At 40.2% G+C, this 72089-nt stretch overlaps 1 protein-coding gene across 1 annotated transcript; it reads right to left on the bottom strand.

Moving 5' to 3' along the window:
• Positions 1–14525: 14525 nt before the first annotated feature.
• LOC133777511 (uncharacterized) lies at positions 14526–45266 on the bottom strand. The gene is made up of 7 exons (XM_062217158.1): positions 44734–45266; positions 44430–44482; positions 44149–44241; positions 43830–44053; positions 16049–16115; positions 15808–15918; positions 14526–14760 (listed from the first exon to the last, which is right to left on the bottom strand). The coding sequence occupies exons 1-7, from the start codon at positions 45143–45145 to the stop codon at positions 14737–14739; spliced, it is 984 nt and encodes a 327-aa protein (XP_062073142.1). The 5' UTR covers positions 45146–45266; the 3' UTR covers positions 14526–14736.
• Positions 45267–72089: the final 26823 nt, after the last annotated feature.

Genomic DNA, 72089 nt, shown 5'->3' with positions numbered 1-72089 from the left:
GAGTCTTAAGCTCATATTTTGTGGTGTTTTAGAAAAATGGCAAAATGACCATTCACTAAAATAGCTAGGTTAATATTAATAATAAAATTTGATTTTTCAAAATCATATTTTATTATTATTATTTCAGATTTATTTTGTAGACCCCATTTGTAATTTAATTTCTTTTTAGTCCCTTTCTTGTTCTATAAATAGAAACTATTATTTTACATTTGATATGTAATTTTGAGAGTAAAGAAACTATAGAAAAATCTCTACACACTTTCTTCTCATATTTTCTTCTTAGAATTTTGTGAGAATCATGAGCATAATGGCCTAATCTTCCTAGGAAAGTTAGGGATGATTTCATATGCTAGTGATGTTTTTTTGCTACTTTGATTTACTATGTTCTTAATATAATGTATTTGAGTTATTTACGTTCTTTCATCCTCCTTTCTGTTTTGTTATCTCTATTTATTTGTGTTAATAGTATGTAGGATTAGTCATGCTCTTTCTATGACCGTCTAATTAGTAAAAGTAATATTGATACGTAATTTTATGTCTAATCTTCTATTGCATTATTGCCTTTGAGTATTTTGTCATTTTTAGATTTTTCATAAGATTAACAATGTGCTTTTAAAGTAAGGAACTTTATAACTCAAATGGACTATTGTTAGAAAAAAAATATGGACTTTAATGTTATATTTTCCAAGTAAATGTTGGGATGTAAACTATTTACTTGTGTATTTTTGTAAATCAAGTAACTAAGTGTTGACCTGTGAAATTGGCCAACAGTCGTATATACAGTATACGACACCTTTTGACCGAAATAAATATAATAAACGAAAGAGTACGAATATCTTAAACAAACTCACAGAAATTTTATAGTGCTTCAATCCTGTTCTAATGAACAGTAATAACCTAATCCATTTAGCTTTTAGTATTGAATCACTTGACAATTACACTGATGAAAAAAATTATTTGCTTGTTTCTAATTTTCCCTGAATTTCTCCCCAAATGTTCTTCAGATCTCCAAAATTCTAGAAAAATCCATCCTTTGAAATAAAGCCCTGGGTCCTTTATTTATAGTACCCAGGGGCTGTTACATGACCAGTAACACTGGGATCGTGGTTTGGTACACGATTATCAGGTAGTGAAGATATGTGTCCACCTCCCCATGATTATGAGACTGTGGGTTTCTCATTGTTTCTCTAGATCGTGGTAGATAATGCACGGTTGAAACCTCTAGGAAAATGTTAAGTCTTGGTTCGTCTATGAGACCTAGGTGCTAGGCCCGATGACCCTTCAGAGCTTGGGTGCTAGGCCTGGTGACCCTCTGGGTGCTGTACCTGTTAATCCACTGGGTGCTAGACCTGTGATCTTCTGGGTGCTAGACCTGTTTGATCTTAGTTTGAACAAGTGCGAGTATTTCTCAGTGAAGTGTACTTGGGAGTTTAGGCCAACCACCCTATGGAGGATAGGGTAGGCCAACCACCTAGGTGGTTCTTGAGCATGACAGGTCAACCACCCCTGGGGTAGGGGTCAGGCCGACCACCCCTAGGGGCTCCTGGGCCTGCTTAGACCGACCACCCCTAGGGGTAGGAGTCAGGCCGACCACCCCTAGGGGCTAGGGCCAGGCCGACCACCCCTACGGGGTCTTGGCATGGCCGACTTCCCTATAGGTCCTGGACCTATCTTTTTTGTTTGTCGGTCTTTTCTCAATACTTCATCATTTTTCCCTGATTTGTAATTCCACATGCCGCTTTCTCATTCGCCACGTCATCCTCGTATTTTTTAGGGATAACACTAAGTAACCAAACAAGCATATGGATGATTCTTGAAACCTTTCTATTTCTCAAACTCTTTATTACACCTTACTTTTATTTCACTTATCTCATTTTATCACTTCATCAAAATGACAAACTCCAAAATCTCAAATCTCTTTCCATTTCCGTTTTTTATGTACTTCATGTTACTAACTTTTTGTGTTATTTTCTACTAATCTTTTGGTTTTAGGTTACCTCCTTGTGGATCGACCGCCCGATTTTGCTACAACTACCACTTAGTGGTAGTCACATTTTGGGCGTTAAACAACTGCATTAGCACGGTGAGTGTTGGTCGTAAAGCATTGACTTATTAGTCAAGGACGGCATTAGCACGTTGAGTATTGGTCATAAAGCATAAACTAATAAGGACGGCATTAGCACGGTGAGTGCTAGTCGTAAGACATTGACTTATTAGTCAAGCATGGCGATAGCATGCTAAGTACTGGTCCATATGATTTAGCCTAACCAGGACCGCATCATATGCTTGACCGATCTATTGGTCGGAGATAACTTAGCGTCGAGTACGCTAGATCAGCTCCAAAGCTGGTTATATAGAGGATAGGGAAAACGACCCCAGGTTGACTCTAGGGTCATCTATTCAGGGCAGAGGACCCCAGGTTGACTCTAGGGTCATCAATTCAGGGAAAAGGACCCCAGGTTGACTCTATGGTCATCTAATTAATGATGCAAGCCCCATAATGATTCCATAATCATTTATTTGTACTTGTATGCATGCATGAGTAGGGTTATTACTATTAGGCATGCTTATTATGAGTTGGTAACATGTTATTAACTGCTTATGAGCATGTTTAAGTTTTCTTGTTGAGCCTCGGTTCGCGAGTGCTATGTGGTGCAGGTAAAGGGAAAAGAAAGTTGGACCATCCTTGAGTTGGAGAGCTTAGGTGACGATGTGTATATATGCGGCTGCTCGACCACTACAGTCGAGCGTTTAAAGAGGAAATAGGGTCAAACCTTATTTTGTCACTTAGGTCAGTAGGTTGTAACTCTTTTATTGTAATAAACCTTTTAAGTGTATTTTGGGATCCCATGTATACAATAAAATTTTTAGTGAAACGTTTATATCTTTGACCAAAAATTTTAACCCTGAACCGTTAATCACGTTTAGTTACACGATTATGGCCAAATGACTCGTTTAGCAAGTTTAGCACTATTTAAAATGCACAGTGTAACGATCCCTGGGTAGTAGGGTGTTATAACTTGGTATTAGAGCAAGCCAAGGTTAAGGGTTCCTGAAGACAAGCTGGGCATGTACACTCATCACTAAAGACAAGCTCCACTCAGGGTATGGTGACTATTTATGTGGTTATGTGTTTAACTGCTTAAATAGGATATAAATGCTTTACCTGCATGCCTTATTAGAAAGCGTGAGATTCTGATAGGGCCTAGCCCTTGACTATTGATATGATTATGTGATTACCTGCGTAGTGAATATATGAATGTGTTATTTGCATGCTAGAGTAAAGAGCATGATATTTGGTTGGCAAGAGTAGGGTTATTGATTGATGCATGAGTGTTGTGGGCATGTATTTTAGTACCACAGTGGTATGTGAATGTGGTGTTGTGTGATTGTTCCCATGGGGGAAGGCTTTTGAATGTGCTCATCATGCTTAATGGGTCAAGTTATTGACTGCAGACTAAATCAGAGGTTATGTACCCAAGGTAGTTAATGGGACCCGGTTGTGTTTATACTGAAGTTAGGGATTACATCCAGGGATTGAGCCCTCCACCTTCCCCTCAGAATTGGTAACAGGTGTTTACAGATATGCAATTAAGATTGCAGAGGCAAAAGGAAGAGAGCAGGTGTTTAAAACAGCAGGTTCTGTTAGGAAACACATCTTCCTTTGTTATGCCAGAAATGGCACCAATATTGGCTCAGCCTAGGGTTAAGAACAGATGGGAGTTTCTGTGTGGGAGATTTTTGGAATATTACCCTCCAGTTTTTTAGGGAGGCCTAGATCCCTTCGGAGTTGAGCAATGGATGGGCCTGATTAGTTCCATCCTCAACAGTATGGGGGTGGTAGGTCACGATAGGGTGATCTGTGCTACATATGTATTGCAGGAAGATGCGCGGATGTGGTGGGAAGTGGTATCCCAGACACGATATACAACTGTAATGAACTGGATAGAATTTAGGCAGTTTTAATGAGAGATATTACTGTGATGCATTTAAGACTACTAAGACAAATGAGTTTCTGAACCAGGTTCAGGGAAATATAACAATAACAGAGTATGTTAATAGATTCGATGGGTTGGCCAAGTTTGCTTTTGATCTAGTACCCACGGACGTGGCTCGGAAGGAGCGATTTATCCAGGGATTGAATTTCGAGATAGCTCGGGGCGTTAGAATCTCCCTAGTGCATGAGATATCTACCTACGCTCAGGTGGTAGGGATGGCCCTTGTTGTTGAGAGCACAAGGAATGAGGTATGGAGGAAGAGTGTCGGAGAGCACGAAGCTCAGACAATAATATCAGACCAAGCCTTAGGCACTTGTTTCAGCCCATACAGAGACTTGTTAAGCTTGCATACATAATCATGTTTGGTGTTGTCTTCAAAGCCTTGTGGTTGATTCATGTAAACAACTTCCTCTAGGTGTCCATTTAGAAAAGCATTATTGATGTCTAGCTCCCGTATGTCCTAGTTTTTAGCTACTACAATTGTGAGAGCCACATGAGTTGTAGAGGCTTTGACTACGGGACTAAAAGTTTCACTGAAGTCTACTCCTAGCCTTTGATGAAATCCCTTCACCACTAATCTAGATTTGAATCTTTGAAATGAACCATCATTGTTATATTTGTGTTTGAACACGCACTTGTTTCCAATAATGTTTTATTCGGGAAGCTTAGGCACTAGTGACCAAGTTTGGTTGGCTTGCAATGCATTGAACTCCTTAGTCATAGCTTGTTTCCAGTCATTATGTTCTAGGGCTGCTTCAACTGAATCTAGTTCCTTGTCATTATCTTCCCACTTTGCTTGCCTGATATACATGTTAGGTTTGAAAATACCATCTTTTGATCTTCTGAAAATGGGGTGAGATGATTGAACTTCCTTTTGTGTATTGCTGGTGTCAAAAGAGGAATTGGTAGTTTGTGATGTACCTGGTTCAGAAACTAGACCCTCTAGATTAGCAGTGTCCATATCATAATCCATAGGTTCGGGTGATCTTACCTGATTGTTATCATTGGAAGGCTCGGTGTGCAGGTCTGGTGAGAGTGCTCGGGATGCTTTAGGAAGATTGATATCAATTGTTGATGTGGAATGCTGAGACATGTTTTCAAGTGAGGAAGTTTGAGTATTTGGTAACACAAACCTGGACGCTGGAGTTCGAATTGTGGCCAAATTTTCTCTTTGATAATTATTCAAAAATCCATCTTTGAAAGGAAATTCTTTCTCATTAAACACGACACTCCTAGAGATGTAGACACGCCCACTTGGACTTAGATGTTTATAACCTTTGTGTGACTCACTATATCCTAAATTGATACATTTGATTGAGTGGAACTAAAACTTATGTGTTTGGCAAGGTCTAAGAACAGGGAAACATGCACATCCAAAGGTTTTGAGAAAGTGGTAATCTGGTTTCTTGGAGTATAACATTTTGAAAGGAGATTTTCCCTTCAATGTAGGTGTAGGCAAGTGATTTATTACGAAGATAGCGGTAGTAAAGGCTTCACACCAATACTTTAAGGGCATGGTAGCTTGAGCTAGAAGTGTTAAGCCCTTCTCTACTATATGTTTATTTTTCTTCTTAGCCCTACCATTTTGAGCTGAAGTATATGGACAAGAATGTTGGAAAATTATGTCATTTTGTTTAACTAAGAGAATTTCCAATGGAGTGCCAAAAAGGTAGTGCATTGTTATATTTAGCACATTTTAACAAAAGTATCACTTAAATGGTATTCTAAAAAGTGTGCCAAATTATCCAGACCACATCATCACTGTTTTATCAAGGTGTGGCCACGATCTCAATTTCGTTAGTGTTAAGTTAAGTATGTCCAAGCTTGAGAATAACAGTGGAGAAGGTGTGGATCCTCGATCCAAGTATCTTCTTTTGAGTGATTTAGAATGTAATGCCCTGGATAGCCAAGACCATTACAATGTGTATTTAAATAGTGCAAGACTTGCTAATCAAGTCGTTTGGACATAAACGTGTCACTAAAGTCAACTAACGGGTTAGGGTTAAAAGATTTTTATCATAAAATAATTGACTTTCATTAAAAATAAGAGTTGGTACATGGGATCCAAAAAATAGTGTTTACAAGGAAATTACAACCCTTAAAAGTAAATACAACTTAAGCCAGCCTAAGTGGCAAAATACAATTTTGGCTCTAGTCCCTGTAAATCCCTCGGCCATGGCGGTTGAGCAGCTGCCAATGTACACATCGCCCCCAAAGCTATACAATTTTGGCTGGTCCAGCTTTCCCTTTCCCTTACCTGCACCACATAGCACCCGTGAGCCAAGGCTCAGCAAGAAAACTTAACTTCACAAGCACAAATATGCAACAATGTATGCACAATAAAACTTAGGTCGATAAACTCAATTAACAGCAGAATATGAGCAATAAGCATAACAATAATATTCAGCTCAACAAACACATAAACCAATCACGTCAATCAATACAATTAGTTAAGTGAAAACAACACTTCAGTTTATTGTAAAATGTTCAGGCCCGATGCCCTTAGGTCGAGTCCTCTAGTCTTATAGCTGACCCCGGCACCCTTAGGCCGGGCTGCATTCTATATGCTTTCTATCGGCCCCCGACACTTTTAGGCCGGCCTTTAAACAGTATAATCACAAATACACATTGCACAACAAGCAGTCAAAGGCAGCATATACAGGCATGCCTAACCAGATATTCTCAGATATCGATATATTCACAATCATAATATGTTCGTTAGCAGGGGTCTAAGCCCCATCCACAACCTGGGTACAGTTTTCTTATCTCGAATCCCGAGCTGAAAGCGTAGAGCGGTCCCGAGCACAATCCTCAATCTCGAGCCTTAACGGTAACCCTAATCACAAAGCGATAATGGACAACTATCAAAATCTAAACCAATTAACTACTTCAAGAATAACGTACCAGCCTTTGGAACCTCGAATTCTACTAAACCGGGTAGTAGAACCCTTTCTGAACACTTAGGTTTAAGTTCTCGAGCCCAAAAACCTAATTTGGCTAAGGCTGCCTAGGCGGGTCGCAGCGCGCCTCCAAGTCAAAGGCGCCAGCCCTTAAACTCCCAGGGACAAGCATTGGAACTTTCCCCTTAGGTCTGCAGCGCGCCTACGAAAAAGAAAGCCCCCCCCCCCCCCCCCCAAGGGCTTCTAGGGTCACGCAGGCTGCGGCGCCCAAGAACAGGGTCGCGGCGCAACCCTGCGAATCTAGAAATCCTAGGGCTTTTCCTGCGTTTTCTCCCAACCATATTCTAGCAAAAATTCATTGTAACCTTGAACTAAAACCATAATTGAGTCTAGGACTCTTAACAACATAGCTTGGGCATTATAATTACCCAAAAACCAACCACAATTCTCACCCCAATTCAGCAATTGAAGAAACATCAAAACCCAGCCAAAACCTATCTTAACATTTAGAATTAAAAAAAAACAATCAAGACTTAGACCTTACCTTGATGGTGATTTCAACCCTAAGCTTATCCTCTAGTGATCCTAGCTCCAATTCTTCAGTCCCCAAGCTTCAACCTCTTAGATTTCCAAGCTAGCTCTCCAAAACTAGAAAAGTTTCCCTAGTTCACAAGAGAGGGAGAAAGAATCGTACAAAGGGAGAGAGAGGGAGAGAGAGAGAGAAAGCTGAGAGGTGTTTTCTAGTGGATTCCTGAGGTTTCATAAACTTATCCCTTACACAAATGACCAAAATACCATCTACCTTATCCTTGGTCTCCTATTGCCCTTAAGGGCAAACTTGTCCTTTTACCGCATTTCCCGCTAATCCTCAAGTGATCCTATAACCGCCCAATTAATCCCGACGTGCCCAACTAATTACCAAATAATTACCCGTTACTCGATAAATCCCAAATATATGTTAAATTTTCCAAAATACCCCTAGGCTCACGCCGAGCCGGGTATTAGACCCCGTTGTGACTATTCTGCTAATCTGCTCACTTGGATCACCTCGATTCGAATGCTGCAAATATATACACATAATAATGTTGTCTCAATTATTTACACACATATAATCACATTTGTGCCCTCAACGGGCCAAAATCACAAATATGCCCTATTTAACAAGAACGAGCCCACATGCATATATAATACTCACAAACATGCATATATATATATATTCATATTATCATATAAATCATGTATGCCACGTAGTCACACATTTAATCATTTAATTTCACACATATCCAATTATGCCCTTTAGGCACACTAATCAAGGCACTAAGTCTTATTAGCATTTTTGGGACATTACATAGAATTTGGCACATGCTAAAAGTTGTGCCAAATTTGACACAAGATATAGCATGGGCCAAATTTAGCCTAACAATAAATGCCACTTTTTTAATTACTATATTACCACTAATTTATTAGTTAACAATTAATGACTAACTATATTACTTTTTTATTCACTTTTTCTACGATAAAAAATAAAAAAATGTATATTATCAATAAATATTAAATGAATTGTTGATTTTTTTTTGCTAATTTGCATATTGTGCATTGGAGCACAATTACAAATATTGAGCCAAATATAACATTGACTCATTTTTTGTGCCAAATTAGCCACAAAATTTACATCTTGCATTGGACATGGTCTAAGTCACTAAAAGCTTGATACTCTCCTCCCCAATCAGTTTGTAACTTTTTTATCTTTCTTTCAAATTGGTTTTCAACAAGAGTTTTAAATTGAATGAAGGCATTTAGTGCATCGGATTTGGATTTTAGATAATGTATCCATGTATTTCTACTGTAGTCATCTATGAAATGGATGTAAAATCTCAGGTTAGTATTTGACATGATATGGGAAGGTCCCCAAATATCTGTGTGGATCAAATAAAAAAGGTGCTTTGGCTCTATTTTCTAAAAGTGTGAATAGTAGTGAGTGGGATTTGCAAAACTGACATGCATCGCAGAAATTTTCTTTTTCATTCATTAAACTTTCTACATTGGTTTCATTTAACACTTGATTCAAAACTCTACTTGATGGATGTCCTAGACGCCTATGCCATACATCATTTAGGGAAATTGAAGACTCAACAAGACCTGACCGGCCGATATTGTTGTTATGTAGAGATGCTTCATTAGAGAAAGAAAAAGACTTAAAACTACCTAACTTGGACTGAGTGCTTGCATTGAGAGTTGGCATTGATTACGATGTTTGTAGTTGATATAAATCATCCTCAAGTGTCCCTTGCAGCACCACCTTCCATGTTTCCTTGTTCTTCACAAAACAACACTCAGAAAATAATTCACATACACATTGTTATCGACAGTAAGCTTTGATATGCTAATGAGATTTTTGCAAATCTTTGGAACATGCAGCATTTGAGCCAAAATGAGATTATTATGACTTTCAGATTTTAATATACCAGCACCAACATGAGCAATAGGCAACTTACTTCCATTTCCTACTGTTATTTTCTCCTTACCATTATAATTAGACCTGCTACTCATATTATCAGCATCAGAAGTAATGTGATTGCTCGAACCACTATCAGCATACTACCCCTCATTTTCCAGTATCTCAGGTGTTGCCAAAAGCATATCAGTGTTCCCTTTCTCTAAGTTGTTCCCAGGGATTGGGGGTGATCCCATATAGGCCTCATCAAAGAGATTATAGCAGACAATTGTCGAATGCCCATATTTGTCGCATACTTGGCATGTGGGTCTGGAACCATTTCCTCTTCCACCTCTTCCTTGTGACCTACTTCCTCCTCCACCGGAATAACCCTAATTGAAATTTCTACCTCGTGAGTTTTGATTATGAGTTGAGCATTTTCCTTGATTCGAATAGTCGAGCTTGTTGGCAAAGTGTGTTGATGGAGAGCCAATGTCTTTCAACAATTTGCTTGAAGGAGGCATGACACTTAGTCTTTCCAACATAGTATCATAGCTTAGCAAAATATCCTGAAGTTTTGCCAAGTTATGTTTTCATTTGCTTCAATTTGAACCAGTATTGACAAGGAATATGAATCTAAACCATTTAGCACATTAGTTATCAAATGGGATTCAGGGTAAGGACTACGTGCAAGTGCTAGAATGTCAGCCCATGTTCGCATTTGTCGGAGGTACTCAGCAATGCTTAGGCTTCCCTTTCTTGTTATTTGCAGCTTAGTGTGAGATTCATCCATTTTTGCCTTTGAGTGGGCACCATAGTGAAGTTCAAGAGATCTCCACAAGGAGGTTGTCGAGTTACAACCAATTACCTCTGTAGTTATTCCTTCTGTCATTGAACCATAGAGCCACCCCATGAGTAGCTGATCGTTCACGATCCATTGTTCGAACTCTGGGTTGCTTCGAAGTCCAAAACCTGGTGTACCATCGCTCGTTGCAACTCCTGCTAGGATAAGTTCCTGAGGGCGTGACTTGGTACCGTTCAAGTAACCATCCAAACGATGGCCACGAATGATGGTTGAGACCCTCGTCTTCCACAATGTGAAGTTGCTTCTATCCAACTTCAAGGAGAAGGTTGATTCAAGGTGTTGTAGAAAGGGGGAACGGTCACGGAAGGTTGTTTTGCGACAATCACTTGTTGAATCAAAGCATTGGTGGTCACAGTGGTTGGTTGGACTCCATCCCGACTGGCTTGTGGAGTGCGACTTCCTTGGTTGTTCCCAATCGACATCATTGGCGTTGGCCGTGAGCTAAGCTTTGATACCAAGTGAAGAAATTGTATGGAGCAAAAAAAATGGAAAACTCAACTCAAAGAGAGGCTGGAGTAAATGATCTATTTATATGTAGGGTAATGTACAAAATCAGTGGTGAACCACTAAGATGATTACAAGTGGTCCAATGACCATTAGACACAAAAGGTAAAAAGGATTCTAATAGAATTTGTAGTTTAGTGCCCAAGAATATTCTAGATGATAAATTTGGTGTAGTGTTGGTACATGAAGTGGAATAGAGAGCAGCAGAGTACTAAACTTTCTTAACACTTCTAATACACCCATGGTGCTTCTATATAGCATAGGTTCAACTAATGACTCCCCCCTCAAACTTATACAAAGTTTTTCCAGGTGTTGCTGGTGTAGCTTACCTTTTGGAACCATTCATCTTGGTTATTATATTTTTTTTAAGGAGTCAACAATATATTTGGATTGAGATAACTACAATCTGCTATCATTTCTAAAGGCTTCAGCACCAAGAAAATAATATAATAACCCCAGATCTTTTAAGGAAAAATTCTTGTTCAAATCAGAAATCAATTGAGAAATAAAACTTGGCTAATTTCCTGTGACAAGGATATCATCCACATAAACCAATAAAACGAAATGAGTTAATTTTATGAATGAAAATGGATGTTATGGGGATATTTCCCCAAACAAAACAAAGGGATCTAAAGTGTATTAGGGTGGTTAGGCCTGGACCTCCATGAATCCCATGGCTAGCTCAGAGCCATTGGTCGAGCATTTTCCCCAAGTTGGGTTGGCCTCACAAAAATGCCCAAACTCGTGGACTGTCGCATAAGACTCCTCCATGCACTATGATAAGATGCTAGGTCTTTCCCTCCTCGCCTTGAGTCGCATACCCTTGGGGTTTGAGTGTCATGTTGCAAATCAACTAAACCCAATGCTTTTTCTTAAAAAAAAAAAAATTAAACCCAATGCAATGGTTAGCAGTTTGACTATAGGAACTAAGCGAGACATATGCATATAGGTTTATGAATAGCACCATATGTTAAACCATCTTCATTCATCAGTCAAAAGGATTCACCAGCGATGTAGTCACATCGATAAAGGGCGAATCTCCCCTTTGGTCTCCTAGGTGAACCCTTTTACACCTCTTAGTTGAATATTAAAGTTAGAGCCATTTTGGGTATCTACAAAAAAAAAAGTCTTCGACACTTAAATGATTAATATTCTCTCTTCAATTCAACAAAGTAACTGTGTGAAAAAAATTAATTAAGGGTTGCTTCTATAGTCTATATCCTATACTATTTCTGTATTGTTCCATATCGAGGTACAAATATTGTACTATTTTTGGTACAAAAAGTCAATAAGTAATATAATTGGCACAATTTTTACAACGGTGATTCAGTGCACAATTGTAGAAGTTGATACAAACATTAATCCTTCATTCATGCTCATTTAATATTTATTGAAAATATATAAAAAAAAAAAAAAAAGTAACAATTTTTATTTTTAATTTATTATTGTTATCCCAAAAATTTGAAAAGATGATTTGGCAATAAAATTGACAAATGGCATGAATTAGTTGGGTGATCTGGCTTAACGGTAGCCCAATGCATCAGTTAAAAATTGGACTGCTTGAGAGGTGCCATAATCAAGTTAAATACACCCGACCGAAGAGAATATTTGGTCTAAGGGTTGCTTGGCTCAGACCCAGTTTGAAGACCCTAGTGATTGGTTTGAAACCAAGTCCAAGAAGATTGAAGGAGGGGTTTGGACTTTGGTTCGAGGGATAAAAGCAACAGGTTCGATCGGACCTTAGCTTGAGGAGCCTCTTGATATTTTGGCTCGAGTGTGTCCGAGGTAAACCCCTCAAGGTTTCCTAGATGTTGGCTCGAACATGTCCAAAGAGAGTGACTAAGGGAAAGAGGTCCTGTGCAGGCCAAAGTTTGGGACTTAGGTTTCATTCAAGGGAAGGCCACATAATGGCCGATCGGACACAATTGAAGGTGCCAAGAGGAGAGATGCCTCGGACTTGTCCAAGGTGAAGTGCCAGTCAGGGTGGCTCGGACCACTTTGGTCTGAGGAGAAGGGCATCATGTACGATCGGATAAGCCATGGAAGAGGTATGCTTGGGCTTGTCCGAGGTGAGAAGAAGGAGGAAGGTTGGCTCGGACCACCTTGGTCCGAGGAGAAGATTACAAGGTCCGATCGGACCTTGGTTGAAAAAGATAGGCTCGGACCACTTTGGTCCGAGGAGAAGGACATCATGTCCGATCGGACATGCCATGGGAGAGGTGCCTTGGACCATTTTGGTCCGAGGAGATGGCATGAAAAAGATGGCTCGGACCACCTTGGTCCGAGGAGAAGACTACAAGGTCCGATCGGACCTTGAGTGAAGGAAATAGGCTCGGACTTACCCGAGGTAAGGTGCAAAAGAAGTTGGCTCGGACCACCTTGGTCCGAGGAGAGCCAAACTTGCATGGCCTTTGGTCCGAGAAGAGCCATGCGTTTACCACCTTTGGCCCACGGAAAGCTCGAAGGAGTAATCAACATGCATGTGAGACTACGTCAAACTCCCTGAAACGACTTCAGTGAGAATTGGTCTAGGCACCCGGGAATCTCTCACTCCTCACTCGAATTTAGGGATCAGTTGTATTTTAAACATTTATTGTAATATAAATATAAGGTGAATAATAAAATATCCCTATCTAAAGGGGATATCAGATGAGAATCCCAGGCCTATAAATAGAGGGTTGGGAAGATCGTAAAATGACTTTTGGCAAATTGAGAGTTAACCTGTGTTCTAGAGAGAGAAAGTGTTTTTCCTGTGAGAACCCCTCTTTTGTATTCTGGAATATTTGCACTGAAGAAACTCAGTTGACACTGGTTCATCTGATCTTGAGTGTGAATACAGTAATAAAATCTCTAAGTAGATTAGGCTATTACCGATTATCGGGGCTGAACCACTATAAAATCTCGTGTTATTTACTTTCATTGATAAAAAAAACTGTCTGTTGTCGTTTATAATTATCTTGAAGGATTGTCGTATTTGACGTTCTCACGTCGTTGGCTAAAATCACAGTCAACAATTATCTAAATATCTAATTGTATAAAAAGTCTTCATTTACATTTATTATTATACTAAAAGTAATAATAAAATATTAAAAATAACATAAAAGTAAATAATAAAGTAATTAATTAATGTCACTCCAAATATACATCATATTATATTCTGTGCCAAGGTCCAGCTTTTAGCACACCATAAGAGCAATTTTTTAAGTGATGCTCTAAAGTGATATTTGATTGTGGGTAATAAAATAGAATAAAATACTTAAAAGAATTAATTTTCATTCCATTCATTAGATTATTACAATGTCATTCCAATGGGATGGTCCCACCATTTTAGTAGAATAGTTATTCCATTTAAAAATTACCATCCCAATGCAAAATTTTAAAAAAAAATTCATATTTTTCTATCAATTTTTTTATTCATATTATTATTTTTTCTATTTTCATTCTCATTCCTATTAAATTTTATTCAATTTTCATTCACATTCTTATATTTTTATTCCTTCCAATCCAACATAACCTAAATTGTCTTTGTTACGGAACAAATGCAAAACATGGATTCCGTGTTCTCTCTTCCTTACTTATGTCATTAATTGAATGATGTGTTTTACCTTTCTTTATGAAATTAATAGATTTAGAAAGGAAACTATAAACAAAAGCTTTGAGTCTTATATCTAGTATAATGCTGATTATACTTATTTATTTGTTATTTGTTTTTTACAAACTTGGCACATACATCACATTTCGGTGCAAATTTAGCATATCACTCAATTACTTCTCTTTCCAATTATGTTGAATTTGTGAAACTTGAAGTAATGAAATTGATGAAGTGGGATGAGAATCATGACATAAAATATCCAATAAACTATAAATGTTCCCACTTCCCTAAATAGTAGTACGCTAGAAGAATAAGAGAGAAAGCTCTTATTGCATTTGGTTAGAATAAAATGTTTCGATTTACATGGCAGTGATTCATTTTGCAATTTCTAAGTTTAATTATATTGTTGTACACTTTATCAGGGAAGCAAAAGTCCCCGGTGCCTACTCAATATCCTTTACAGCATCCTGTGTCAAAAGGAAAGAAAAAGGACAACCAATCAATATGTCATACAATATTGTATATAAATACATAATTTACAGCTAAAGAACCAAGAAGGTAATATAATGATAGGAGTTTTCTTAGGTAGGAGCATCACTTTCGCCTAGGGACGTTTTCAATTTTCAGCATTTGGAGAAATTATAACCTAATTTTTTTTTTTTTTGCATGATGGCATACATTATATATAACAGACTTCCTGACAAATTTTGGAAAATTCTGAATAATTTATAATGTTGAAATCAGAGTTCAAACAGTCAATTGCACATTTGCCTGATTTTTTTATACGCGTGGAAAATAAACTATTTGAACTCTGATTTCAGTACTGTAAACTATTCATAATTTCCTGAAAATTGGCAGAATGTCAACTATCATGTACACTGTCATATAAAAAAAAATAGTTATAATTTCTCCAAGTATCGAAAATAGAAAACGCTCCTACCTAAGAAGCTCTCTATAATTATACATATATATATATATATATATATGCAAAAGATAAGGTGTAGTTAACTATACGGTATAATCATTATATCAAATGCACAAGATGTATCAAATGTATAAAATGATATATTAAATGAGCACAATTATGTATCTCATAAAAAAATTATAAATTTGAATCCCACCCGTTAGATCTCATTTTAACAATTGAGATTATTTACTAATCCGTATAGTTAACTATAATATCCTTACCCTATATAAATTTCTATAAATATACAACTAATCAGATCAACATGCAATATCATCATTTAGAACAAGTTACAAATCCATTATGAAAAAATTGGTGAAGGGCAATTTGAAAAGAATGGAAAGAAAATTAAATAAATAAGCCATTCCCTCTCGATCTCAAATCAATAAAAAAAAAAGTGTCTCAAATGAGTAAATAAACACGGGAATGGATAGTTAATGAAATTATTCCTTGATTTTCAGTTCCATTATGATACTCTTCAGTACTGAATGGTTAACAGCCTTTATCTAAGTTTGGTTCTATGGTAAAGAATTTATTAAAACAGTAGTACCTTTGCAAGTCGTGTCACATAAGCTGCAGCCAAAGCAGTGGCTAACAATCCAAGGCCTAATGTCAATAATTGACCGTTCCCACCAACCAAACCAACCTCTGACTCCTCTTGCTGAAACATTAATTCACAGTATAGAATAAGACAATTAATGATCTGATACTGAAAATATACCACAAATATTGATCCAACTTTCATAGCTTATATCATCATCATTTTAAACAGAACAATCGAAACTACTCACTATTATTGCTCGCCCAAATGCACCAGCACTCACATAAGCCCATGTTCCTGGAAGCATCCCCAACCAACTGCATTTTTGTCATAACACTATGTTTTAAAACTTTGAAGTCATTCCCAAAATATGATGGAAACTGATATTCAATTCAGCCAAATGATACACCATAGTAGTGAATTTGAAGCATAACAGAGATCTTAGAGGATAAGCCAACACAATTCAGACGAGAGACCTGGCTTCTCTCCAGAGCTAGTGCTTAATTACAAATTTCAAACTTCAAACGATACCATACCCTTACACTCTCATCTAATTTATTCTCATAAACTTGCCAAATAAACCTAGCTGTAGAACAATGATTCTATGGTAATCAAATCTTTCCTTATTATCCTATTTCCCAATTCCTCCAATAATTATTGTTTTGTATACCAAATGTGGGTGTATTATAATGGAGGCTTATCATTACCCAGCTCAGACTTACACCTTGTCCTCGAGGTGAAATTGAGGACACTGCAGCTGTAAGGGTGTAGTTCTCCCATGTTGCCTCAGGGGGGTAAGTCCTTCCATTTGATCAACACTTCAAATACTACCAGCCCATCCAAGCGGCTGTTACGAATGCCAAGCACCTCTGCTGGTTCAACTATCAGCTCCAAGTCCACACTTGAGGCAGCAGTGGTGAGGAATTCGCTATGCCTGAGCTCTTTGGAGTTGAGAAACATGAATGACTGGGTGCACCAAAGATGTTGCCAGCAATGTTAACATATAAGCCACCTCCCCAATGCAAGAGAGCACTTCAAAGGGTCTATAGAAAAGCCATTCGTAAGTACTTTGATGAAGCGGTTGTTGCTCACCCGACACAATCGTACTAGGTCACAATTCACCCAACCAGTGAGTTTTTTGCTCTGCCTAGCAACTAGGGGTTTACGTCACTATAGTTTCAGTTTGATGATAGACATTGGATATTGATAGGATATAGAAATAAAAAGATGTAGAAATATTGGAGAAATATTTTATATTAATTTCAGTATCAATACTTTCCTTTTTTAGGTAGCTGTCAAATTTGATCTGATTTGTACAGCTTACATAGTTGATTAGCTTACATCCTATACAAAGGATATTGTATGTATTGAAAAATATATCAAATAATACACTTTTCTACATGGTATCAGACCATTTTCTGAGACCTACCTCTTCCTCACGTGTATCTTCTCCAAAATCAGTAACAATCAGCCATGGCCACTCCCATTGATCCAAAAAACACAGATGAAACCTCTGCCATATCTGAAATTCCAAAACACCGTCTGAATATTCCCCATCAATATGACCAGCCTAATCTCCAAATAACCATTCATAAACTGAATGGTCAGAATTTCCTCCAATGGTCACGGTCTGTGACTTTATATCTCACTGGTCGTGGTTGCCTCGGCTATCTCACCGGCGACATTGCTGCTCCTGCACTCACTGATCCATCCTTCACCAAATGGGATTCCGAAAATTCTCGTATCATCTCTTGGCTTGTCAACTCCATGGAAGCTGAAATCGGCCTGACTTACATATTTCTCTCTACTGCCAAAGAAGTGTGGGATGCTGTCAAAGAAGCCTTCTCTGACCTTGACAATTCTGCACTAGTATTTGAACTCAAGTCCAAACTTCGGGACCAACAACAGCAGGCTATTTATGTAACTTTTTTGTTCCAGAATGGAAGTGCTCCGATGATGCTTCTTCCTACAAGAAGATGCTTGATCGTGAACATTCATTTGATTTTTTACATGGCCTGAATTGTGACCTAGATGAAGTTCGTGGTCGCCTCCTCGGAAAGTCTCCTCTTCCCTCGATTCGTGACGCCTTTGCTGAAGTTCAACGAGAGGAAAGCCGCAAGCAGGTCATGATGGGACCTTTCCCGACTGCTGAAGCAGATCATTCTGCCCTTGCTGCCCGACCGACGCCCACCTCCTGCTGCTGAACCCTGTGGACAGCGTCGTGAACGCCCATGGTGTGAACATTGCAGCAAGCTTGGTCACACAAAAGCTACTTGCTGGAAAATACATGGTAAACCAACGGATTGGAAGCCCAGAAATGCTACTAGTACTCACTTTGATGGGCGTGCTTTGTCTGCTTCCCAATCTCAATCACTTCCCTTCACTTCTGATTAGATTGCCCAACTCCACCAGCTCCTTACCTCTGCATCTAAGCAAATCACTTCTGCCTAAGGTACTTTCGCTGCCTGTACTGCCCAAACAACCTCTTGGATTGTTGATTCTGGCGCGTGATCACATGACTGGTCAATCCCAGCATTTTAGCACTTATAATCCTTGCCCATGTACTACTGAGATAAAAATTGCTGATGATTCTGTCTCCACGGTGGCTGGTAAAGGATTCGTTTATATATCCCCCTCTTACACTTAAAATTGTTCATGTGCCAAATCTATCTTGTGATCTCCTTTCCATTAGCAAACTTACCCTTGATCATGGTTGCATTGCTAAATTCACTCCCATATCTTGTAATTTTCAAGAAATGTCCTTGGGGAATACGAATGGGAGTGCGAGGGAATGTAGCGGGCTGTATTACGTTGATGCTGATCCGCCAACTGCTCAAGTGAATAAAAGTTTGCATTTTTGGTTGTACTGTTTCTAGTGTTTTTGATATTGTGATGTGTGTCAATTTGCTATGCAAACTCGTTCTGTTTTTCGCTCTCGCCCATATCAAGCATCTAAACCATTTACTCTTATTCATTAGTGATAATGTGGGATACCTCTCAGGTTAAAAATATTTCTAATACCAGAAGGTTTATTTCATTTATTGATGACCATACCTGCTTAACTTGGGTGTTTCTTTTAAAAGATAAATCTGATGACGCTACCACTTTCAAAAAAAAATCACTCCATGCTTAAAAATCAATTTCAAGCTAATCCTCATGTTTTACACACTGATATGGCACATAATATTTTAATTCTATCTTGAGTGATTATCTTCTCTCTAATGGTATAATCCATATAAGCTCATGCGTCAGCACTCCCCAATAAAATGGGATTGCTAAAAGAAAAACAGACACTGTTAGAGGTTGCTAGGGCTCTTATGTTCACTACCTCTGTTCCTAAAAGTTTTTGGGGAAGTTGTTTTAACAGCAGCATATCTCATAAATAGAATGCCTTCTCGAGTTTTACAACATCAAACTCCAATCTCATTACTCCAAAAAGCCTCTCCTCAAAATCATCTCATTTCTGACATACCATTCAAGACATTTGGTTGTACCTTCTATGTTCATGTTTTAGGTCCTAATAATACTAAACTTGACCCTCGTTCCCTCAAATGTCTGCCAGTTATTTCTCTACAAAAAAAGTTTACAAATGTAATAATCTTGTCAACCAACGCATGTATGTCTCTTTGGATGTCACCTTTGATGAAGAAAAACATTTTTGTCCCAACTCTTTTCTTCAGGGAGGGTCGGTGAGTGATGCTCACTGTTGGGATACTTGTTTCGCAATAATAGGACCAGAGTTAGGTTCACTCATTGATCCTTTTTCTACCATTTCTGGCCCTAAGCCTATTTCTGAAACAATCAGCCCAGACAGAGAACAATGACCCACAAAATTTAGAAAAAGAGTTGGTTTATACTAGGCGACGAGGCAAAACACAAGTAATATAGCCAGCAACAGAGACACTGCCTCTCATGAGTCTGAACTAGTGACAACTCCTACTGTAAGTAATTTTTCGAATCCCATTTCACTTGATTCTAATTTTAACATGGAGAATCTAAGTGTAATTGAGACAAATCTACCGATTGCAAAAAGAACGGGGTTAGGAGTTGCACTCGACATCCTATATCAAAGTATGTGTGCAATAGCCAGCTCAAACCAAAGTTGAAAGCCTATGCTACCAAAATTGAAAAATTAATCATTCCAAAGAATATTGAAGAAGCTCTTTTAGTCCCTGAATGGAAGATAGTTGTTAATGAAGAAATAAGAGCATTGGAAAAAAAACGACTTGGAAGGTTGTTTCTAAGCCAAAGAATCATCATGTGGTAGGGTGCAAATAGGTGTGTACTATAAAATACAAGGATGATGGTATTGTAGACAGATACAAGGCAAGACTAGTTGCAAAAGGGTTTACTCAAACATATGGAGTTGACTACATAGAAACTTTCACACCAGTGGCAAATACAATAAGAATTCTATTATCAAAAGCTGCTAATATTGACTGGCATCTGCAGCAACTTGATATCAAGATCGCATTCTTAAATGAAGATTTAGAAGAAGAGGTGTATATGAAGATCCCTCCTAGTTTGGAAGGAAGATATGGAAGAGAAAATGTGTCATATGAAGAATCTCTTTATGGCCTAAAGCAATCACTGCGTGCATGGTTTGAGCAATTCAATCAAGTGATTAAGAAGCATGGGTACAAACAAAGTCAGACAGATCATACGTTATTTTTTAAACTTTCGAAAGATGGTAAAGTTGCACTTCTTATTGTCTATGTGGATGAGATGATTCTAACTGGAAATGATCTAAATGAGTTGGAGAACCTCAAAAGATTGCTAGCTCAAGAATTTGAAGTAAAGGATCTTGGTCAAATGAGATACTTTCTGGGTATGGAGATTGCAAGGACCACACAGTTGATTTCAGCATCTCAACGTAAATATGTCATGGATTTGCTGAAAGAGACTAGAATGCTTGGCTGTAAACCAATTGCAACACCAGTGGAACCCAAAGGGAAGTACAGGAAAATGACAGAGAAACTAGTGGACAAAGGGATGTATCAACGACTAGTGGAAAAGTTGATATACTTATCCCACACAAGATCTACTATTGCTTTTGCAGTAAGTTTGGGTAGTCAATAAATGCATAGACCTCTAGAAGGGCACTTGGAGGCAGTCTACAAGATATTGTGATACCTGAAGAAGACACCAGGAGAAGGTTTATTGTTCAGAAATGTAGTTTAGGAGAATAATTATCTGTATATTTATTAATGTGCCAATCATTATATTTATAGATTACATCACCTAACAAATCTGAAATATAAAAGCCATAAAAATAGGAACTAACAACAACTAATTCCTATTTCTAAGGAAACAACCAAAGACTAATTACTTTCTAATTTTTTCATGGTAACTTAAACTCCCCCTCAAGTTGGTATGTAAATATCAAACATACCCAACTTGTTTACAAGTAAATCAAAAGTAGGTTTAAATAATCCTTTTGTAAGAATGTTAGCAATCTGATCTTCAGATCTTACAAATGGTATACAAATTATTCCTGCTTCCAGATTCTCTTTTATAAAGTGTCGATCAACTTATATATGTTTGGTCAGGTCGTGTTGTACAGGATTATGTGCAATACTTATGGCAGCCTTGTTGTCGCAAAACAGCTTCATAGGCATACTAACTTGTAGCTTCACCTCCTTAAGCACACGGTTTATCCCCAAAATCTCACATATCCCGTTAGCCATAGCTCTATATTTTGCTTCTACACTACTCCTTGCAACCACACTCTGTTTCTTGCTTCTCCAAGTTATTAAATTTCCCCAAACAAACGTGCAATATCCCGAAGTAGACTTCCTATCTATAACTGAACCTGCCTAATCAACATCAATAAATGCTTCAACACTTCTGTTATTATTCTTCTTGAAGAGAAGACCTCTACCAGGATTACCTTTTAGATACCTTAAAATGCGATAAGCAGCTTCAAGATGTTCCTTGTAAGGGCGATGCATGAACTGACTTACCATACTCACAGCGAAAGCAATATCAGGTCGAGTGTGAGATAGGTAAATAAGCCTCCCAACAAGTCTTTGATATTTTTCCATGTCTACTAATCTTCCTTGGTGAATTTCACCAAGCTTCTTGTTCGGATCAATAGGAGCGTCTATTGGACAACACTCGCTCATTCCTGAATCTTTTAACAAATCAAGAACATATTTTCGTTGGGAAATAACAATACCTTGTTTGGACCGTGCCACTTCCATAGCCAAAAAATATCTCATCTCTCCTAGATCTTTTATCTCAAATGCCTTCGAGAGTTTGTTTTTCATTGCTTCTAATTCTTCTAGGTCATACCCCGTGAGAAGAATACCATCAACATAGACAATTAGAACTGCAATTTTTCCATTGTTCGAAGGACGAGTGAACAAAGTATGATTAGATTGTGCTTGAGAATAGCCTTGTTTTTACCACTTGAGTAAACCTCTCAAACCACGCTCTTGGTGACTGTTTTAACCCGTAAAGAACCTTTTCCAACTTACAAACTTTTGTGCCAAATTTGTTCTCAAAACCTGGTGGAGGAAGCATATACACTACCTCTTCCAATCTTCCATTCAAGAAAGCATTCTTCACATCGAACTGTCGTAAAGGCCAGTCCAAATTGGCTGCAACAAACAACAAAATTCAAACAGTATTTAGCTTGGCAACTAGAGCAAACGTCTCGGTATAGTCAATACCATAAGTTTGTGTAAATCCTTTGGCCACCAGCCGAGCTTTGCGTCTTTCTAGAGTCCCATCACTGTTATATTTTGGTGTAAAGACCCACTTACGGCCCACCGGTTGGAGTTCCCTTGGGAAGTTCTTCAAGCTTCCATGTTTGATTCTTCTCAAGAGCCCTCATCTCCTCAAAAAGAGCCTCCTTCCACTCCGGAACAAGTAAAGCTTGCTGTATGTTATTTGGAATCTGAACACTTGAAACATGATCGGTAAAAGTGACAAAAGAGGATGAGAGTTTTGAGATAGAAATAAACTGAGATATAGGATATTTGTCACAAGATCGCTTGCCTTTTCTTATAGCTATTGGAAGGTCTATTTCAGGAATAGAATCTGAAGAAATTTGATCAGAAAAACCAGAATTAGAATTGTTACCTAACTCAGTTTCTGATCTCAGTTCAGATGTTTTGGCAGGGGGTTGGTGATGTTGTGACTTCAGCTCTTCGATGAGGGAATTTTCGTGCATATACCCATGGTTTTAAAAAACGGTTGAGGCGCCTCGAGGCGAGGCAGTAAAAAACGCCTCTGAGGCGCCGCCTCATAGAGTGGCAGTGAGGCGCACGCCTCACATGAGTGAGGCGGATTGAGGCGAACGTTTCTGAGGCAAGGCGGGCTGAGGCGTATGCCTCATGGTTTTGCACTTTTTGGCTGTTTTATTGCCTCACACGTGGAGTTTTTTTAAAATAGTGTTTTGGGCTTTCTTTTAACTAAATGGGCTTAAAGTTTGGGCTTATTTTATCAGATTTTAAGTTAAAAAACACCCTAATTTCTTCTCTACCATCTCACGGCAATGCCCTCTTTTCTTCTCTACCATCTAACGCAAGAGCTTCCTTTCTCAAGTAGCAGCTCCCCTCTCTCAAGCTTCACAGCAGCATCTCTCCATCATCTCATCTCAGCTCTCCCTCACACTCTTCATTTCTCTCCTTTTCACGCAAGAAGCTCTCTCCTCACTCATCATCTCATTTTTTTTCACCTCTTTTTCTCATAGTCAAGGCAGCTACCAGCCAGCCACTAGGCTAGTATTGATTGTTTTAGAGAGATAAATAATTTCTTCAATCTTCTCTATTTTTTGTTTTTCAATTCTCTTATTTTTTGTTTTAAAGTTGCTGAATTTTTATTTTATTTTATGCTTTTAGTTGCTGAATTTAAGTTGAGAAGGGATGAGTAGAAAAGATCCTGCTTGGAAGTATAGTGTTGAAATAGAAGTGCCGGAAAAAGGTGCAAAAAAATGATACAAGTATTTAAAGTGTAATTTTTGTAGTAAGGATATTAAGTGAGGGGTGAATCGAGTGAAAGAACATCTTGCTTGCACACACAAAGATGTAAAACCATATCCTAAAGTACCTAAAGAAGTCAAGGATGAAATAAGTCAATATTTGAAAGACTAAAAATACAAAATTTATTTCTCAACGAAAGTTTGATGAGGCGGTGGATTGTGGATCCTACTTTGGTGATGGACCTAGTGGTTGTGGTAGTGGCACTCCTTTGAAGGGCGTGAATTCTTGTCCTAGCGATAGTTCTAGAGGTGTTAGAGGGCCTATGGATCGATTTATGGAGAATAAAGGAGATGATGAAAATGATAAAAAGACCGCTGCCACAAAAATGACTCCAACAAGTGCTAAAGAGCATCGAAATCAAGTTTGTTTAGATATTGGAAGATTCTTTTTTGAGAATGGGATCCCATTTAATTGTGCAAGAAGCCCATCATATTTCAATATGTTGCGTTCGGTTGGGAATTATGGTCGAGGATTGAAAGCTCCTACAATGTATGAAATGAGGACTTGGATACTAAAAGAAGAAGAGAAGACAACATCCAAAACTGTGAATGAGATCAAAGTAACATGGAAACGAACAGAGGTTTCATTATTATCAGATGGTTTGGTCAGATATGAGAAATAGGAGTCTGATCAATTTTCAAGTTAACAATCCCTATGGGACTGTTTTTTTTTAAAAACTATTGATGCATCAGATTGTGTAAAAGATGCACATAAATTGATCGAATTGCTTGATGGTGTTGTTGAAGAAATTGGAGAAGATATTGTCATTTAGGTGATCACTGATAATGCAAGTGCATACAAGGCAACTGGAAGATTATTAATAAAGAAGAGAAAAAGTTTGTATTGGACTTCGTGTGCTGCTCATTGTATTGATTTAATGCTTGAGAAAATTGGAGAATTGCAACAACATAAAAATGCTTTGCTTAAAGCAAAGAGAGTTAGCAATTTCATCCATAACCATCAATGGGTGTCGAGTTTAACAAGAAAATTTGCAAAAAAAGATCTTCTTCGACCAGCTGTCACACGATTCGCCACTGCCTTTCTAACTTTAGAAAGTATGCATCAATTGAAGCAACCACTACAAATGATGTTTGTTTCAAAAGAATGGTCAAATTGTGCATGGGCAAAGAAACCTGAAGGGAAAGCTGTGAAGAAAATCATAATGAATGATAATACATTTTGGCCTAGTGTGGTTTATTCCATTAAAACCACAAAGCCCCTTGTGAATGTTTTAAGAATAGTTGATGGTGAGAGAACACCAGCAATGAGATTTATTTATGGTGCTATGGATGCGGCAAAAGAAAAGATAGCAAAGAACTTAGATGGAGACCTGTCTTCATATAAGGAGATTTGGGATATCATTGATCAAAAGTGGGAGTTTCAATTGCATCGCAACTTGCATGCAACTGCATATTACTTGAATCCTCGATTTAGATGGAGTCTCAATGTTTCTGAGCATCCAGAGATTAAAACTGGTTTGTATAAGTGCATGGATCGTCAAGGACCAAAAAACATATGTGAAGGTCGATGCCTAACTTGATGAGTGTAAATACAAGTGAGGATTGTTTGGCTTCAGATCATCCTTAACATCATACTTAACACATCCACTTGGTGAATACTTAAACTTTTATCTCATTTTTTTGTTTTATTATAGTTTATATTAATATTATAAAATAAATTATTCATTACTTTGTGTAGAAATATCTTTATAAATACATTTTGTACCGCTATTTTTAGGTTGTAATTTACAGCTAAATTAGGTTGTAATTGACAGCTATGTTTAGGTTGTATTTTTTGTCTAGCTCTTTGTATTCATCCTATATATAGGCCATACTATTCATCAATAAAATTAGATTAGAAGTATTATTCACACAAATCTACATGGTATCAGAGCCATTAGTAGTCTAAAAATTGAAAACTCTTTCCAATCTTTTCTGCCCTCTTTCAGTAAAAAAAATTAGGGTTTTGCACTTTTTAGCTCAACCTCAGAAAATTATTTTAGGGCAATCTTCTACTCTCACCTCCTTCACAGGAAGCTTCCTGCACCTCCGGTCGGCCAAACCCTGAAGTTCGACACCCAGCAGAGCCGCGCGTGAGCCTCACGCGCCGCCTCCATCTCCGGCCCCATCTCCCACACGCGTGGCGCGTGTAGGCGCGTGCAGCCCCCCGACGGCGAGTTTTTTCCGGCAACGTCTTCCTCAGCACTCCTTGCTGCATTTCCCTGTTCTTATCAATGGCTGTTACAGCCAACTCCTCATATAAAAGCCAATCTCAAACATTTCACCTTCTCAAATCAATGGCTTCTCCTCAACTTCTCCAATCAGCCAAACCCACTCCTCAATCAGCTGCTCTTGTCACCAATTCTTCTCATAAAGTCCTCTATTTTCAAAACTTGGAAGTTAGCCACTTCTCAAAGGACAAAATCTATGCAACTCCAACACCTCTTGGGCAGTGTATGCAGCAGCCAAATCCATCTTCAACCGAGGCAAATGTCAGCATAATGTGTCATCAAGGTTCTACGTCTCACACATTTACTGCAATCTCCAACAAAAGTACTTGGATTGTTGATTCAGGGGCTTCCGACCACATGACGGGTGATTTACAAGTCTTTAGCACCTTCAAACCATGTGCTAAATCCCACACCGTCAGAATTGCCGATGGTTCTCTCTCGAAAGTGATAGGGACCGGCTCAGTAACTTTATCAGATGAACTTCGCCTTTCATCTGTTCTATTTGTCCCTAAACTAAATTGCAATCTTCTTTCAATAAGCAAACTTACTCGAGATCTGAATTGTGTAACTAAATTCTATCCAAATCTTTGTGAATTTCAGGTTGAGGGCTCGGAGAAGGTGATTGGCAGTGCTGAAATGCATGATGGGCTCTATATTCTCAAGGATTCTCCTAAAAGTAAACAAGTTCACAAATCCAGTTGTGGTAATCATTCCAATTTAGATTCTGTTTCCAATTCTATGTCTGTTTCGAATGAAAATCGTGTTATGTTGTGGCATTTTCGACTAGGACATCCAAATTTTGGTTATCTTGAAAAACTATTTCCTCAGTTATTTGTCCACAAAAGACCAAAATTCTTTCATTGTGAATTATGTCAACTTGCTAAGCATACTCGAAACTCTTATCCCAGTCTTCCTTACAAACCTTCACAACCTTTTTCGATGATACATAGTGATATTTGGGGACCCTCACGAGTAACTAATATTAATGGATCTAGATGGTTTGTATCTTTTATTGATGATTATACTAGGACAACATGGACATTCCTTTTGAAAGAAAAATCTTATACTGCTTCTATTTTTAAAAAATTTCATTCCATGATTCAAAATCAATTTCGCCGAAAAATCCAAATCTTGAAAACTGATAATGGAAAGGAATATTTTAACTCCATTCTTGGTCCATACTTGTTAGATCAAGGTATTGTTCACATTAGTTCATGTGTTGATACTCCGCAACAAAATGGAGTGGCTGAGCGAAAAAATAAACATCTTCTTGAAGTTTCTAGATCCATCATGCTTTCAAATCATGTTCCTAAACAGTTTTGGAGGAAGCCTTACTCACAACCACCTATCTCATCAATCGTATGCCTAGCCGTGTACTACAATTCAAAGCTCCCAAAAATCTGTTATTTGCCACATTCTCTCATATCTCAGCTTTCTCCTCCGATCTTCCATTTAAAGTCTTCGGATGTGCGGCTTTTGTCCATATTTATGATCACAAACGAACCAAACTTGATCCAAAGTCTCACAAGTGTCTCTTCATCGAGTACTCCAACACTCAAAAAAGGTATAAATGTTACTCCCCAATTACAAAAAGGATCTATAACACTATGGATGTCACCTTTTTTGAACATCAATCTTTCTTTCCCAAATCTGGTATTCAGGGGGAGCATTCTCAGGAATATCAGCTTTGGGAAACTCTTCAGGATCATCAAGCTGCATTTCCTCAACCCAATGTTGTGACACACAAACATCAAAGTGCTCAGTCTTTGCCCTCTTTGCCTATCCAACCAGATCAATCAATTGGTCCTTCCTTACCCACTTTTCCTATCCAACCAGATATCAGTCCAGAAAACACACCCAACCCGTCCTTCTCTATAGTCAATCCGCTCTCACCTTTCTCCTCAGAAAACCCAAACACTCCTTCAACTTTACCACCACCTCAAACTCAAGCACAATTTGATATAGGTAACAAAGAACTTCGTGTTTATAGTAGGAGAAAAGTTGGAAATATAGAGGTCAACATGCAAGACAAGAACTGCTCAAACACTCATCAAAGCCCTCTCAACCTCGAAAATCATGAAGGTAAGGATTATGTGGTTCATGAGTTAGTTTCTCCTACTATTGATGATCTCGACCTACCTATTGCTCATCGAAAGGGTGTTAGAACTTGTACCAATCACCCCATTGAAAAGTATGTTGCTTATGGGAAACTAACACCTATGTACCGAGCTTTTGTCTCTTCTCTTGATCTTATTCAGATTCCCATAGACATTTATGAAGCCTTGAAAGATCCAAAATGGAAGACTGCAGTCGATGAAGAAATGAATGCTCTTGAGAAAAATGGTACTTGGGTTCTCACTGAGTTACCTCAAGGAAAACAGACAGTTGGTTGCAAGTGGATTTTCACCGTCAAATATAATTCAGATGGGAGTATCAACAGATTCAAGGCTCGATTAGTTGCCAAGGGATTCACTCAATCATATGGTGTTGACTATCAGGAGACCTTTGCTCCTGTTGCCAAACTTAATACAATAAGAGTTTTATTATCATTTGCTGTAAATTGTGAGTGGCCTTTATATTAGTTGGATGTGAAGAATGCTTTTTTAAATGGGGATCTCGAAGAAGAAGTCTATATGGAAATTCCACCAGGTATGAAGAAACACTCCAGTGGTCGAGTAGTGTGCAAACTTCTCAAATCTCTTTATGGCTTGAAACCGTCACCTCGAGCATAGTTTGACAAATTTGCAAAGTTAGTTGTCAGACATGGATATACTCAAAGTCAGGCTGATCATACTCTATTTTTCAAGTTCTCTTCAACTGGGAAGCTAGCAATTCTCATTGTCTATGTGGATGACATAATCTTAACTAAAGATGACTTAGGAGAAATTTTAGATCTCAAAAGACTTCTTGCCTCCAAATTTGAAATCAAAGATCTAGGAACCCTCAAATATTTTCTTGGTATGGAAGTAGCCCGATCGAAAGAAGGAATTGTTATATCTCAGCGAAAGTATATCCTAGATCTTCTAAAGGAAACTGGAATGATTGGGAGCAAGCCGGTTGACACTCCCATGGATCCAAACTTGAAAGTTAATCGAAGAGAGGATTCAACTCCAGTAGAGAGGGGGAGCTATCAAAGATTAGTAGGAAAGCTAATCTATCTCTCTCATACCAGACCTGATATCGCCTTCCCTGTCAGCGTTGTTAGTCATCATATGCACAGTTCTTGTGAGGAGCACTTGGAAGCAGTGTATCATATTCTAAGATATTTGAAAATGACACCAGATCTTGGTTTGCACTTCAAAAAACACAACAACCGTGACTTGAAAGTTTACACAGACTCTAGTTGGGCTGGAGAGCTGACTGACAGACGATCAACCAGTGGTTATTGCACCTATGTATGGGGTAATTTAGTTACTTGGCGTAGTAAAAAGCAGTATGTGGTCTCAAGGAGTAGTGCAGAGTCAGAATATCGTGCTTTAGCCTTGGGTATTTGTGAAGGGATGTGGATCAAAAGACTCATGAATGAATTGAGGTTTGACTCTCCTAAGTCTTTTAAAATGTACAGTGATAGTCAAGCAGCAATTAGTATTGCTAAAAATCCAGTTCACCACGATAGAACTAAACATGTTGAAATAGACAGATACTTCATTTCTGAGAAGGTGAATTCAAAGATCATTGAGCTCAACTACATTCCTACAAAGAAACAAATTGCCGACATTCTAACAAAAGCACTACCAAGAACAAGTTTTGAAGAATTTAATTCCAAGCTAGGTTTGTATAACATATACAACTCAGGGGAGTGTAGAAATATCTTTGTAAATACATATTGTACAACTATTTTTAGGTTGTAATTTACAGCTAAGTTAGGTTGTAATTGACAGCTATGTTTAGGTTGTATTTTTTGTCTAGCTCTTTGTATTCAGCCTATATATAGGCCATACTATTCATCAATAAAATTAGATTAGAAGTATTATTCACACAAATCTACACTTTGCTTCTTTTTTCATGTCTTTAATTTGTATAGTTGAATGGTGGGACAACTTTGGAGATGAATTTCCAGAACTCAAGTCATTTGCAACAAGAGTTCTAGGTCTTGCTTGTTCAGCATCGACATGTGGACGTAATTGGAGTACATTCAATCAAGTGCATACAAAGAGAAGAAATCGTCTGAGCACAAAAAAGATGAATAGTTTGGTGTACATTATGTACAACAAAAAGTTGAAGCACAATTGTTTTAAGAAACAATCACGAAGAGAGGAAGATGATCCTTTGATTGTTGAAAATGTGTCTTCTAATGATGAATGGGTAGCCAATCCAAATGATGAAGAGGATGGTGATAATAGAGCAATCGAAGTTGGTGGGGAGATTGAGATTGAGGATGAGGGAGGAAGTTTAGCACCGACTTTGACATGGACTTATGTGTTCTTTGTTATGAATTCTATGAATTTTATGAAGTTTCATGAATTTTAGGATATTTTATTAATTTTATTATATTTTTTAAATTTATTTGTTCTTATAGTTGAGGCGTACGCCTCGAGGCTTACGCCTCGCAGTACTAAGAGAAAACGACTCGCCTCGCGATTTCGCCTTTCAAAACCTTGCATGTACTTGACCATATTTACCTCTATTCAGGTTGCACCCTTGTTCATCAAGCTGCTGAGACTTATCATGGGGCACAATATTTTCAGCACTTTCAATATTTTCAATATTCTCAACATTTATGAGATTTCCCTGCTCATTTTCTTGATAATTTTCTTGCTCGTGAACCTCTCCAACTTGCCTTATATTTTCGTGCCCTAAGTCATATCCTAGAAAATCTAGGTCTAATGAAGGATCACAAAAATTACTCGCAATATTCCTGAGATTATGGTGTGGATTAAATCTATTATTGGTAATTTTAAAATCCAAATCTTTATTTTTTCCTTGATTCTCACCCTGAAGATTAGGATTAAAAAATGGAATATTTTCAAAAAATTTAACATCCATGGTGATAAAGATTTTTTTTAGAATAGGATCAAAACACTTGTATCCTTTTTGGTTGGGCAATACCAATGAAAACACACTTTTTCACTTTGGGGTCAAGTTTACTATCCAGCCCTATTCGGATTCCTAATAAAAACAGTGCAACCAAATATTTTTATAGACATTTCATAAAATAAACGAGAGTTTGGAAAACATTTTTGAAGTACAGAAATAGGCGTTTTGAAGTTTAAAAGTTTAGAAGGAATTCTATTGATCAAATAGGTAGCATGTAAGATAGAATCCCCCAAAGATATTTAAGTGCATTATTTGAAAAAAGTAAAGCACGACTTATCTCAAGAAGGTGCCTATTTTTTCTTTCAGCAATGCCATTTTGTTGGAGAGTGTCGTTACATGAACTTTGTTGAACAATCCCTTTTTCAGCAAAAAATGCATCTAAAACTTGTGCAAAATATTCTCGCCCATTATCACTTCGTAAAATCTTTATACTCGTTTGAAATTGATTTTGAATCATGTTAAAAAAAATTTGAAAACACTTTCTACTTCAGATTTCTTTTTCAGCAGATAAACCCAACTCACCCTAGTGTGATCATCAATAAGAGTCATAAACCAGCGTTTACCATTACATGTAGAGACCCTTGATGGCCCCCACAAGTCATTATGCATAAGAGAAAATGGTTGTGAAGGTGTATACACACGTGGAGAATAAGTAGTCCTATGATGCTTAGATAAAACACAGATTTCACATTGAAAAGAAGAGGGATTTTTATTTTTAAATAAAACAGGAAACAAATGTTTTAAATAATGAAAATTTGCATGTCCCAATCTAAGTGCCATAAATAAATCTCATCATCTTGGAAATCAGATGCAACTTGAAGACAAGAACTTTGTTGAGTCTCTTTATTCACTAACATTCCCTCATCTAGAATGTAAAGGCCACCACTCCCTAGTACTGCCAATCATCATCTCCAAGACCGGATTCTGAAAGACACAATGAGAAGAAAAAATACTTGCAGTGCAATTTAGTGTAGAGGTTAGTTTACTAATAAAGATGAGATTGCAAGACAGTTTAAGAACGTGAAGAACATATAGTGTATCGGAGAGTTTTACATCTCCTACACCAGCAATAGCAAAAAAAGAACCATCTGCTATGCGAATTTTATTGTTTCCTGCACAAGGTTTACATGAGAAGAAAAAACTAGAATAGCTGGTCATGTGATTAGATGCTCCTGAAACAATGATCCAAGAGGTTTTAGATTAAATACAAACAAGGGAAGAAGATAAGAGACTAGGATTACCATGCTAAACAAGGGAACATGAAGGCTTGGATTTAGAATGTAACAGATTCAACAGTTGCTCAACTTGTTCCTTGGTGAATGGAGACTGCCCTGAGTTGACACTCGGTTCTGAAGCAGAATCAACTCCGGATTGCAGTGCTCCAGGTCGGGTGGGCTTTCCTCCAGGTGGTTTTCCATGTATTTTCCAGCAAGTATCCCTGTGTGTGCCAATGCTTCTTGCAAAAATCACACCATGGCTTCTTTTTCTTATCATTATTAGTCTCAGCTTCTTTAACAAATAAAGCTGAAACTTCGTTACCTGATACAGATGATGATTCATTGCTAGACATGACTTTTCAATGATTCTCCTCCACCCGTATTTCAGAGAAAACCTCTCTGATTAATGATAATGGTTAGTCGACAAAAAGGTTTTTTTCTGTTATTTTATTCCATATACACAACTGTGTATTTATCATGTACAAGAACCCTATTAAGGAAAAAATCATATAATAAATACTGAATAAAAATAGAAAATAAAATCTCAAAACTATACCCTAAAATCATGGAACAATAACTGTAATTTCTATCCTACAGCTATACACAGATTAAAAAAAAATTCCTACAATCCCCCTCAAGCTAGACTAAAGATATTCTCCATAGCCAGCTTGCTAGTTAGAAAATCAAATTGCTTTTTACATATCCCTTTTGTAAAGATATCTACTACTTGCTCTTTAGTAGAGATATAAGGCATGCATACTTGATCACTCTCAATTTTCTCCTTAATAAAATGTTTGTCTACTTCAACATGTTTTGTGCGATCATGAAGCACTGGATTGTGAGCAATCGCGAGTGCTGCCCTGTTGTCATAGTACAACTTCACTATAGTACAACTTCATAGGTGATGACTGAGATGACTTCAACTCTTCAAGCAATCTTTTTATCCAAATAATTTCACATATGTCATGAGCAACAGCCCTAAATTCAGCTTCAGCGTTGCTCCTAGCCACCACATTTTGTTTTTTGCTTTGCCAAGTGACTAGATTCCCACCAACAAATAAGCAATAGCCCGATGTAGATCTTCTGTCTACTATGCTTCCAGCCCAATCTGCATCTGTATAAGCTTCAATCTCTAGATGCCCTCGTGGTTTGAACAAGAGACCTTTTCCAGGTGTTCCCTTTAGATACCTTGGGATTATGTAGACAGCATCGAATGCATTGAACCAGGTGAATGCATGAATTGACTTACCATATTCACAGAGAAGGCTATGTCTGGTCATGTATGAGACAGATAAATCAGTCTCCCAACCAATCTTTGATACAACTCTCGGTCCTTCACACTCTTCAAATCTATAGGTTGTAGTTTAACATTAGGTTCACTCGGTGTTTCAGCTGGTTTGCAGCCCATCATACCTGTCTCATTAATGAGATCTAGCACATACTTACGATGACTAACAAAAATACCTTCTTTGGACCTAGCAAATTCAATTCCAAGAAAGTATTTCAAAGTACCCAAGCACTTGATTTCAAACTCACAAAGTCTTCCTTTCAAGTTTACGAGTTCATCAGAATCATCCCCAGTGAGCACAATATCATCCACATATACTACAATTAGAATAGCCACCTTACCCTCTTTTGAATGTTTGTAAAACATTGTGTGATTTGCTTGACTTTGAGTACATCCATATCGCTTTAACACCTTTCCAAAGCGTTCAAACTAGGCTCTCAAAGACTGCTTGAGTTCGTATAAGGACTTTCTCAGTTTGCAAACTTTTCCTGCTCCAAAGTGATTTTCGAATCCAGGTGTAAGACTCATAAACACTTTTTCTTCTAGGTCTCCATTAAGAAAGGCATTTTTTACATCTAACTGGTGTAAAGACCAATTAGAGTTAACTGCTAGAGACAATAACACACGAATAGAATTAATTTTAGCAACTGGGGCAAATGTTTCTTGATAATCTATTCCATATGTTTGAGTAAATCCCTTTGCTACTAGCCTAGCTTTGTACCTCTCAATACTTCCATCAGCTTTGCTTTTTATTGTAAACACCCAATTACACCCTACAATTTTCTTTTCCCTCAGTAACTCTACATTTTCCCAAGTACCATTCTTTTTTAGAGCATCCATTTCCTCAAACACTGCAAGCCTCCAACTCGGTTCATCTAGAGCTTCCTGAACATTCCTAGGCACAACCAGTTTTGAAATTTTAATAGTAAATGCTTTATAGGATTCAGAAAGGTGATCATAGGATAGATATTTGGCAATAGGACGCTTGGTACAGGCACGGGTTCCTTTTCTAAGAGCAATGGGAAGATTATCTAATTCGAGATTTCCTGGGGCTAATTTTGGGGTAGGCTCAAGAGCAGAATTAGAATTTGAAGTACGTTGAGATGGCTGAATAATATGTGGGATTGAATCGGAAATAGGAATAGGAGAATTACCTGGAATACTTGAAGAACCATTGTCCAGGGCTGGCAATTGACTAGGTGCAGAGATGATTACGGGGTCTCTACTTTTTTCAGCGACATTCTTCCTTGAATAAACCACAGGTTCAAGATTGTTACGATTTTTAATCAAACGTAGCATTTCCTTTCCAATTTCAGATTCAGTGGGATTAATTTCCTTAACAACAGTATCAAGTATAGTCTTAGGTAAAGGTTCAACAGTTTCCCAAAAATTTGATTCCACTAAATTCTCCCCCTGAATTAATTTTTTTGAAAAATAAGGGATATTTTCCACAAGAGATACATCCATAGTTATGTGGATACGTTTAGCAATAGGATTAAAACATTTATATCCTTACTTATTAGGGGGTATCCCAAAAAAATACATTTTTCAACTCTAGGATCTAACTTAGACCTAGACCGTTTAGGAATGTGGACATAGGCAGTACAACCAAAAAAATTTCAAAGGTAAATCAGAATTAATCCTGGAATCGGGAAAGAATGTTTTAAAACTTTGTAATGGAGTAACATAATTTAAAATTTTGGTAGGCATCCTATTTATCAAATAAGATGCAGTAAGAATGGCATCACCCCATAAATATTTTGGAATTTGCATATAAAACATTATAGCACAAGCTGTTTCTAGCAAATGTCTATTTTTTCGTTCAGCTACACCATTTTGTTCAGGTGTATCTGGACAAGTAGACTGATACAAAATGCGTTTGTCTTTCAAAAAATTCCCAAGGATTTTATTAAAATGTTTAGTTCCATTATCAGTTCTTAAAATGCTAATTTTTGTTTGAAATTGAGCTTCAATCATTTTGTAGAAATCTGAAAAAATTTGCTCAACTTCATTTTTTTCTTTCATCAAATATACCGAACAAAGACGAGTATGGTCATCTATAAAAGTAACAAACCATTTTTTTCCAGAATTAGTGGTGACCTTAGAGAGTCCCCAAACATCACTATGAAAAAGATAAAGTGGTTTTGAAGAACGATAAAAAGTTTTAGTATAAGATTTACGTTGGCTTTTGGCCAATAGACAACTTTCACATTAAAAAGATAAAGGATTCAACTTTTTAAACAAAAATGGAAACAAATGTTTTAAATAAGAGAAACTAGGATGACCCAATCTATAATGCCAAACCATTATTTGATCATGAACAGAAAAAGAACTAATGCTACTTAGCCCTTGAACAATTTTATTCTTAGAAATATTATCTTCAAAATAATAGAGCCCATTAATCATCTTAGCACTGCCAATCGTCTTCCCCGAACTCTGATCCTGAAAAAGACAATGAGAATCATGGAAAATTCCACAACAATTAGAATCTCTCGATAATTTACTCACAGATAGAAGGTTGCAGGTTAGATTAGGAACATGAAGAACAGATTTAAGATCTATTCCCTTAGACAATTTTATAAGACCTCTTCTTGCAATCGGTGAGAAATTACCGTTTGCAATCGTAATCTTTTTTTCACATGAGTAAGGTTTATAGGAGTCAAACAAATTAGAAGAATTTTTCATATGATCAGAAGCTCCATAATCAATTATCCATGGAGCATAAGTTGGAAAATACATTTTAAAGCATTTATTTCTTTTGTAGATTGTGCAACAGAAGCATTAGGAATACCAGATGAAGACGAGGTGGATTTCAGCAGTGCATGAAGATGAGTCATCTGCTCCTTTCATTGGCAGTAGGAGTGCGACCAGATCTTTCAGCCTTACTCTTCCAATTTGCTGGTTTTCCATGGAGTTTCCAGCAAGTCTCACAAGTGTGGCGAGGTTTATTACAGAAATCACACCAAACACGAAGTTTCTCATCAGCTTTGGGTGGATACGAGGTGTTCCTATTGTAGCCTCCTCCAACAGCAAGGGCTGATCCTTCAACAATAGTGTCAAGAACCTTTTTTCCCAACATCACGCTCCTCTCTTCGAACCTCTGAAAAAACTTCACCTATTGGAGGTAAGGGCTGCCTGCCAATGATTCTCCCCCTCACCTCATCAAACTTAACATTGAGACCAACCAAGAATTTGTAAATCTGGGTTTTCTCAGTTGTTTTCTTATGCTGTTTACCATCTTCAGCAGATTTCCATTCATAAATATCGAAGAGATCCAAGTCTTGCCATATTCGCTTCAATGAATTAAAATACTTGGTAACGTTGTCCTCCCCTTGCTTTATTTTTCCAAGTCTGAGATTCAACTCAAATACTTGTGAGTGGTTTTCAAGATCTGAGTACATCTCAATAACATTGTCCCATAGTTCTTTTGCAGTAGGATAGCACATATAATTTGAATTGATATCTTCCTCCATGGAGTTAACAAGCCATGCCATGACCATAGAATTTTCAACATCCCAAGTGTCATAGTTTGGATCCGTCTTTGCTGGAGCCTTCTTCTCACCATTTAAATACCCCATTTTTCTTCGACCTCTCATATACATCTAAACTGATTGATACCATCTCAGAAAGTTGTCACCATTCAAACGAATGGTGGTGATTTGGACAGAATGGGATTCGGCAATGGTGGATTTGGTTGGAATTGGAACAATGGTGGAATCGGTGGGAATGTCTTTTGTGGTGCCTGATTTGCTACTGTCTGTCATGGTGGAGTGCGATTTCTTGGGTGCAATTTAGGGCTTAGGTGCGACAAGGGAAAACAGTCGACAAAACGATTTAGGGTTGGTGCGATTTTTTTTGGGTTTGATTTTTTGCTCTGATACCAAGTCAACAAAAAGGTTTTTTTTCTGTTATTTTATTCCATATACACAACTGTGTATTTATTATGTACAAGAACCCTATTAAGGGAAAAAAATCATATAATAAAAACTGAATAAAAATACATAATAAAATCTCATAACTATACCCTAAAATCATGGAACAAATAATTTCTATCTTACAACTATACACGGATTAAAAAGATTTTCCTACAGCGGCCAAGAATCCTCCCTTTTACCTCATCCATATTTTGGTTAATTCCAGCAAGGAGCATGTATACACGGTCACTTTCTTCACGCTTCTTGTGTTGGAGCAAATCAGCCTGACTTTCCCAAACATCATCATTGTATTGGTCCAGTTCTTGCCACCATCTCATTATAATAGCTTGTGACACTATGTTGTCCTTGCTTAGATTGCCATAGTCGAGCCTTTAGCTCAAATATTTGAGAATAATTCTCTAAATCAGAATAAGTATCACGCACTGAGTCCCATACCTCCTTGGCTGTAGTCATAAACATGTGAGGCTTTGCAATCGAAGCATCCACAGAATTGAGCAGCCATGCCGTGACCAGTGAGAGTTCTGATCTCCACACCCCATAACCAGCATCATCCATCTTCGGCTTCTCTCCAGTGAGAAATCCAAGCTTCCCTCGACCATCAACAGCAAGCTTGACAGATTGTGACCATTCTAAATAATTTTGTCCATTCAATCTATGCACAGTAATTTGCATAGATGAATGAACAACATCAATGGCAGCAGTCTGTTGAATAGGTGTGGTATTTTTCTGGGTTGGGGTAGTACTTGGGTTTTCTCTGGTAGAATCTTCAGCTATATCAGCCATTGAAGAAAAAAGCTTTAGTCGATCTAGGGTTTTCTAAGGTTCTAGGGTAGTCAGCAGTCTAGGGTTTATTTAGCTTTGATACCTGTAGTTTAGGAGAATAATTATCTATATATTTATTAATGTGTCAATCGGCATATTTATAGATTACATCACCGAACAGATCTGAAATATAAAAGCCATAAAAATAGGAACTAACAACTAATTCCTATTTCTAAGAAAACAACCCAAGACTAATTACTTTCTAATTTTTTCACGATAACTTACAAGAAACAATGAAGAAAGGGGTGTAGAAGCTTTCACATATACAGATTGGGCAAGATCCATTGAGGACAGAAGATCAACTTCCGGATATTGTACCACAGTACAGGGGAATATGGTTACTTGGAGGAGCAAAAAGCAATCTGTTGTGGCAAGAAGTAGTGCAGAAGCTGAGCTGAGAGCTCTTGCTCAAGGAGTATGTGAATTGATCTGGATTAAACGTGCCTTTGAAGAACTACAACTTCAAAGGACAAGTCCTTTGAAACTATATGGTGATAACAAATCAACAATCAATATAGCACATAATCTGGTCCAACATGATAGAACCAAGCACGTGGAGGTGGATTGTCATTTAATAAAAGAAAAGATTGAAGAAAAAGAGGTGTTATCTATGTGCAAAGCAAACAACAAGCTGCAGATTTGTTGACCTAAGGGCTATCAAAATAGAGTTTTGATGAGCAAGTGTGCAAGCTGGGCATGTGGAATCTGTAATGACCAGGTTGAGGAAGGGTGTAAAAATATTTTACATAAATTTCAGTATCAATACTTTCCTTTTTCTGTATAGATCATTTGATTCTAGTCTTAAAATAGTTGACGGGTAGCTGTCAAATTTGATCTGATTTGTACAGCTTACATAGTTGATTAGCTTACATCCTATATATAGGATATTGTATGCATTGAAAAATATATCAAATAATACATTTTTCTACAAAAGGGTACATGGCTCTTCGTAGTGTGGGGTAGTGGATGAGGTAGATTAAGATAGTACATATAGGAGGAGGGTAAAATGAATGAGGAAAGGGGGTTGAGTGATATTTTGTAAATAGCTTTACTCTAGGGGAAAGTTCAGGTCTCTCAAGTATCTTCATCGAAGAGTTAAGGTCTCTCAACTACCTCATTGTTCTTCACTGTTCTACTTGGTTCTTACCAATTTGTTTTATTAAACATCTAACCTCAGATTTGTCTATTTTCTATCTATCCTGCCTTCAATTTGTCTTTATTTCTGCCTTTTATCGTTGCTATTGATTTGAGGATCTTAGCTAAGGCATATCATTTGACAAACACTTCTTTCCCCAACTCAAAATGTTCAACTCTTTGCATCGTATCCTCTAAATCCTTCATTTTTTGTTGAGTTTGTATGGGATGCACTTTGAGGTCACGTGGACGATCTCTCATACAGCTTAACATCTTTTCCATCGATGAGGGTATGAGTGACCCAACTTGTAACAAATCGAAGAGAGAGGATCACAGCCATAGAGAACCTTGAACAAGGTGTGCCTTGTTTCCATATGAAACGAGGCATTATACCAATACTCTCCCAAGCTAACCATCGCATCCAACCTCTTGGACATCTGTACTGCCAATTGTTCGCCTATTTGAGGAGGGTATGCAATGCTGAGGTTGTGCCTTGTAACTTGAACTATTCTTGCGAGAACAACCAATATAGTATCTATGCTTTGGATCTAGAATGCCATTCTATGAAATTCATGACTAAATCCTCCCAGACTAGAGAAGGCAAGGCAATAGGTTGCAACAAACCAACAGGCAAAATGGCCACGGATTTGAGTTTTTGGCATGCCTTGCAATTGGGTACCCATCAGCCACTATCTTCCTCATCCATCGCTAATAAAAATCAGCCAATTTGTTTGAAGGTTTAATCCTCACCTGAATGTCCACCAAGAGAATAGTTGAGTATTCACACAAGATAAAACGAATAAGAGAGCAACCTATGGACAACATCAACTGCCCCTTGAACATTAATTGCCCATGCTCCATTGAAACCCCTGTAGCAAATCTAAAGTGATATGTGCCAAAAAATCACCTTTCTTTAGTTAAACCCGATAAGCATCTCAGTCAATCTCTTGAGAAACAAGCAAATTGTAGCAAAAACACTAGTTGATTAACACAGGACAGGGCATTAACCATCCTATTACTAGCCCCCGACTTGTATTGAATCTCAAAATTGTACCCCAAAAGCTTCGCCAACCATTGTTGATATTCCAAAGCCACTATCAATTATTTCAAAGCTTCTTCCAAGAAAATAAGGGTGCCATGTTTTTTTAGAATTCCTTCTCATATATTGGTTTCATTGTCGCTTGTTGGCCCAACAACTAACTGTAAAATGCCACTGACTGTTTTCCTTGCATTGAAACAACCCAAACATCGTAGCACGAAGTGTCCATATTCACCACAAACAAAATCAGAAAGAGATAACACCAAATTGTAGTCATGGGTGGCTTGCTTGAGAGCCTCTAACACCACAAATGAAACCTCATTCCAACAAAACTTATCCTTCTTTATTAGCTCTTTTAGGGACCATGCGATTCACTATCTCTGCGAACCAACTTACAAGCCTGTGAGTCCTAAGAATCCATGCAGGATTTTAATATTTTTAGGCTCCATCCAATCTAGCATCACTCGCAACGTAGATTATCCACAGCCAACCCTTCACCTAAGATTATGTGGCCAAATATTCTACACTCACCCTAGCCAACATACACTTCTTAAGACTATCATAGAGTTTATGCTTAGACAAATTATGGAGGACAATTAATAAATGACAAATATCGTCGTGCAAGTTGCGACTACACACCAAAATATCGTCAAAAATCACCAAAATTGACAAAAGTGTGGACGAAATAACTCACTCATAGTAGCTTTGAATGTTGTCCGGGCATTAGTAAGGCCTAACTGCATCACTAAGAACCAATAGTGGCCATCATGGGTAAGAAAAAGTAGTCTTGGGCACATCTTCGGGTTTGACATAGATTTGATGGTAATTGAATTATAGGTTAGGCTTCAAAAAAATAGTTGCTCCATGTAACTCATTCACTCGTCTACGATTTGAATAAGGAACTTATTCAACATTGTCTCATAGTTTAATGCTCTGCAATCACACAAAATCTCCAACGTCCATCTTTCATACAAACGAGTGAAACAGGGTTTGAAAATGGACTAACACTTAGTTGTATGATGCCTCCTGGCAACATAACACCCTTCGGCCCTCGTGGCTATCATGAAGGTCTTACACTCACTGAGGCGAGCCATCTTGCAAGACAATAGAATGTTCCCTGCACTGTAATGGGTTGTAGTTCCATTGGCATATTATACACGACCTTGTACACTTTGAGCACCTCTCTAATCCCAACCAAAACTTCCCAAGGGTCATCAAATTTATTAGAAACTACAGCCCAATGGCCTAGCCTTCGTGTTTTCTAGACCATTCAATGATCCTAGAGTTTTGTGTAATGTCAAGTCCCCTTGCAAACTTATACTAGTATTGCCCACATTAAACTTCATATAATGAGATTTCCGTTGATGTGGGTCAACCTTCCAACAATTGAATGCCCAAAGTGAGGTATGTACTTCCCAAGTCAAAAAGAAGAAAATCCTCAACAATCTCCACCCCTTGCAGCGAGGCTCCTACTCCACAAATTCCTCGTCTTCGTAGTTGTGCCCATTCCCAACCCCACCCCCCACAAGGCTCAATTATAGTGGTCGAAATCTACAAGGTATTAAGAACATTAAAAATAAAGTTATGAGTAGCTTTGTCATCTATTAAAGGTTGTCTACCAATATGACAGACTAACTTTTGAGTTTTTGGAGTTGTTAGTCCCACAACTGAGTTGAGACACTATGGCCACTTGGTTCTCCAACTCACATGCCTCTTGCTTGACTCCCACTTCCTCAAGGTAATCCAGTGCCTCAATCTCTTCACTGCAAACTCTTTCACCAAAATGACCTAAAATGGTGGTCTAGTGAGTATTACTCGTTACATTTGTATGGAACAACCCATAGTCTCTCTTTTGTTGGAGTTCAATTTTTGTCAATGGTGCCCACTGACCCGTAATTGACGCTAATAATCGTGGTTCGTGGAAGAGAGATTCTAGGTGAGTGGTAGGTTCATGCTCCCATTGTCGATACATGAACATGAGAAGAGTACCACCCTAAAGTTGCTCTGTTACACTTGAAATTTTGCTTCCACCTTTTGGGCCAAGTCCATGGCCTGCTCAAAGCCATTGGGCTCCAATGTAGCAACAACTCCAACACTCGCTTTAATATTCCTTCTAGGTACAACACCAATGACTTAAAGCAATTATAATAATCCCACAGGTGGTCTTCTGCTTGAGTGCCAAGAACTTGTAGCACATTGACCCCACCAAAAGTTGCGAAACTAAGAATAATTTGCACCTTCAAGTCCTCCCAATTCAGAAATGGTTAGCATTGGTGCTCCCATTGAAACCAAATCAAAGACACCTTCAAGGCTAATAATTGTCAATTCCAAGTGTTCTGTGTTAGTCATTCAATGAATAGAAGATAATGTTCTACCTTTAAGACCCAACCATCTGAATTATCACCATCAAAGAGGAGAGTTTGATGCATTATGGTCGCATATCCCATCTTGGCACTGTCAATGTCTTGGGTAGCCCAAGGAAGGTATGATGGTGCTTCCTCCATTGTCTCCACACTGGCCTCCATTCAATTCACCATGATACTCTAGTACTACTTGATACACCACAATAGTCAATTTGAAGCAATAACAAAAATCTTAGACTACCAGGATATTCAAGAGACCTACAGAGACCTAGTTTCTCTCCTAAGCTATACTCAATTATAAAATTCAGATATACCCATACCCTTACACTAATCAAATTTATCCTCATAAACTTACCAAATAAATCTAACTATAGGACAATCACAATGATTCTATGATAAATAATCAAATCGTTCCTTCATTATGCTACTTCCCATTTCCCAATCCCTCCACCAATTATGGTTTCTTACACCAAATGTTGGTGAATCGTAGTGAAGGCTTATCACCAAATAAACCCTCACAAGTATAAAAATTGTATTTCATAATATGCCTTTTCAATACTTGAGAAATACAATTTGGAAGGTGAAGAATTCTAAGGAAGCTCTCTTTTACACTTTCTTCGGAGCTCTGCTAACTCAATGCATGAGTTGTGGATATTATTTAATTACTTTTTGGTGTGTTTGATGTGCCGTATTATGTTGTATTGTATTTTATTATAATGATTTGTGTTTTACAACATATTTTTATATAGTTTTATGTTTGGTATTGACTTATATTTACAAGTAAATATTTTAAAAGTCAATACCAAACATATTACTGTCTAAAACATGCTATAAAACACATAATACAAGATACCAAACGTAAATGTTAAAAACATTATAAGTGTTACTAGTAGAAGAATACACATGCCATGCATTAAGATAAGAAAATATGAAAGATAGTATAGCATTTCTCTTGGAAGGAAATAAAGTGTAACAAACCTTCCCAAAACATAAGGCACGAACTTCACTGATGTCAATCCATAAAGATAATTGCCCAAAGAAAAAGGAAGCAAAGGGCTTAAACGGAGAAGGGTAACAACTCTGAAGCCATCTTCTCCAATAGCCTTGTCAATTGCAAGGAACTTTTTGTTCCCTTCAACTAGTTTAAGAATTCTCTCGCGAGCGAAATATCTAGCAATGAGAAAGGCAACACTTGCAGCTAACTGAAAAGGGTTAACAATAAATAAGCCAAAACGTCAAAACACAAGTGGCAGGAATAGTTCTAATTCATATTAACTTGAGGGAGAAACTAACTCACTGTTCCGCTGATAGAGACTATAATTGTGCCAATAAAAGATCCAAAAAGAAGACCAGCTGACATTGTCAATGGAATAGCTGGAATTGCAAGAACCTAATGAAAGCATAAATCACTTACATTCAGGATTTGACACCATTGAAATCTAACTTGAATTGTGTCAATCAATGACTTTAATTACAGGAGTCCCTTAAGTTAAATACTCAAACAAGTGTCAAATGGAGCACAGTTAAAAGGATGAATGTTTAAAGAGAGATTAATAGGAATGAGCATCAAATGCGTACTTCAAGTCCGGCATATACTGCTACAAATAAGGCATATCCAGCTGGACCATAACCTGTTTAATATATATATATATATATATCAAAATCAAAATGCCAACCAATTAAATCCACAACCCAATTCAAAAATCTCTTCAACAATATCAACATATCTCAGAATCCAGCCAATGGTATCCACATCCATTACCAAATTAAAGAATTTCAACAAAATAAGGCTTAAAAAAATTCAGGATCAACACCGACCATGAAAATCAACCACAAAATTAGCACAAACCTTCAAAAGGGTGAACAATTTGTTGATTATTACCTTCAATAAAAGTCGAAAATTGACTCAAAAATGAGTTGACTTGGTCCTTGTAGATGTAACCCACAGTACCAAACCCACCCACCACACCCACCAGCAACAACCCAGCCAAAATGGTCCCTTTAAGCGCAGTGTCCCCCTCCGAGCCATCGCCCCCATCGACCCCGTCTCCGGCTTTTTTGTCGTCGTCGTCAGACTTGGGGTTATTGAAGAGCCATTTTTGGCTCTGGGGAGGGCTGTTGGGAGTGCCAGTGTTCTTCTGAAGAGTCTGCTTCTTGGTTTGTTTAAGAGAAGAACATGGAGTAAGGAAGTAGAAGCGCTTATTGGGCCTAAAGCTGTAGAGAAAAGCAGAAGGAGGAGTGAGGGAGGAGAGGCATGGCGACGGTGGCGGCCTCAGGGTGAGTAGGGTGCGCATTTTAAGCAAGACTTGTGGCGCAGAATAGGATTGGTTGTACAACAACAAGTGCCATGTGTGAGAGGAACGAGGCAGTATTTTGGGTCAGATATTAGAATGGACTGGAAGTATGGAACTGTTATGTCGCGTGTGGTCTGTAGCTGTACGGATGTGGTCTGTATTATTAATTTGACATTTGTGGTGATTTTTAGTTGCATGAGATTTTCCATGCTTTCTACGTCAGCTACAGCCACGTGTACTCGTAATTATGATGTGAAAATAATATAGAAGAGTTGATGTGGTGCATGAAGGAACTCAAAGTGTGGCAAAGGGTGTGCCATGTTGTGCCATTAATCACCTCTACATTAATTAATTTTTTTTTTGTCGGGTACATTAATTTAAACGTTAAAAGTCAAGTTTGGCCACTGCTTTAAAATTAAAGAAAGCAATTTTATATATTTAATGTCCAAGGCATCGTTAGAAAAATTTCAAACCAATACAGGTGTGTTGGGAAATTTGACTTTTTATGCTTAATAGTATGGTGTAATACAAAATAATGCTAGACATTTTTAACATTACAAAATAATGTCAAAAGTTTTGCTAGTACCCAAAATACCTCTAAAAACAACTATCTTCTCTCTTCCTTCCTCCTCTCTTCCTTCTTCTTGTTTCTTCATCACTCTCACTCACCTCACCTCACACCACCACTAAGAGCACCACGGTAGAACCCCATCGAGCTTGGGATCACCACTAAGAAAGTCATTTGTAGAGGAGGATCAAGACCAAATTAAGGGTTGAGAAATCTTGAAGAAAAATTTAATGGGTAAGCAATTTTTTCTTAAATACTTGGATTAGTGATGTTTCCTTTAAAATTTTTGAGCATTTCGAATAGATCTAAGCAATATTTGTACATTTTTTTGGGTTTTTTCTGGTTTTTTGTCGATCTGCGTTTTTTGGGAATTTTCTGGGTTAGTGTTGTGCTCGATGGGTGCTCGATGCCTGCTCGATGCAGGCTCGATGACACACCAATTTTAGCGTTGCATGTTCTGCTCGATGGGTACTCGATACCTACTCGATGGGTACTCGATGGTCATGTGCATTCTCACTTTTTCACGCATGCTCAATAGATGCTCGATGCAAGCTCGATGGCACATCATTTTTTACGTTGCATGTTGTACTCGATGGATACTCGATGGTAATGTGCATTCTCACTATTTCATGCATGCTCGATAGATGCTCGGTGCCTGCTCGATGCAAGCTCGATGGCACATCATTTTTTACATTGTATGTTGTACTCGATGGGTACTCGATGGTAATGTGCATTATCACTATTTCATTCATGCTCGATGGATGTTCGATGCCTACTCGATGGATGTTCGATGCCTGCTCGATGCAAGCTCAATGGCACATATTTTTTTACGTTGCATGTTGTGCTCGATGGTTACTCGATAGCCACTCGATGCAAGCTCGATGGTAATGTGCATTCTCACTATTTCGTGCATGCTCGATGCAAGCTCGATGGTCATGTTTTTCAGCATCATTAAAATACCATTTCCTACCATCTGTTTTTCAGCTAACTGTATTTGTGTTTTTTTATTTCAGGTTCTACTGTTTACGTATTTGTTTCTTACAACGGTGTTTGGGAAATGCATGGTAGGAAATGGTATTTTAAGGATGCTGAAGGTGAAGTGATACCAGTAGAGAATGATGTCACTTACTTGCAACTACTTGACATACTGCACGAGACATTTCAGGTGGATAGAGAGGTGTATGAATTGAAACTCGAGGTGCCATACATATGCGGCGAGCAACCATTTGCACCGGTTCAATTGAAGAATGATCGTCAAGTTCGTGTATTCTTAGGAATAAGCTTGAATGAACGGGTAGTCTTATGTGTGACTCCAGTTAAGAAGAATGTCTTATCAAATCCTTCTCCTAGTGTGAACAAAAAAGACACGACCAGTATCGATCCATCTCCTGCAGGTAGCAGTTACAAGCATCTTAGCGAGGTGGGCACTTTTGTTCCAGTTACTGATCTGATGGCTACTATTCAGCTTGATATACCACAAGGAGGTCCCACATGTGTGCTTGAGGCATATGAGTACGATCCCTATGTGAATGATGATCCAGTTGGTAATTGCTTTGAAGATAATGATGATGGTTCCGAGGATGACTCGTATTATAGTGTAGATGTTTCAAATGAGGAGTTAGACATTTCCCAAGCCCAACAAGTAGAAGAAGAGTCAGGACTGCCTCTTGCACAGGCACACCTCCCAACTCAAGGACGCCGAACACCTGCTCGAAGCAGTAATCAACCTGCTAGGACAGAAGATAACACTGAGTGGAGGGAGACAATTGTATCAAGAGAAGATCACACCAAATGGAGTGCCCCAATGTTTACAAAAGAAGATATTGAGGCATCTGCTAAAACTCATTCCTCATCATCTGGTGGACCAATGGGAGAAATATATGTTGGGAAGACTTTTGAGGACAAGATTGATTTAAAAACCAAAGCTGCTCTATTTGCAATGAAGAATAACTTTGAGTATATGGTGAAAAAGTCTGGTACTGACGTGTGGTATATCATATGCAAAGATCCTGACTGTTGTTGGAGACTGAGAGGGAAAAAACAACCAATGTCCCCCATGTTTGAGATCACGGTATACAAGAGCGTACACACATGCTCACTAGAAGTGCGACAAAAAGGTCATCGTCAAGCTGCACCGTGGGTCGTTGGACACCTCATAAAGAACAAATACGCAGTTGATGGGACCAGTTACATGGCAAACAACATAAAGGAGGATATGAAGAAAAATTTTGGTATTGATATGAGTTATGAAAAGGCATGGAGATGTAGAGAGAAGGCACTTACGTATGTTAGGGGGACATATGAGGATTCGTATTGCAAGTTGTCATCCTACTTGCACATGTTGCAGCAAAATAATCCAGGTACAATTACTGATTTTGTCACTGAAGATGGTCGTTTCCTATATTGCTTCTTTGCCCTTGGAGTTTGTAGGAGAGGATTTAGATTTTGTCGTTCTGTGATATGTGTGGATGGCACGTTCTTGAAGAATAAGTACAGTGGCCACATGCTATGTGCCGTTGCTTTGGATGCGAATAGTCATTTATATCCAATTGCCTTCGGGTTGGTGGATAGTGAGAACCACAACTCGTGGAAATATTTCATGACGAAGTTGAAGGAAGCCATTGGGGACGTTGATGACTTGGCTTTCGTGTCAGATAGGCATGCGAATATTATTCATGCTCTAGAGGCTGTCTTTCCTGATGCCTACCACGGCGCATGCTACCATCACATCAGTATGAATGTGAAAGCCAAGTTCAAGACTGATCACTGTCACAGTGAGATGTGGGCAACAACCTATGCATGGAAGAAGACCGAATTTCTAATGCATTTTGAAAATATTAAGCGAATGGATCCTCCTATAGTTGCCTATTTGGAGGGAATTGGTTTCGATAAGTGGTCTCGTCCTTTCTTTCCTGGAAAACGATACAATATAATGACAAGCAACTACGCTGAAAGCTTCAACAACAAGACCAAGGATGCAAGAACCTTTCCAGTTACAAGTTTTTTAGAATTCATTTGGTTCACACTACAGTCTTGGTTTTCTGAACGACGTAGTGTGACAGAGAAGACTACCACCAAATTATCCACCCTGATGGAGGCAGATGTATCGAAAATGCTGACAAAGGAAGGTTCATGAATGTCTATGCCCTTGGTCAATTCGAGTTTCATGTAACTGGTGCAGACAGCGATGCTGAGGTGAATTTGATGACGAAATCATGCTCATGTGGGGTATTCCAGCTCATAGGCACACCTTGTCCCCATGCAGCTGCAGCAGCTATAGAGCATGGAGTGAACCTTTACTCTTTGTGTTCACCGTTTTACACCATTGAGTCATGGAGGAATTCATACAAAGAAACCATTTACCCAACTGGGAACGAGGATGACTGGATACTTCCAGATGACATTAAGAATATGGTAGTTGGTGTACCCATAGAGAAACAACAAGTTGGTTGCCCAAAAAAGCCAAAGCTAGGAAGACCAAGGACAAACCGTTGGCCATATGGCGGGGAAAAACCAGTTACAATGCGTAAGTGCAGTAGATGTGGTGGTCGTGGCCACAACAAATCCTCATGCAAAGCTCGGCTTTGAGTTTATTTTTTGTTGTATTTTATTTAAACTTGAAGTTGAAGGTTATTTTTCGTTTTCTTTTTTTATTGTCGTTAATGAATTTTGGTCGTTAATTGTCGTTAATAAAAAGATGCTCGACTCAAAAAAATTTCTTAAAAATCTACATTTTAAGCAAATAAATATAACAAGAGAATGTTCAATGTCTAACATTCTGATACCATAAGTCAACTGTCCATTTGTTTCTAAACAACTCCATGTTGTCATCGCAAATCGTGTCAAGTGGTAGCCTACCCAATAAGTGTTCGATGTGCTTGATGGCGTACACACCACAATCTCCACTGTAACCAAAACATAAATTGCATTAGTAACAAAATCAACATAGAATTTAATTTAAAAAACTTGAATAAAAACTAGACTTTTGTTTACCTGACTTTGGTTTGGGGTACTGAATCAACTGGCATGTGGTGCACATTGAACTCTTTGCATCTTTTAGCTCCAGGTGGAATCGTCAACCGAGGGTCGTCCTTGAAAAGTTGTGACTGCAATAACAACGATGGGAACAAAGTAGACCATGACTTCATAAACGATTACAGTTGTTTATCACTTATCACGGTCACGTCCGAATCATAAACATTCAGAGTCCAAGTAGAAATGGAGGCTTCAACTACAAACCAATGCGCTTAAAGGTAGTTCTGGCACCAATATACAGTGTCTACTCCCTTCCATGATGCCAGAAATTGATTGTCAATTCCCGTAATCATTGATATCACATCTGAATCCCACAAAAACCTTTTCTTATCCGCTTCCTTGGCATTCTGATATGCATCATAACGGGCCGGTACCACTTGTGAGAACATAATATTCATCACAACAGCATCTTGCCGATACGCCCCGGGATAGAACTGTCGACACCTACGTAGCATATGCATGGCCGCATCAATATGCTGCAAAAATGATAGGAAAGCAATTAATCAGCCTATCGAAACCCCTATTGAACCCACTGTTTATACCAGATAACAAATATTAATAAATTTAATAAAATTACTTACCCCATCATCGATCCAAAACTGTGGTGTCTTCATCGTTAGAAACCAACTCGGACCATACACACCAGTTTGGACATCCCTCTTCGTCTTGTTCGAAATATCTCCAAGCAACCACTTGTCGACCGTTCTGTACTGTGTAGCAAGTGGCTGCTTTAGAGGGTCGAGGACTAATGGCACATCATCAATCGCATCCAAACGAGCTTTCTTTCTGGTTGGGTCGGTGTAGTCTTCAAATTTCTTAGGTTTGCATCTTTTCCTCTTGGCCAATTCAAACTCTACACCAGCAACATCCCTAGGTTCTATAATAGCAACACCTGGGGTCTCAGGATTTGCTGTGAGTACTATCGGGGGAGGAGTGCTTATGTCATGTGAGACAAAATCATCTGGGAGGTCAAGTGAGTCGAAATCAGAATCAGAATCATTTGGAAGATCTTGTACGAATGTCAAGATCTTATTGACAGCATCCATGGTGACCGCCTGGTTCTCTAGGATGGTATCCTGACGACTCTCGACTCGCTCCAACCTCTCCAATACCTCCCATAAATCAGGTTGATCAGGACTGGGGTGTACCGATGGGGCTGGGGCCGAGGGTGTGGGGCCGATGGGGACTGGGGTATCCTCATCATCAGGGCCATCAACAAAAATATTGGCTGCCTTTGCAACCTCAGCAGCTATCTCCGCCACCTTCTCAAAATCAGTGGGAGTTTCTACCTCTTCTTCTTGGGCCAACCTGGGATACAAGGGAGCATCACCCTCCGTCAGAGCGCTATAATAATCTATCTCTGAAGGCGGGGGCTTCAACATGGACAACACAATCAACTGCATCAAATACAAAGCATTAAGTTAGTTTGAAACCACCAAAGAATACTCTATTTTGACATAATATAGCAGAACTTACACTCGTCTTCTTGAACATCGGTGCAAGGTCGGCCTTCGAAATAGGATGCTCCTTATTGCTCGACCAACTGAGCATCCTCGGAAACTGGTTTCCATGGTTAATACCATACTCACGTGCAAACTGCTGGATGGCTTCGTATGCCCAATACTGCAATGCAGGGACATAACCATACAAACTGTATTTTGCTTCTTTATGTTTCCCCTTAACTTCCTTCTTCTTCTCATAGTTCCTCTTCTGATGATGCATGTCTTTCATACATGAATCCATAAGCTTGTTAAAAGACACCTTCCCCCATGGGTAAGTAAAGAAGTACTCAGTGTCCTCCACCATCTTCAGCGAATCTATCCAGACATTTAACTTGCCCTCTCATGCAAGTAAAACCCCCTCAACAAAGAAACATAGGCCCAACTTGTAGGCATCTTCAACTACAGTGCAGTTTTTTAAAGCAGCCTCCAAATGCATTATCTTCACTGTTTCTTCATCATTAAAGTACTCCTTGATTAAGCGGTCACTAGTCAAGTGTTTCTTCAAATCAGTCTCAAATGGCCCGGAACTGAAGTTCAACCCCGTAACCAAAGCAAACTCGCCTCTACCAAATCTGCAGGGTCTAGATCCCAAATGTAAATGCAACTCATCCTCTTTGAAGCACTAGATCTTGCGCAACATTAATTGATGCATGAGAGATGCAGAGAAGTCTAACTTCTCAGCCATGAAAAATTGTTTGAATGGGGATTCCTTCACCCTTTCTATCAACCCGAGCTCCTCAAACTTGTTCTTGATTGTTTTAAAGTAACCATTACCCTAATGTGACTCGTCCAGGAAAGTGATCTGTCAAGGGTAAAAGAAACTTCAGCATCTGCAAAAAATAAAGATAACAATAATACAGTTAAACAAAGTCGCGTGAAAAATCCATAAATAAACATACATGCAACCATCGAACCCATATCGAACACCCATCGAACCCCTATCGAGTACCCATCGAACCCCCCATCAAACCCCTAGAGCATGCATCGAACCCAATATAAGTCCCAATCCATCGAGCATGCATCGAACCCCCATCGAGCATGCATCTAATTTCTTAGGTTTAAACCTGGAACCCATAATGGGCCTACCCCATCGAACCAACATCAAACCCCTAAGGCCTACCCTATCGAACCAACATCGACAAGCATCGAACCCAACAAATACCCAACCCATCAAGCATGCATCGAACCCCCATCGAGCATCGAACCTAAACTTGGAACCCTTAACAGCTTAACCTATCGAACCCCATCGAGCATGCATCGAACCCCCATCAAGCATGCATCGAACCCCCCCATCGAGCATGCATCGAACCCCCATCGAGCATCGAACCTAAACTTGGAACCCTTAACGGCTTAACCTATCGAACCCCCATCAAGCATGCATCGAACCCCCATCGAGCATGCATCGAACCCCCCCATCGAGCATGCATCGAACCCCCCATCAAGCATGCATCGAACCCCCATCGAGCATCGAACCTAAACTTGGAACCCTTAACGGCTTAACCTATCAAACCCCCATCGAGCATGCATCGAACCACCATCGAGCATCGAACCTACACTTGGAACCCTTAACGACTTAACCTATCGAACCCCCATCGAGCATGCATCGAACCCCCCCATCGAGCAACCTTACCAGACCCACAAAAATCCCAGGCTTCACTAAAACATACCCACACTATTCCATACCCAAAACAAACCAGATTAATCCATACACACAAACAATCCCACACTAATCCATACACAAACAATCCCACACTAATCCATACACATACACACAAACACACATGATCACGGTAATAAGCTTACCTTTGTTTTGGGTATGGAGAAACTTGAACCGTGGATTTTGGATGACAGACGGAGAGAGGCGAGATGGACGGACGGCGAGAGGCGAGACGCGAGAGGCAAGAGGCGTGGGGTTTTGATAGAGGCTGCGACGGGGGGCAACGCGGCTTCGACGGGGGCTGCGCGGCTTCGATGGGGGCTGCAACGGGGACTTGAACTGAGAGTTTGAGAGAGAGAGAGCTTGAACGGTCGGGGGAGAGCTGGGTAGTTCAATGGTCGGGGGAGAGCTTGACCGAGAGTTTGAGAGAGAGAGGGAGAATCAAAAGTGGGATTGGGGGGAATTGTGATAGGGGCATTTTGGGTACTAGCAAAAATTTTGGCATTATTTTGTAATGTTAAAAATGCCTAGCATTATTTTGTATTACACCACACTATTAAGCATAAAAAAGTCAAATTTTCCGGTGTGTTTTCCCGTAAGCATCTTTGTCTTTTGTCAGATTAGAGGTGTTAATTAATATTAATTCAAATATGCATTTTTACTATCTATTTATTTATTTATGTTTGTATTGTAATAGCTTAGGTAAATTGTTTTTTTTAAAGGAGGTTTGGCCTCATAAACCCAAGAGCAACCTAAAGTGGGAGGCACAATGAGTGAGAACCAAAATAATATCATTGATGACGTGCATCAGCCCTTAATAAAGGTTCAATACACGAAGGATAGCTGCACCACCATGCATAGCGTTCATCCATAGGCAAAGCTAGTTCAGCTAAAGATTGAGCAACATTATTAGCTACTCTTAACAATGATCAACGGATAACATGATAACGTTATTACAAATAGAAATGATCTCACCAACAATAGTTCCTATGTATGAAAAAGTTGAGTTCTAATTCTTAATAGCATAACCCCATAACGCATGGTAAGTAGACTCATATTCATGGAATAGTTACAACTTCAGCAATCTTAGGCGAATAAGTAGTAATCAGTGGCCAAACAGCGGATGCCACTACCTTATTACTATGGTCCCTCATGACAGCCCCAAATCCAACTTTATGCAAGGTCACATTGATGGCAACATCTATATTAAGTTCCAACAATCCACTCAGAGGAGGCTTCCATTTATCAATCTGAGGGTGAAGGTTTCCTTGCATGACCAGCGCTCTATCACTTTGGTTAGCTGCTTGATGTATGGCATTGTAATCCAATGCCCAATTAAGAGTCATCTCATCTGAGGGGAGGAAATTATCATGAACCTTCTTGTTTCTTCTAAACCAAATTCTCCAAAGGACCATAAAAAACATTTATTGAGTAAAGTTCGCAAGAAGCTGTAACATAAACTAGTAGAATTGGGAATGTTTAGAATAGGTAAAGCTTACTACTTGTTGGAAGGACTATCGAATAGATTTAAGCTCCTCACAACCCCATAACGCATGGTAAGTAGACTCATATTCATGGAAGCCATTTGGGCATTTTGGATTAGATTGGACTCCACAATTTTTGAGGTTAAGCATCGAAGGGATCCAATCTAATGAAGCTTTCCAAATGAAAATTTTAACTTTAGCTGGGAGTTTCATAGTCCAGAGAAATTATCACCATCTTGAAGGACCTCTCGACGTAGAAACTTGACCCAACCCTTTCAAACGCATTGTCTGCCAATAACCGCTCCAGACATTATAGATACCTAATTTGTCAAAATTCCAAACCAACATGTCTACAATAGCCCGACTAGGAAGAGGAATAGATAAAATTGATTCAGCTTCTTCCTCTATAAAAGCATGTATGATCAACTGAACATTCCAACCCTCATCAGAATGCACGAGGGAGTCCACAGTAGCATCAGCAGGAAGGACTTTAGGGGATATAGAACAATGAGCATCACCACGATGGATCCACTTATCCTTGTAAATAGAGATTTGATCTCCATTGCCTACTCGCCATCGAGCTCCACTAGCAAATAATTCAAGTCCCCATAAAAATACTTTTCCAAAGATATGAAGCTTTGGAAGACCAAGGAGCTTGAATGAATGAGCAAGAGGGGGGGATAGAGACATTTAACTACCTGAGTCGCCAAGGAGTCAGGACAGTTATGGAGCCTCCATGATTGTTTAGCTAGGAGAGCTTGATTAAAAATAAATAGGTTTTGAAAGCCAAGGCCCCCATAATTTTTATCCAAACAAAGTCTATCCCAGGAACTCTAATGGAGCTTCTTCTTACTTTTTTTGCTTCCCCACAAAAACTTAGCCCAAAGTTGCTGAATATCATTGATTAGGATAGGGGGAGTCAAAACATATTCATTGAATAAGCTACGTTAGATTGAACAACTGCCTTCAGTAAAATCTCTTTACTACCTGCCGAGAAGAGCTTTTGTAACGACCCAAATTTACTAATAAGGCTTAAGGGCCTTGATTAGTGCATCTGGAGGGCATAATTGGATTATATGTGATTTAATGATTAAACGCATGATATATGATTATTTGAATAAATGTGATGCATGACTATGTGTATTAGCATGCATGTAGGCCCTAATTAGGTTAGAAGGGCATAATCGTAATTCTGGCCTGTTGAGGGCATAATTGTATATATTTGTGATAAATTGTCGAGACCACATTATTATGTGGATATATTTGTAATCTGTGACTCAAGACGATCCTAGTGAGTGGTTTAGCGAAAAAGTCACGGCAGGGATTTATACCCGGCTCGAGGCGAGCCTGGGGGTATTTCTGGAAATTTGGAGAGTATATTGGGGTCAATTTTGACATTAAGTAATATAATTGGTGATTAGTTAGGTGTCGGAAAGTAAGTGGTAAATATTAGAGACGCGCGAGGAATTAGCGGGAATTGGGTGAAATGACCAAAATGCCCCTAGGTGGATTAAAAGGCTTAGGAAATTATGGGAGGGTATTATGGTCATTTGGCTTATAAAGGATAGGTATTATTAAGGTTTTATACTTAGTGTAATTTTTAGAAGGGGCTAGAATTCTGAAGGAAAGAAAAGAAAGGAAAGGAAGGAAAGAAAGGGAATTAGAAGTCTGTTTTTTTCTCTCCATCGGTTTAGGCTCTTCTCCATCAATTCTTGGGGTTTTTCTTTGGAGCAGAAACTCAGGAAAAGTCAAAGTAAAAGCTTGAGGCTAGATTCCTTGGTCTGGCCTGAAGAATTGGCAAGGATTTAGCAAGGGCAATCCATTCATTTGAGGTAAGGTTCAGGGTAGTTTTCAGTTTCTAGTATTGATGTTGAGCTGGTTTTTCCTAAGCAAAATTATGTGTGAATTCTAGGGAGTTGAGGTTGAATATTTGAGGAGGAGAAGGCTAAGCAAGAGTGGGACACAACCTAGGCTAATCTCATCCATCAGAGGTAAGGAACTCAAGCTTAAGCTTTGTGATTTCTGTGGTTTTATTGAGTTTTTGAGTTTTGGGTCCAACCATGGTGAATTCTATGTTTAGGGATGCATGTGATTGGGTTATGTGTATTTGGGATGCTTGGGATGAGTGGAGGATGTTGATAATCTTGTTTTTAAGTTTGGTTGAAGTTTGGAAAAGTTTTCGTAAGGTTTGGCTCGGGAAAATCGAAGGAGGGAAAAATTGCAGGGGTGTTGTTCTGTGACTAGCGCTATAGCGCTAGCCTTTGGGCGCTGTAGCGCTAGCCCAAGTGTTCTAAGGTGTTTTTGGTTCTGTTTGTAGTGCTGTAGCGCCCTCTAAAGAGCGTTGTAGCGCTACCCTATTTCCATAAAAGGGTTTTTGGGTTATTTTCAAGGGTGTTTGCCCGGGGGTTCGGGGTTTGATTCCACCGTCCCGTTTGGTGGAATTAGAGCTTCTCGAGGGCTCAGGATTGGTCCCGAGGCTAGGTTTTGGACTTGAGGCTTGGTGATGATTTTGATCTATGGTTGTGACTAGGTGTGCGCTAGGGCTCAAGAGGGATCGTGCTTGAGGATCAAATCGATCAAAGCTAGCAAACCTAAAGGTAAGAAAACTGCACTCGATTATGTGTTTGTGATGGGACTAAGTGCTCTCGTTAACTGTATAATGTCGTAGATGGTATTACGGCATGGGACATGTGATATACGGCCTAAGGGTGCCATAAATTATATTTGCGCATAGGGTGCGCCTCGGCCACTGGTAGCCGTGGACAGCTTAATATTCACTGAGCTTGCGGGCCGGAGTCAGTGGGATAAATAGAGGGTGCGGCCTAAGGGCGTTAACCCTAGTTATCATATGTGTAATTGATTATTGATATACTTGGTATGATGAATACTTGATTATCATGAATGCTTAAACTGATTGAGTACATGCTTATGCGGTATGAGATATCTGATTGTCTGTTGATTGATTGTGTTTTCATGCTGGGCCTTGGCTCACGGGTGCTACGTGGTGCAGGTAAAGGCAAAGGCAAGTTGGACCAATCTTGAGATGGAGAGCTGCGGGGTTGAATGTACATAGTCAGTTGTTAGGCCGCGCACGGCCGAGGAGTGGAACAGGATGAGATATACTTAATTGTCTGTTTTGCCTTAGTATGGCCAATCTCTGCATTTAGATCTTGAATCTTTTGTAAATAGTCTTTAACTTATTATTTTTGGGATCCTATGTAAAGAGAAAATGTTTAATTATAAGAAATGCAGTTTTTGAAACCAAAATCTTTTAACCCTAGTTCAACTATAGTTTCTGTAATGACCCAACTACTCTAGACCTTGAACCATTACTAACTTCTATACAAAACTTACGAAAACATAAATTTGAAATAACATATCTTTATTTCAGAACTGTAACGTAAAGGCTTAAAACTATATAAAATTCATAAGTATGACATTGGGATCCCATTGTTAGAAACAAAACATAACTTTGACATAATGAAAACTTAATTAAAACTTATTACAACCAATTGCGGAAAAATACATAGAAAACCATAATTAAAGAGACTTCATCCTCGAATCGAACTCTCAGTCCTTCGATTCCATTCTGCCTCAATACACATCCCCAAGCTTCCAAGAACCTTTCCCGCCACCAAAGCTATTTTCCTGCACATATAAACATAAAGGAGTGAGCCTAATGCCTAGCAAGGAAAATCTAACACATAAATCATATACATAAAATACATATCAACATATACTAAAATATATCATAACATATGTCACATATACTATAATGGCCATTATTACTTGGGGTCCTATAAACTAAACAAGTCATATGCCCATTAGATTTGTGGGGCTTGCTAGCTAAGCAAGTCATATGCCCATAAATTTATTGGGGCTTGTTAGTTGTACAGGTCATATGCCCAAGTCTACAAACACACATAATATAACATATACATAACACTTAAATCATAAGATAACACAAAACATAACATATAAAATCCTATCCTATTTTCCTTACCAAAAGTACCGGGATATGAGAACAGGTTTGGGACTTTGGAACACTCCTAAAAACCATAAATGAAAGGGTGAGTATACTGAAGAAAGAGGAATGAAAATAATGGACGAACTATACCATCAAGAACATACTTACTAAAAACCTTATGTTCAAGATCTTAGATTTCCTATCCAAGAATAAAGAATAAAGTTAGGGTGCTGAGTAGAAAACTATAAGAACTTAAGGAAAACAATACCAAAATGAACTAGAGTTTGGAATACCTTGAATGATTCTATGACCGATTTAAACCTTGAACCGAAATGTGCTATAAACCTTACTTCCTAAGTGTTTGGTAAGCTTATAATGATTAAGCTTATAATCCTCAACCCAAATGTTTACACTCTCAAAATAACCTAGCAGCTTGCAGCCTCTGAACTTAGCTTGATGAATGAATAAATGGTTGGGTACTAGGTCCTATTTATAGAGTTCAAGAATGAAAAGATCTTCATTTAACTTGAATAAAATAATGGCTTTTTAAGTGAAAAATATTTGAATTATCGTTCAACAGAGGCTGAAGACTCGGTCAGAAAGATGCTGGACTTATCAAGAGGTTAAAGATTAAAATGAGAACGTTTTCAAAAACATTCAAAAATATACTAAGGGAGTCGATATATCGCCCCTTGTAGGCGATATATCACCTAGGCCAGCATGCCCGAGGCTCGTTGAGGTGATCGTGCAAAGTTACGTGTTTTTCGTATCCCCGTACTGCGATATATCGCCCCCTATAGCTGCGATATATCGGCATACGCTGAATATTTAAACACGATATTGCACAATTTCAGCTTAATTTGAATTGAGTAAACAGCCTTGACTAAGTCCTCTAATGTTTTCAAAGCTGCTGACAGACCCAAGGATATTCAAATATTACTCTTAATAAACTTATTCCTCAAAAATACTTAATTATCATTAAACATACACATGACAAGTGTTACTTTCTTATTGGGTCTATCTAAACCTTATAATATAATAAATATCACCATCAATATCAGTCATATTAATCAAACCTTAGGTTAAAATTAATATTCTTAAACTATAGGTTAAACTTAGAAAATCTACAAGTGCTACTATGAGTGTCCAATTAAATCTCGGTCTGAACCAAAGTCCACAGTCATAAAAATACTACTACTATTACTATTATACTACTATCTAACTAGCTAAGTAAAGTTCTTGGACTCTACAGTTTCAGTAACACGTTTTTAGTTAAATGACTTGATTAGCAGGTCTTGCACCTTTATAAACACACAGTGTAACAATCTTGGTTATCTAGGGCGTTACAGCTTTGATTTCCAACTAAAAAAATTATTCCAAATACGATCACGAAGTTAGTGGAAAATGCTCTTCTTTTCAAGACCGACAAAACAAGGCAATCCCAAATAATTTTCATGACACCCAACAACATTAACACCAAGCAGAGTAGCCATGTCTGGTTGGTCTTCAAGGGACACAATCTTACTAAACACAGACAACGAACTTTGACAAACTAACCATCTGACTTGATGTCACGCTACACCAACTCAAAATTTCCTTAAAACGCTTACAAGCACCGGTATTTGCCTTTAAGAAGAAACGACTCTCATCTGCAAAAAAGATATAAGAGATAGTAAGACCATATCTCCCATGTTGAATGTTAGGCAATAAGTTATTTTCACAATCCTTTTTCATAAGAGAAGAAAGTCCTTCAGCACATAAAAGGAATAGAAAAGGGGAAAGTGGATCCCCATGTCTAAGACCCCTTTTGGAAACAATATGACCTACAACTTCACCATTTAGAATAAATGAATAATCAACTGAAGAAATACAAGCATAGATCTTCTGAACCCAATGTTCATTGAACCCCAGCTTAGCCATTATACCACACAGGAAGGACCATTCCACCCTATTATAGGCCTTAGACATATCCAGTTTAAGCATTAAGCCCCCTTGAGAACTTTTCAATCTTCTCTTCAAGGAATTAACGAACTCGAATCCAATAAGAGCATTATCTATGATAAGACTCCCAGGAAGAAAGACATGTTACTCCTCATTAATAACATCTCCCAAGATTTCTCTGAGCCTGTTAGTCAACACTTTTGCAATAATTTTATAAATAACATTACAAAGACTAATAGGTTTGAACTCGTTAGCATACATGGGTTTATCAACTTTAGGAATGAGTGCAATCAAAGTTTTGTTAATACTACGAATACACACATCCCCATTCAAAAAACTAAGACATATATTACAAACATCAACTTTCACAACATCCCACAATTTCTGATAAAAGTCAACATTCATACCTTCCATACCTGGACTTTTATTAGGATGCATTTGGAATAAGGCATGTTTGACATCCTCAGCTGTGTAAGCCCTAGTTAAACAATCATTCATCATTGGAGACACATGACATTCAATAGAATTCAGAACCTTCTTCATCATGTCATCAGAAGGACGAATATGAATAGATTGCAAAAATAATTCTGAAAAATTCCAACAATGTTTTCTTTTCCCTCCAAGTGCACTCCGTCTGCAGAGAAAAGACTAGTAATACAATTTTTTTTCTTGCGGCTTGTTGCCTTTATATGAAAGAAAGCAGTGTGACAATCCCACAACTTGAGCCAATTATGTTTGGAATGGGAAGCCCAATATTTTTCTTACTTATAGTAAAGGGTATCAAGCTCATTCTCAATCTCCCTATAGGTAGACCAAGAAGTATCTGAAACATGAGCATCCAACAACTTAAGCTCTTGTTTCTTGATATTGATATCACGTTGAGGCCGCTAGTACTGGTTACAATTGGAGTCTCCAAGAGAAACAAAAACCTCTTTAATTTTATCAATCGGCCCTGTAACGCCCTGGTTAGCCAAGACCGTTACACTGTGTGTTTAAAATAGTGCTTAACTTGCTAAACGAATCATTTGGACTTAAATGTGTAATTAAAGAATAATCAAGGTTAGGTATTAAAAATTTTGGTCAACGAAGTAATTATTTTTCATTAAAAATATTAAGTTTATACACGAGATCCCAAAAAGTGTTTACATACTGATAAAAGACTAATGAAATACAAATTAGGGGTCCTAAGCAGCAAAACAAGGTTCAACCCTAGTTCCTCCCAAGCTATCCCGACCGTGGTGGTTTAGTAGGCTACATATGTACACACCGCCCCTAAAGCTCTCCAACTCATGGCTGGTCCAGCTTACCCTTGCCCTTACCTGCACCACAAAGCACCCATGAGCCAAGGCTCAACAAGAAAAAATTAATCAACATATTCAATTGGTAATAGAATATTGTACGCCCTGGTTTTCCCACGGGCTGTTAACGAGCTGAGATACGGCCTAATCATGTCTACCACGTGGACATCCCCAAGACTAGAGCTGCCCTAGAAAGATCCTACCTCCTCAGCTCGAGATAACCTAAGGGTTCACCAAGATTAGGATGAGTTTGGACTTTGAAGGCCACAGGTCGAGGAAGGCATCCAGCTCGTGGTACGGGCTAGAGGTGGAGGTTGTGACCCCTTATAAAGTCAACCACGCAAGGTAAACGTGCATATATCAGATATCACGTGTCTGATATATCCCTGACTTCTCGGACACGCAGCATGAACGTGTGTATTCAGACACCCACGACTGGGTTGGGCCATGCGGCCCATTATCCCCTTACCTATTGATTAGACCACACTTATGTGTCAGGTTTTAGGAATTAATCATGAATGTCACAGAGTTGACATGATAGGTAAGAAGGTCAAGGGATGACCTTCTTACCAACTCCTAGGTGCCTTCTCCTATAAATATGGAGACCCTGGGAGTTACAAAGGGTTGGATTCTATTATGTAAAAAAATACCCTGTAAAAGAATACCAAGCATATACTAATAATATTGACTGGTGGAGTAGAAGGATTTTAACCTTTGAACCACCTAAAAACGTAGTTGTGTCACCAGCCCATTTCTTAAAAGATCATTCATCTATTTCGGTTCAACATAAGAGCTAATCCCTTTCTCTTATTTTCTTAATTACCTATTGGCGAAGAACCGCGTCAACAGTTTGGTGCTTTCATTGAGAGAAAGTTAGATTGGTGTTGTCGCAAACATCCACTATGGTGACCAATCGATCCAGACATGGTAACGAGACGGAACAACATGATGGGCATGAGCCTCATCATATCGCCATCCCCGGCGAACAAATTCATGAAGTCCAACAGCGGCCGGGCAAGCAGCTGGTGGGCCAAGATGACACTGGAAGTTCGGCGCCCTGGCCACCTAATCCAAACCTAGGTTATTACACTGCGGTGGAGATGGAGAATGCTCAGCTGAGGAGCCAGCTAGCAACAACTAATCAGCAGATCAAGGAGGTGTTGGCCCGAGAGCCCCCTCTTACAACCGACGCTAACGTCGGAAAGAGGCAAGGCGAGACTCATAAGTCCCGCTAGGGTAATCAGTCCAGGCATAGCCGCTCGGACAGACCTCCGACAACCAACTCTATTCCCTCATCGCACCGTCGAGAGGCAAACTTCGAAGAAATGCCTAGAGCCGAACAACAGCAGTACAGCCGTTCGGTCCGAACTTCGACTCCCAACTCCCAACCAGCCTCGAGCGCGCCCAGGAGAGCTCGAGGAAATTCCAGAAGGAGATCCGGGGAGGGCTCACAGCATCAGGCCGTCCCCACCAGCCGTTCTGCGCCACGTCCAGATCGCCAGGCGAGGGACCCTCAGGTTGGCAGGGCCGAAAGGCCCCCACCTTACTTGATCCACCCTGATGGAACCATGATCGCATCCCCGGTCAGGCATCCTCCCTCTCCAATAAGATATCCATCTCCTCCTCGGCCCATCTGATATATTCCAGCCTATGGAAGTAGCAGGAGAAACCCGCCATCGGCAGGGCCTTCCCGACGTAGCAGGGCGCCAAGAGAAAGCACGGATCCTCATCACCAAAGGCAAACTCCGAGCTTCTCTAACAGGAGCTACTGGACCGGCAGTCGCCGGAGCGACCTTTCTAGTGGAGACTTGCGCCAGCGTTTAAGCTCGGCACAAAGTCCTCAAACCACCCAGGGGCGACCTGCGAGATCGCCTTAACTCTCACAGAGGAGAGCCAATAGGAGGTGGCAGCCATGCCCGCTCGGGGGGAGACCTGTCCGAAGTACGTAACGGCGGGAATGCCCCAAATAACCTATCTCAAGATAGGAGGGGCAATAACCCACCAAATATGTACAATGGATCCGGAGCTGTTGAGCAGCCCCAGAATAACCAAGGAAATCAAGACAAAACCCTCAAGCGCCTGGCTCAGATGGAGGAGCTGATGAGGAAGCTCCTGTCGGAGAAAGAGAAAGATGAATATGATTCGGGGGACGAGATGGAGCTCTTCGCCCCCAGCATAGCAGAAACGGCTTACCCACCCAGTTTCCGTATGCCGCACCTGTCCAAATTCAATGGAGACAGAGATCCGTCGGATCATCTAGGGATGTTCAACACCCTGATGATGGCCCACAACATTGGCCCCGAGCTGAGGTGTCTGATATTTCCCTCCACACTGACTGGACCAGCCAGGCAGTGGTTCAAGCAAAGCAAAAGACAATCAATCAGCTCCTGGAAGACTTTCTCAGTTGACTTCAAAAGGGCATTCCGAGCCTCCCAGGCTGCCCGCGTCAAGGCCGACTCTCTGGCTAACGTGCGATAGCAGCCCGACGAGTCTCTGAAGGCTTACCTGAGCAGGTTCGCAAACGTCGCTGCTCGGGCCAGAGACGCGGATGACAACTCCAAGCTCATGGCCCTGAGAAATGGAATCCTCGTCGGAGGGGAACTCTGGAAAGATATACAAAGGAAGGGAGTTAGCTCAGTAAACGAATTCCTTAACAGGGCCCAGGAATGGATCAACCTAGAGGGGGCCGAAGCCTCAGCTGCAGGAACCAGCCAGGTCTCTGAGCAGCCCGCTGGAGTGGGGACGGAGGTCGTGACAACGACCCAAAACGTCACACAGAATAACCAGCTCAGTGGAAGCAAAAGAAAGGGGAACGGTGAGAACGGCCAGCACAACCCAAAGAAGAATAAGCCTGTAGACAAGTTTAAGCCCGTCTACGCGACTTATACAGAGCTCACCCACTCTAGGGAGAATATCTTCCTGGCAAATTCTACTCGTCTTCCTTGGAAGAGGCCGGAGCTGTTGAAGCACCAGAAGGGGAAGAGAGACACCTCCAAGTTTTGCCATTTTCACAACGATGTTGGCCACAATACCGATGATTGTAGGCATTTGAAAGATGAGATTGAGACTCTCATCCGAGCCGGCCCCTTGGCCCAGTACCCGCGGAACAGGGTTCCAGCAAGTCGACCTGCTCCGGGAGTCTCGGTGGTGCTGCCCAGGTCTCGGGTAGATCAGGACGTCCTTCCTCCCGTGATAGGAGGAGAGATATCCACAATATCTGGAGGTCCGCATATGGCTGGCACGAGCAGGGGTGCCCAGAAGAGGTATGTAAATGAACTCAAGGCGCATAATGGGGTAGAGTTCGTCCCGGAATAGCGTTTGCTGAAGCAGCAGCGATTGGAGAGACAACCGATCATTTTTATAGAAGAAGATGCGGGCCATGTCCAGTTCCCTCATAACGACCCTCTGGTTGTAGCAGTTCAGCTCGCTAATCGGAGAGTTAGGAGGGTGCTGATCGATAATGGGAGCTCGGTAAACCTTCTATTCCGGTCCACGCTGGAGAAGATGGGTTTGACTGTCGCCGAGCTGAAGGCGACCTCCATGATGCTGTATGGTTTTTCGGGAGAAGGATCCACGGCCATAGGGACTATCGAGCTGGTGATCACCCTAGGAGAAGGACCTCGGATAGTCTCCAAACTCCTTGAGTTTGTGGTCATCGACTGCTCCGCCGCATACAATGCAATTTTGGGACGACCCACGCTCATAGCCTTTGAGGCCGTCACTTCCATTCGCCACCTCGCGATGAAATTCCCTACTTCCACGGGAATATGCACTGTCCATGGCGATCAGCTCGCTGCAAGGGAATGCTACAACATTTCCATGAAGGGAAAATTGAAACCCGGGCAGCTAGCAATGGCCATCCAAGGTGGTGGAGAGGAATCTCAGGAACCCTTAGCTGATCTTGAGATTTAAAAACCTCAGAGCGCCGAAGGGGAAAATATCGTCTTAAGTGAGGATATTGACCCCCGAATAGGCGAGGACAGGTCCGAGCTCCAGGCTATTGAGGAGCTCGAGGAAATAAACATCGATCCGCAGAATCCTTCACGGATGGTCAAGCTCGGGAAAAACCTCTGTAGCAAGAGGAAGGCGGAGCTGACTAGATTTCTGCGGGACAACCTGGATGTGTTTGCGTGGTCACACGAGGACATGGTGGGAATCAGCCCGAGTGTCATCATGCACACCCTTCATCTGGATAAAAGCATTCCCTCAAAGGCCCAGAAGCAGAGGTGCCTTGGAACAACCTGGGCTGAAGCCTTAGAGGAAGAAGTAGCCCGGCTCAAGAAATGCGGCTTTATTCGTGAAGCCAAGTTTCCGATTTGGGTCGCCAACCCCGTGCTGGTCCCGAAGCCCAACGGGAAGTTGCAGACCTGCATCGACTTCTCTGACCTGAATAAAGCCTGCCCCAAAGATTGTTTTCCATTGCCGAGGATTGACCAATTGGTGGATGCCACGGCGGGGCACGAGCTCATGTCCTTTATGGATGCGTACTCAGGCTACAATCAGATCGCCATGAATTCGGCGGACTAGGAGCACACCAGCTTCATGACCCCGACTAACGTTTATTGTTACAAGGTCATGCCATTTGGGCTAAAGAACGCCGGTGCTACGTATCAAAGGTTAGTAAATAGAATGTTCGCAAACCAGATCGGGAAGAACATGGAAGTGTACGTTGATGACATGCTAGTCAAGTCGAAAACTGCCAATAACCATGTTTCCGACCTAGGAGACTGCTTCAAGACACTACGGGAGTATGGCATGCGGCTTAATCTGCAGAAGTGCACTTTTGGAGTTGCATCGGGAAAATTCCTGGGTTTCATTGTCAATACCCGGGGAATCGAGGCAAACCCCGACAAGATCAGATCATTGCTCGAGCTTCCCTCACCCAGGTCGCGCAAAGATGTCCAAGGCCTAACAGGAAGGGTGGCGGCCCTCAATCGGTTTATTTCAAAATCCACCGATAAGTGCTTGCCATTCTACAACCTGCTCCGAGGAAATAAGAAGTTCGAATGGACAGAAGAGTGCGAAAGTGCTTTCCTCGACCTGAAGGCACATCTGGCCGAGCCACCCGTATTATCCAAACCAAAAGCAGGAGAGCCTCTTTTTCTCTACCTAGCTGTCATAGAGGATGCAGCTAGTGCCGTATTGGTCCGAGAAGAAGACCGGGTTCAGAAACCTGTCTATTACATCAGCAAAAGACTTCTCGGAGCTGAATCCCGGTACCCGTTGATGGAGAAATTGGCGTTCTGCCTCATCACGGCCTCTCGAAAGCTCAGGTCGTACTTCCAGTCCCACTCAGTACACATCATAACCGATCAGCCTTTAAGGTAGGTTTTGCAAAAACCTGAAGCATCGGGACGTCTGTTAAAGTGGGCTATCGAACTCAGTCAGTTGGAGATTTTATACACCCCACAAACTGCTATAAAAAGCTAGGCCCTGGCCGATTTTGTAGCAGAGTGCACAGGGTTCCGGGAGGATCCTGCAGAAGACTCACCCTAGGTCACCTCGGCCCCGGCGTCGTGGAGGATCTTCGTGGATGGTTCATCCAATGAGAGCGGCTCCAGGGCTGGAATCATTTTAATATCCCCCGAGGGACATAGATTCCATTCTCCGCTGAGATTCGGATTCAAGGCCTCCAACAACGAGGCCGAATACGAAGCTTTGCTAGCCGGGCTAAGAATAGCCCAGGAGCTGAAGGCAAGCTCCGTCCAGTGCTTCAGTGACTCCCAGCTCGTGGTAAACTAGGTTCTGGGTGAATATCAGGCACGAGGACCCAAGATGGCTGCCTACCTGGCAAAGGTAAAAGTTGAGCTGTCCGCGTTTGGGCGAGGCTCAATCGAGCAGATACCTCGGGAGTAGAACGCTAACGCAGACGCTCTTGCCAAGCTCGCCACTTCCGGAGAGACGGAAGCTCTGGGGTTAGTTCCGGTAGAGTTCTTGGAAAAACCAAGTATAGAAGAAGCCCAGGCGGAGGTCGAGATGATCGACGCTAGGCCGACCTGGATGACCCCTATCCTTGAGTATCTCATCGAGGGGAAGCTACCTGAAGGGCCTAATGATGCGCGACGAGTATTATATCAAGCTCCCAGGTATACGATGGTGGACGGGGTGCTATACCGACGAGGGCACTCCCTACCTCTCCTGCAATGTGTTCTTCCAGGCGAGGCAAAGGCCATCCTGCAGGAGGTGCATGAGGGTTTTTGCGGAGATCACACTGGGGGGCAAAGCTTGGTCCTAAAGGTCCTGAGGCAAGGATATTACTGGCCCACTCTGTCCAAGGATTCGATCTCGTATGTCAAGAAGTGTGACAAGTGCCAGTGGTTCGCCTCAGTTGCCCGAGCTCCCCCAGTCGAGCTGAAGATGATCTCTTCCCCATGGCCGTTTGCAGTTTGGGGAATCGACTTAGTTGGCGCCCTCCCCAAGGGAAAAGGCGGGGTCCGCTACGTCGTGGTAGCCATCGACTACTTTACGAAGTGGGCTGAGGTAGAACCTTTGGCAACGATAACTTCCAAAAAAGTCCTCGACTTCGTGGTTAAAAGCATTATCTGTCGATTCGGGCTGCCCAAGAAAATTGTTTCCCACAATGGGACTCAGTTCGACAGCGACCTCTTCACCAAATTTTGCGAAAGGTACAGAATTGTGAAAAATTTCTCCTCCGTGGCCTATCCTCAGGCGAATGGCCAGGTCGAGGCCGTCAACAAGACGTTAAAGGCAAGCCTCAAGAAAAGACTAGACGAAGCCAAGGGGGTCTGGCCAGAACAGCTCCCCCAGATTCTCTGGGCATACCGGACCTCGCACCGGACTCCTACGGGTCATACTCCTTTCTCTCTGACTTTTGGGAGTGAGGCGGTCCTCCCCGTGGAGATTAAGGTACTTTCGCATAGGGTCCAGGCATATGACCAGGATCACAACCACAAGCTACTATGCACTTCCCTCGACTTGGTTGATGAAAGACGAGAAGATTCACAGCTCCAGCTCGCACATTACCAGCAAAAAATCGCTCGTTATTTCAACTCAAAGGTCAAAAAATGCGCCTTTAGCGTTGGCGACCTGGTCCTCAGAAGAGTTTTCTTAGCCAATAAGGATCCCAAAGATGGAGTATTGGGACCGAACTGGGAAGGACCATATCAAGTCATCGAGGTCATTAAAGAGGGAACTTATAAACTAGCTCGGCTTGATGGAGGGGCAGTCCCACGAACTTGGAACACCATCCATTTGAAGAGATATTATCAATGATTCCCTTGTAAGGCCTAGAAGGCCATTTATTAGGTATTAAGCAATGATAATTAACTTTTTCATTTATGATTGTTCATGTTTACAAGTGTAATCTAAAGTAACCACGAGAGACCCTTTCCCAGTTACTTGGGGGGCATATGGTACCTGGATATAACCAGGTTGCCTTAAAAGGCTTAGAAGTTAATTCAAATCGATTGATCGTTGTTCTTCTTAAAGAGCACGAGATATTGATAAAAATTAACACGAACTAAGCCGTACCCTGGATATAACCAGGTCATAAAACTTAGAAGTTAACTTAAATCGATTAATCGTTGTTTTTCTTAAAGAGCACGAGATATTGATAAAAGTTAGCACGAACTAAGTTTTCAAATTAAGTCCCTGGATATAACCAGGTCATAAAACTTAGAAGTTAACTTAAATCGATTGATCGTTGTTTTTCTTAAAGAGCACGAGATATTGATAAAAGTTAACACGAACTAAGTTTTCAAATTAAGTCCCTGGATATAACCAGGTCATAAAACTTAGAAGCTAACTTAAATCGATTGATCGTTGTTTTTCTTAAAGAGCACGAGATATTGATAAAAGTTAGCACGAACTAAGTTTTCAAATTAAGTCCCTGGATATAACCAGGTCATAAAACTTAGAAGCTAACTTAAATCGATTGATCGTTGTTTTTCTTAAAGAGCACGAGATATTGATAAAAGTTAGCATGAACTAAGTTTTCAAATTAAGTCCCTGGATATAACCAGGTCATAAAACTTAGAAGCTAACTTAAATCGATTGATCGTTGTTTTTCTTAAAGAGCACGAGATATTGATAAAAGTTAGCACGAACTAAGTTTTCAAATTAAGTTCTTGGAAATAACCAGGTCATATAACTTAGAAGTTAATTTAAATCGATTGATCATTGTTTTTCTTAAAAAGCACGAGATATTGACAAAAATTAACGCGAACTAAGTTTTTCAAAATAGTAACTAAAATGCGTAAAGACAAGGAAATAAATCAATTAAAAATAAAATTGATAGTTAGATTGTCTCGAGGTGGAAACACCTCATGCAAAATTTACAACAAAAAAAGTAAATGATATTAAAGGAAGGGGTGCAAAAGAGGAAGGCCCTAAGCCTCGCCAGGTTGCCCCATGGAGGTCGCCGTCTCGCCCTCCTGCTCAGCTGTGCCGGAGACTTCCCCAGTCTCGGAAGGTGCTTCTTTTTCGAGGCGAGCTTTAAACCCCTCCAGCAAGGGTTCCCAGACGTCCGCTCCCAAGAAGGAGAAGTCACCGTCCGGGTTGTAGACCCAGCTGTGATAGAGCATATCCTCCATGGCGGTGCTGGAGGCTGCCTTCTCGGCTTCCAAGGCAGCCTTGGCCTCCTCGGCCCCGGCCTTCGCAGTGACTAGCTCTGCCCGCGCAGCGGTAAGGGCGGCTTTGGTTGCCTCGACCTCCTAAAGCTTGGGACGGGCTTCTTCCAGCTCAGCCTGCGCGGCCGCCAGGGCGTCCTTAACCTCCTGCAAGGAAGTCTGATGGGTGGCCGCAACCGCCTGGTGCTCGCCCTTCATATCCTCGAGCTGGGCCCTGGTCCTGGCTATGCTCCTGTGAAGGGCCAAGGCGCTCTACAAAAACGGAGAAGTAACTACCTTAAGAAAAAGAGAAGGGAGAAAGGAAAAATAGGGCAAGGCATGCTAATCAAAGATCACAAAATGATAAGGTCAGCTTACCGTAAGGGCCATGCCCAATGAAGATTCCAGCACGCCCACCGGGCTCATCATTTTGATGGCCCGTAGCTCCGTCTCTTTGAAACGGTAGAAGTGGCTGATGGCGTAGTTCGCCGTCTCGTACACCATCCCCCTAAAGACATCTGGGATCTTCTCCAGATCCTGGGGGTCCATCGGGATGCGTACCTCGGAAGGCACAATCGCCGAAGTCCTAAGCTCCGCTCCTGTGCTCCAGACGAAGGCCGGAGCTCGCAGAGGGGGTGGGGGCATGCTCCCTCCTGCAGCAGGAGGTACGGTTTTCTCGACCTGGGCGGCTGGGGGCTGCTCTTTCTCCTTTGCAGGAGACTTGGTTGGGGTCCCGGCGGCTTTCTTCACCATCCGGAGCTTCTTCATCTTGGGCCGAGAGGCCCCAGCTGGGGAGTTCCCCCTGGTGAACACAACCCGCAAATTTTTTCCCCCGGACTAAGACATCTCCTCTGGCAAAACAAATATATGGTTAGTACACAAGTTAGCAGTCATGCAAAAACAAAAACAAAGGGGAAAAATGCGAAATTAAAGTATATATATGTACTAAAGGGAATCCTACCCCCCGAGCTAGAGGAAGAGTCTACGGTTACGACCATCGGCCCCGGAGCTTCTTCGGGGGAATCTAAGACAATCACTTCTCGAGCTGGCGCGGGTTCTGGATCCGAGGCTGGCTCAGGACTAGACTCTTCTACGTATTGCCTAAGTCCTGGAGCTACGGTACCCTCCCAGAGTGATGGCCATGACCGAAGGTTAGTCCCATACTCCTCGAATAGGACCGACCTAAAAGCTAGGGTGTTGTCTACAACTATGGTCCCCCTAGGGCGGCTACTTTCGTAGTCCAGCACGAGCTGGTCGACACAGTGGAGCAGGGTTTCATCTAAGTCTGGGTCACTTCGATGGCGTGGACGATCTGTCTGGGATTGAACCTAGCTAGCCGGGGGTCTGCAGTGGCCCTATCTAAGTTCCTAAACGTATAAGGGTTACCTTGGCCGGAGAGACCTGCAGCTGCTCCAGACCGGATCCTCTCCTCGTCCGTCCTTTGGGTGACCTCCAACGCCCGTTTCCTCGACCTCACAAGGGGCACCTCATCCTCCTCGTCCTCCTCATCTTCATCCACCGCGACCTCCTCCACGATGATAGGCCTCGTATCACGGGCTGGGGGAAGCACTCGGGACCTCCTCAGGTTCAGAGCCTGTCCTGGGGAGATCAGCTTACAGGCCAGCATCGTCTGGTCTATCACGAGCTGGCGATAGTCCTTTTCACTGGGGGGCAAGCCCGCCAGTGTCTCGTACTAGCTCCCGAGGATCACAGACTTCTCTGTCCTCGTGAAGATAGTTGCAGAATTAACCTAAGTCAGAAATGAATATAGGAGGAGCTAACCAATACTTAACTTACGAGCTAAGGTTGAAAGGAACTTACGAGGACGGTTGAAGTAGTGTAGCTCGCAGTTTCGGAACCCCGTCGACATAAAGAATTGATCTTTGAAGTCGTTGGGGTGGCTCGGAAGCTCGATGACCGTAGCC

Source organism: Humulus lupulus, chromosome 5 (genome assembly GCF_963169125.1).
Source record: "Humulus lupulus chromosome 5, drHumLupu1.1, whole genome shotgun sequence".
Lineage (NCBI taxonomy): Eukaryota > Viridiplantae > Streptophyta > Magnoliopsida > Rosales > Cannabaceae > Humulus > Humulus lupulus.
This window is presented reverse-complemented; position numbering and strand designations above follow the sequence as displayed.

Coding starts and splice junctions, on each gene's coding strand:
- LOC133777511 (XM_062217158.1), bottom strand. CDS start 45,145: ATGCGCACCCTACTCACCCTGAGGCCGCCACCGTCGCCATGCCTCTCC. Junction 44,242..44,429: donor CAGTATATGCCGGACTTGAA/GTACGCATTTGA, acceptor TGCTTTCATTAG/GTTCTTGCAATTCCAGCTAT. Junction 16,116..43,829: donor GTGCCTTATGTTTTGGGAAG/GTTTGTTACACT, acceptor ACAAAAATGCAG/TTGGTTGGGGATGCTTCCAG.